Source organism: Dromaius novaehollandiae, chromosome 3, assembly GCF_036370855.1.
Source record: "Dromaius novaehollandiae isolate bDroNov1 chromosome 3, bDroNov1.hap1, whole genome shotgun sequence".
NCBI lineage: Eukaryota > Metazoa > Chordata > Aves > Casuariiformes > Dromaiidae > Dromaius > Dromaius novaehollandiae.
Window position 1 is genome coordinate 5766756 of NC_088100.1, and position 72089 is coordinate 5838844.

Genomic DNA, 72089 nt, shown 5'->3' on the forward strand with positions numbered 1-72089 from the left:
GGCAAGACTGTCACTTTAGACCTAGCCAAAAGATTTACAATGTAAATGGTAAGTGCATATGGGCATGAGATTGCCTAAAGTCCCCAGCTGCCAGTGTAGACAAAGCCAATAATGCTGGAAATTTGTGCTAGTCTTGAAGTTTTCTTTACTCAGTAAGCACTTCCTCAACAGGCACTGAGCTGCAAGCAACAACCAGTTTAACAAGTAAAAATGGCAGATGGCTTTAGCCCAGTATTTATTAACTAAAAATTCAGTCAGTTAGCTAGAAGTAAAAGTTTATCATGACATCTCATGAGATATTTGATATGCTAAACAAATAAGAACAAGTTCATTTTAAAAGATTAGATAGCTATATTTAGGGATTTCATTCCTTTCGGAGAAACCTGATTATGTAGCCAATTTTTAGAGATTCAGAGAACTGCCCAGTGTCCTTGCAAGTCACAAGAAATTTTAAGCTCTTTTTATGCAGACAGTCCAACCACCTGTGTAGCTAAAGAATTCAGCATGTTCTAGCAGTTTAGACACACAATTTCAGTAAATAATAAATATTAAAAATATCAGCTTGTGTGTCCAATCTTGGGCAAATCCACCAGAGCAGGCACTCAATTCCCCTTCAGCTGTTTGTTTTATCCTTTGAGTTTATTTTGTTCATTATCCTTTATTTCATTAATGTATGAAATGAAGAAGCTGCAAAGAATGCTAAAAATTTGGCAGATAACTGTACTTTATCTCATATTCCTGATTCTGGAAGGCAGTGTAAAAGTAAGAAATCGTATTTTTCAAGTGCTCACCAATCCATCTGAACTTTTTCTGGCATTCTTTTGCATATAGAGAAAAGAGAGGCAGGAATATCACCTGATGGGACTCAGAGCATGGGGTCAAGGGAAAGGGGAAAGGTTTAAACTGTTTCATGCTAAAATTTTATAGGTGAATCATCTTAAAGTACAGACTCAGATTCTCATATATGCAAAGTCTTTGTGAATTATTTTGACAATCTAAACAAGTGACATAATATCGCAGCTATACATTTCCTCACATTTACAGCGAGCAAAGGGCTCACTTAGGCTCCCACAGCAGATCAAAGAAATCGTAGTATAAATGCAAGCTGGATCCAAGAGCTTAGTGTACATATAGATATACAAGAATGAACAATTCATTGGTGATATGGATATTTGAGGAGTCTTCACTGATGCTATTTTAAAATACATGCTCTGCCTTATTCATATGCCATTCTCTTTAATTCTGATGATGTCTGAATAATCTCATAAATTTTCCATGATAAAAGCAAGCAAACTTACTTACTGTGTACTGCTATCTCTCTCCTGTGGTGAAGATCCATATTAAACAAGTACACGCACATCATGATCATTTGCAATCCAGGACTGGTTTGAGGAGTCCCAAAACTTTCTGTTTAATGTAGAGCTAACAATATTCAGAACAATGGTGGGACATCTTACCCAGGTACTACCTGAATTATAAGCATTATAATGCATTCGGAAACCTACTTTTGGCTTTGCAGCACTGCTGATGGCAGTCACGATGGCAGCAATATTTCTCAAAATTGTTCCAAGCCGTTTACAACTTTGCAATAGTTAGGTACTGCTAAGTACTGCTATTAATACATGCACCCAGTTTCAGAACCCACTGAATTACATCCATTTCTGGCACCCAGAAAAGTTAGCTTCTCCCCTAAGTCCTGCATCCAAATGACAACCCTGTTGAATACACCAAGGCATCCAAAATTGTTAGACAAGTGAATCCACCCCTAAAGATGGGGTTCATTAGCTTTAACAAAGATATCTTCAGGTTTGATGGCTGAGTCTGCATTTTAGGGGAATACATCAAAAAATCAGAAAATATTGAAGGGAAATTCATTTCCATCCCTTTGCCTTTTTGTGACTGCCATCCCTTGCTCCCTGTCTATTTATCATGAATTGGTTTTCATCCTGCAATGGCAGCTAACCCAGGAATGACTCTTTAGTGAACCAGTTCTGAGATGTGGAGCAGGATTGCCTTGGGAAACGTCCCAGGTTTTCCATAGCATTGTAAAAATTAGTCTGCAAACTACTAGTTTCCAGATAACTGGGTGTGACCAAGAAGACAAAATAATATGCCCCAGATATTGAGAGCTAGAGTTTTGCAAGCATAATGATGTGCATACATATGCTAATTCCCTAGGCTCACACAAATCTCTTAGCAATGCCTGCACGCTGATTTTCAACCTGCCTAACTATCTCCATTCATTTCCTGTCAAAAAACGGAAGCAAGCAAAAAAGCAAATAGCTACCTCTAGGCTGAAATGCCTGAGAAGGAGCCAGGGACAACTAGCAACAAACACAAATTTGAGCTAAACTGGGAAAAGAAAAAATCTGACACAAGTCTTGTCCTCTCATGATCAGGTAACTGTGGCCTGTTTACTCTGGGCTCACCATAGGGAATACACAGAGTTATGCAGTGCATAAACTGATAAAATCTGGTGAAATCAGCTGTTGAAACTACAGAGAGTGCCAGAGCTGCCCTTAAATGGCAACATTAGCTTGCCCAGGGTCATGTGGCTGCTGACCTTCCTCAGCAAGCCACGCTGCACAGTCCCAGAAGTGCCTGCATAGGGCACCACAGATTTCCTCCTTTGGGTGGCAGCTGCAGCACCAGGGCACAAAGTTTCTTGTCTTCTTTCAGAATAGATAAGAAGAAAAGATTTTGTTTCATGCTACATCATTCAAAATTTCAGAGGAAACCTAATGAGCTCTGCTTATCCACCTTGCCAAGAAAGAACATCCCATGAAAATTGTCCTCACACTCATAACAGAGGACTATGCAGGAAGTGAACAGATGACAGTAACTCCTGTTAAGATTTGGTGTGGCTTTGGTAACAATGAGTTGGCTAATCCAATCCAAGCCCAAGGCATAGGGATTTGACTCAGCTGTTTGTTTTGAACAATACATATTTGTATTGTTCCTGCATATTACAGGATGTATTCATATCTACCACATAGCTGACTGCCTGCAATGGCATCCCAAATGGGATTAAGTGTTATGACATCCTAAAATCAGAACAAAGATAAATAAATCAGGTTGAATATTATCTGACTGCCTGACTGTGAGTCAAAGAAGTCAAAGGAGCATGACATCTGTGTTGCACACATAGGAGAATAGAATTTCTACCTCAGTTTAGGACTATAGGAGAACCTCAAGTCTAGCAACCATATCTAATGGGTGCTTTGAATACATCTTGACATGGTCTTAGTCTCTTGAACTTAGGTACACTTGTAAGGGTGGAATTGAACTCATCTAACTTTAAGGGCAGTATTCACCTCAGGCTGATATAGATACGTTTAGGTATCTACAATGTAATGTGTACATCTGAGCAAGATGATCAGGCTACTGCTGTCAGCAATGAAGAACTAGCATGGTATTAAACATATACACCTAATGCCATTTTAAATACTATGAGTGTCCCATCTAGTATCCACTTTCTCTTCTACACATGAAAGAGGATAAAGCTGAATTCGAAACTTGAACTACCTGAGGCACAAAAACAGTCTCTCTAGTCTCATCAAAGTCACTGTAGAGACATAAGGGATATCAGAAAGCAGTTCAGATATTAAGTGAGACAAATCACCCTAGAGAAATACCTTTTTCTCTCCATTGATGATAGAGGGAGATTAATGTGAATAGTTTCCTCGCTAAGGTGCCTTGGCTAAGTGCCTACTGCTAGAACTAAGCCTGCGTGAGGAGCACGGGTATGATCCACAGAACTCCCATGGCAAGCTAAGCACCCTAATGCAGAGAGCAAAAAAGTAGAAGAGGAAAAGGAGTATCAAAATGGGACAAATATTTCATAACAAAAAAATTTCTCCATCATGCAGTAAATCACAATAAAAGCTGAACTGTTCATCCACCCAAACCAAGTCGTGAAACAGGCAGTTTCCTTAACGTTCCTGTCTTTCATCTCACTTGCCAAACTTGTGAGCCAAAATCCTGCTGTTCATGAACTTGTTCATATCTGCTCTGACCTGCAGTCAGGAGAAACACTGAATTAAGAAGCACACGCTCTGAATGACCTACAGGTTCTATTACAGGGCCTCTTCACTGGAAAACTTTGTCCTACAGCAGATTCACATTGGAAAAGAAATCAAGCAGTATAGCCTAGTGGGTCTGGTTGAACAGTTCTCTGTCTTAGCAGACAAAAATGTTGGGTTGGATTGCATCCAGTCTGCCGTCAGCATGTGTAGGCCTACTTGAACCAGCTTTAATCTAGCCTGTTGGGATAACAATAGCAATGGAGATGTGTGAACAAAGGCTTCAGTGAGGGACAGCCAGTTGCACAAGCCTGAAGGTGTCTGAGGGAACTCACCCTACACGGAGATATGCCTCCCCAAATCAAAGCTATGACTGTATACCAAACTAAACAGAGGAAAACCAGCTCGGATATTCCTGCCCAATTTACAAGCACGGCCCCAGGTTTCAGGGAAGACACGGGCTTAGAGACTTAAACAAGGAACATAGCTAATGCTAACAAAGCAGGGTAATCCAGGCTAACTTCATGTCCCCTTTCCTTACAGCCAGTTCTTGCAAGTATGAAGATGATACATTTTTCAACTGCTCACAGCAGGAAGAGTGATATTCTTGCAACTACCTACATATGTAAGAGCACTGCCCTGGTTCCTGTGAATGCATCATTGAAATAAAACAGTATTTGATTTCCCAATCAATAGAGTTATATAGAGTTATATAATTAATGTGGAAAATATTAATCTTTGTTGTATAATAAAAATACCTATAAAAAGATCAAATTTTCAAAATATGCATATTCTACATTAAAAAAATTGACATTATACCTAATATACTCTATAACCATAATATGGCTGTATTATAATATAGATGTAACATACTTTCTTCCAGTTACCTTTCATTTTCTATCAACTCTTACTAGCTTTTAGATATGAATACTTCCCCCTTTGAGTCTGCTTACACACATCCTTTTGATGCCAATCAAATTCCCTATTGAAGTAGCTTCACCCTCATAATCCTGTTTTTCTCCACGTTATTTGCCTTAAAACAGCTTTAAAAAATTCACAAAAAATACTGTTTTTGCAAAGTTACTTGTGTCTTTTCATCACCAATGTAATTCTCAGAAAAACAGCAATGTCTTTTTTATCATGTTCGTAAACTCCTCAAGAAAATCCAAGGTATCTTGCCTAACTGCAGATTTCTAAACATTAAGTATCTGATCTAGTCTAGCCTGTCTGTTGTCACTGGAGAAAGTGAATCTGTTAGAAAGGATAATTTATCATACTTATCAGAGACTCTTCTGTTAAGATGTGATGAATAGCTCTCTTACAGTGTCTCTCCCCACTGACTGCAAAAGAAGCCTATGCAAGCTGTTAGATTAGATTCTTAAGGTTAGAAGATTAAGTTAGGTCAAATGAATTTCACCCTTATTGCACTAATTTTGCAATTTCATTTGCACTGGAGTAAATCTAGACTAATTTCATTGGCTTCAAGAGAAAAATTCTGAAATCATTCTTGTGTGAATAAGCTGAAAATCAGAGCAAGGAAATGACATCCTATTTTGCCATCATCTTCTTTTTATGTAAGGCCCCCTTTTTAGTTCTGGAAGAGCTAAATTAAGGAATGTTCTTATCTTATTGGTAAATGCTATGCATGAGCATGCTCCTAACTTTTGCTCAGACAAAAATTCAGGGATTTGAAATACAGAAAAAAGGGAAGCCTGGCACTTAGACAAACTGACATCTGTTTCATTAACAGACAACCTGAATAACTTGTTTTTTTGTGTGTAAGAGCTTTTTATTTGTCATAACTCTACAAACTGAAGGAAGCATTTAATCAGCTTCAACAGAACATAATCCCTTAACTTCAGTATTTATTCCTCGCTGCACTTAGCAATGCAAACAATATTATGAGTACCTGGAAGCATTGCAGCAGGTTCACAATAGCAACCTGTTATAGTCTGCACATGTGAAATTATATCTGAGACACAAAAAAAAAGGCAATGATCAAGAGAAAATGGCTGTCATTTGGGAAATTCATACTTAAAGCCACTGACTCAGCTAGGAATATCTAACACTAAGACTGTGAGTAGTCTCCAGAATATCAGCCTGTCTGCTTGTCAGATGCACGCTTAATACCTGGCTGAATAGATTTTTCAGTAAGTGACTTTCCATATTGATTTGGAAAAGAGAAAATTTAGAACATACATTTACACAGTACAGAGGTGGGGACAGCTTAAGAGAGTCAGGAATACATGGCAATTTTCATGAACGTGAGGTTTCCGCTATAGACCATATATGCTCTGATAATGGCCAATGCTGAGCAGACTGTCCTATATAAATAAATCCATTTTAGACTGGCAGGGAGCAGTGTAGAAAAATGGAGAGAAAGGATCACTGAAAGGAGAAAGAGCAGTTACTCAAGCAGATATTGTGTCAAAAAAGGGAGGCAAGGCAAAATAACCAGTGTCTGTAGCCCCCTGTGAGCATCTCTAGTCTGCAAGAGAATCTACCCTTTGACAAGGCAGTTGCGGACTGGAAAAAAGAAAAAAAAAAAAAAAAAAAGGATGAAGGAAAAAGGCAGAAGGACCCACATCCTCCATATCAATCCTCGGGATCTATGATTCTTACAGTGGTCTGGTTTCCTCAGGAGACATGAGGCCAATATGTTTCTGCTGTTACTGGAACATTTCCTTCTCATCAAAGTGGGAAACTGCTGTCTCTCCCAGTGTGAATTCTGATTAATCTCGTATTACTTTTTCTTGTATTTTCTCATGAGCTTTTCATAATGGAAGAGACATGAAATGGAGTTTTCTCTTAGCCTCAAACCATCTTCCCACCTTGATTTACAAGTTGCACCCGTTCCCTTATGTCCTTTTTGTTGTGCATCTCTGAGAAGAGTCTAGATCTGTCTTCCCTACAGCCCCTTTTCAAACAGCAATTACATCCTCCTCCCTGACCTTTTCTTCTCGAGGTCGAACAAACAGCTCCCTCAGCATCTCTATTTACGCCTTGAGCTCCAACTCCCTGACCGTCCTTATGGCTCTCTGCTGGACTTGCTCCAGTTAGCCAATACCTTTTTTTATACTGAGGGCCCCAAAACTGGACACAGCATGTGTCCTTACAAGTGTGTAGAGGAGGGGAATAACCATTTCTCTTGGCTTGCTGGCCATGCTGTTGCTAATGCAGTACAATATGTGTTCAGCCTTCATTGCTGTGAAGGTGCACTGCTGACTCACTTTCATTTATTTTTGCCTAAGACAACTCTCAGGTCATTTTGTTCAGAGCTTCTTTGCCAGTCAGTTCCCAGGCTCTACTGTTGAGTGAAATACTGAAAAATGGCACCTTGAAATTCACCTTTTCTTTACTAACCAGAGAGTAGGCAGTTACGAGCACAGTTATGAACCAGAAAAGTAATCAAAAAGTAAAAATTTGCAACCAAGTCTGACATTTTATTTAGATCCCTTTAAAGGATATGATTACCCATTCCACATGACCATGGGACCATAAGTCTACACTAAGACTGTCATCTTGAACTTGCCTCTCCTGTCAGAAAACAGGATTTTGATCCCTTGGTTCTGGGTGATGGAGATTTAACCATACCTTGGCATATCTTACTGATTAGCCTGAAAAAATGTCCATTTGCAAATCAATGAATATACACTCTAGTTTCTCATCTGCACTTCCCCGTCTGTTCATTTCATCCCCGTGTTATATCCTGACACAACTGTAAATTCTTTGGGTTAAGGCAGTCTTTTTCATCAAGTGCTTATTTGGCATAGCAGATTCTTAAGTCTGAACTGCTAATAAAGGTACTAGAATTAATCAAAATAAAAATAATAGTGATGATAGCATTGAATAAACTTCATATTTGAATCCAGAAGAAAATTGAAAGATGCATTTATGGCTGATTTAATGAAAAGCTCTTCAGATCCTGCCCTCTCATCCACCCTCCCATGCACACACATGTTTGAATGTCATATGGTAACTTCTTTATACACTTTCTTCCATACGGCTGCAAACAACACATTATGGTTAAGCTTATAGTTTTGCAGTAGATCAATATGAAAGGAAATCAGGCCATTGAGAAGCATGCACTGAGGGCACCAAATTAACAAGCACATGTCATTGAGAAAGTCCAGCGGACAGTCAGAAATGCCACTTTCTGTGCTAAGAATTTTGAGGTGAAGACTCCTGAGCACCTGTACGCATACATACACAGGCTTACATAGCTGTGCCTATTCACTCTTCATCCCGTGCCTGAAAAATGCTAATTCCTATGTCTGGTGTTCTAGGAAGTATGAGCATGTCATATCATTACACACATACCCATTTCAGTCTTCCTGTTGCATCATCTGCTGGATGAATAAGCAAGTCTTCAGTTCAGTATCTGGTGTTCTAGTTATTCATTAGTTTTCTATATGAAATTTCTTAAAGATTAATACTGATTAGAACACTGGGGTCATGAACTCAGCTGCCTAGTGACACACTCTTGGGCCTGCTTTTACAACTTGTGTTAAATCTTGGCTTATTTACTTCTGATGACCAATGTTTTATGCAAATTAAAGCCTAAGTAGCCTAGAGTTCTTTAAGTTTTGCTTGGTCACTTCCTCTGTCATAAAAAAATACAGTCAGTTGTTTGTCAATTGTTTTAGTAGGAAATTTATATCCATAATATATATTAGTTAATGAATCCTAGTCAGGATTGTAAAGTAACATACACATCACTGCCAAGCTTTTTTCATAGATACCTATATATAGATGTGTATAGACACACACACACACATGCTTACTTGTAACCCAGTAATCCTGTATATATGTAGTGATCATGTGCATAAAAGCAGTTGAGCTTGCAAGCACTTTTTCAAAACTTAGTACGAGTATGTAAACAATCGCTGCCTCATTGTGAAAAGAGTTCTGGGAGGGTTAAATTTTGAAAAACTCTAAAGTTCTATTTATTGAACATAATTTAACCTCTGTCTTCCTGGCCTGCATAACTAAGAAGCACTTAAAAGACATTCAGGTTTTGCCTTTTTACAACACAGCAGAATCAAACAAGCAGATGAGAAGGTGCACCAATGAGGTCTGACTAGATCAGGGTCTTCTCCTATGGAGGTTAAAGATTAAAGGCCATGCTTGAGCAGTATGCTGTAAAATAGGCATTGCAGTTCTTAAAAAAAAAATGAGGTAGATAGCATGCTATGTAGGGCTGACAGTCTGGCTTTTCACCATCAAATGTCTAATTTAAGCAGGCCTCCTGCAATAGATGCAGACCTTTTTGGCTATTAGGTAGTCTAAATAGTCTTTAAATTATAAGCCATTTGGATCACAATTCCTAGGTCAGGTGCCTCTGTTGTGCAGTCTAAATATTGCCAGAAATTCACATTGGTTTCTAGTAAAGTAAGAGAGAGTTGTTACTCTGTTCCTATTCAACAACAGACCTCGTTGGTGCAGCGTGTGCATCTGTAGGAGTGAAAGAGCGGTGATTTCAAATGTACTGTATTGCTTTTGGCTTTTGGAGGAAGCTGTTTTGGATTTTCTTTTCATTGTCTTGAAATATTGTTCTAGTGTTCTAGTGTTACATGAAAAAGTCGTTTTAAAACTTTATTTAAAAAATACATAACAAAAAGATTAAAAACTTAAAGTAAAGCCTGATCAAACATTTATTATGATAAACAGAGAGGTAAAATGGCATGTGAATCAGATTATGAAGGGTCTGCCATTTTTGCAGTTCACAAATGCATTTGATTTTTTCCCTGTAGATTGGATGAAGAAAAGAGCATTTACAGCAAAAAAAAAAGATTTTTTTAAATGAGCCAGATTAAAAATTATGTGTTAAAATGTCAAAAGGTTCTAACTTCATATTTGACACTCTATACTCATCCTTTTGGCCAGTGGTTAAGTTCACAGGGAAGGCAGGACTGAGACACTTAGAAAACTCTTTACAGGTCTAGCCTACATTTTGGCACCACTGAGAATCACAAACTCAGTTTATACCTGAAATTATAGATCCATAAAGTCCAGCTGGCCTTCTGCTGCTGCTCCAAAATGCCATGGGTCCCCCAGAGGGCATGTGCCATATCTACAAGCCCTCTCTGGGTATCTTAGATACTGTAGGACTTTTTAAATGGCACTGGATGCCTCTGTGTGAGCAAATCAGTCTAGCCATGAGTTTTCACTTTTAAAGTTGTCTTTAGAGAGCTAAGGTGGAGTTTGGCTTGCCTGTCTTTGAGCATGCACAATAGAGATGTCTATTTTTGAGTTAGGTACCCAGGCTCCCATTACAGTCAGTGGAGATCTAGTCAATACATCCAAGATGAATAGCTCCGCGGACTTCATTAATTCACTCTGCAGTATCTGTTTTACAGCTATAGGCATAGCCTTATTGATCCATGGACAATGTTGGCATTTTCAGGCAGTGACATCCCAGGAGTTTAAAAGGATTGTTTTTAAGGAGCTTAGAGAGAGCTAAGATTTGTCTACACAGTAAAAACATAGAGCCAGGGCATGGGCGTGAGCACTGGAAACTGATTGCCTATGCCATTTTACAGCCAGAACAATGCCTATCTAATCCTCTCCCAAACACTGTCCGAGCATGGTTCAGGAGTTAGCATGGGTCAGAGGCCATCCCCAATAGGCAGTTCAAATGCAGTCATCCTGTTAGGAGGCTGAGAGTCACCAACTTGTCTCAGAGCCAGAGAACAGACCTTGGCAGAGATGTATTTACTATATAGATGTATGTATATATATGTGTGTGTATGCTTGTATATATGTATATTTATTTATGCATATGTATACATATGCATGTACAGAGAGGGAGATAGGGAGTCTACATACATGTGTATATATAAATATATACACATATAATAGATAAAGTGCTAGAGCACAGATAAATGGAGCCTTAACTCCAGCACCTCCATTTAAAAACCTCCATGTGTTCCTTGCCTTTCTTATAAACTAAATGTGTGAGAGCATAAGTCATCTGGCATTGTTTAGGCTTATATTCATCTATTAGCTGTATTTAAGTACTGTGCCTTTCTTCTGGGCTTCTTGTGCAAATTGAAAATCTGAAAATTACATTGAGGGTTCATTTATATGTTAGGAAAACCCTATACTTCTAAAACCAAAGTAGCTGTTGAGAACAGACTGCAAATGGGGCTAGCATCTAGCTCATAAGTCTATAAACTAAATTATTGGTGCCTTCTCCAGGGCCTTCCTTCCAGACTTCATTTGGATTGCCAACAGGGTCCTTTACGAAGAATCTTCATTCCTCCAAGAATTTCAGGTGTGGTGGGAGTCAATGAATGGGTTGTTCTTGGAAGAGCCATCTTCTTGAAGAATGGAAGAATTCTTCAGATTTGGCTGGATACCTACCAGGCAAATAATGCAACTGGAAGAGGTGTAACACCCAATGCATTCCCCTTAACATATCAGAGTTCATGGAGATCTTATCTTACTGAAGCAATTAACTATTTCTGAGCTGAGTTATTGCTTCTGTGTTATAGATTAATCACAGAAGGATATGCACCTACCGAACTGTAGAAGAAAGTGTCAAAAGCCACAGAAGAAAATAAGACATTTATCAGTTCCAGTGATTTGTGGAGTTGAGTGAAGATAGTTGTTGCCAAAATGGTGGAACTTTAAAATGCCACCTGTACATAACTATAAGAAAGTCTCTGTAAATATTTTATCTGCATTTGGGAAACATTTTCTTCTTTCTTTCTTTGTTTACATATTTTTACATAGCATTGCTTAAAGTTTTATTTAGTTATTCACTTGGAAAATCAAAATTAAAAAAAATGCAGAACTACACGTGGTTTTACACACACTCCCTCAAAAGAAAAGGAAAAAAAATTGAGCTGAATAGCAGAAAGAAAAATCAAGATTTGCATTAAAATTCAAAAGTTTTTGAGTGTTTCAAAGAAAATAAGCTCTTTTATTTCAGTGATCTGTAAGACAGATACTGGTATTTAAGAACTCTTTCTATAATCAATGGAGCAGCACAAGCATTTCCAGAGTGCAATGCATCCTGTCCTACATTGTCCAAGCGGGATAAATCATGCTCCATTGATGTCTTTTTCACTCTGATCACTGCTGGGCATCAGTATGACTAGTTTAGGTTAGACCTCAGACTTTAACATATGAAAACTTAGTTAAAAAATAATCTCACCACTCAAATCTTAATATAGACAGTTATATTATTCTTTGATATTAAAAAAAAGAATGCCATCTGTTTTGCATAACTGATCAATAATAGGCCCTAGTTTTTTTTAGAAATGGGGTGAGAAATAATATAAGGAAACATTTGTAATGTAACTGTAACTTCCTTTCAGGTAAGGTGATTTGGGGCTTCATGTGTAGATCCAGTGAATACAAAGAAGCTATTGAACAGTCAGATAATGGCAACTTCTTGTGATTACAAGAAAACAGAGGGAGAACCCACCCTTCTCAATAATTTAATTCCCAGAAGCAGTCTTGTGGCAGCATTAGAGCATAATGAGCCTGCCCTGCTATTTGCTTCACTGTGGGCTTTGAGCCAGGGAGTCATTCTGCCTGAGAGACAAAAGACGCTCTGTCTGCACAGAGATCCCTGCATCTTCCTGACACATTTCCTCATGCATTTTGTGAACTGTCTTTCCCCTCCCTTCTCCCTCTGTTATGTTAGCTGTGAATTACAGTGAAAATCTGTCTGTGACAGACACTCGCAGTTCTTGGTCAGCTGTCAGACAAGCATGAGGTGAAAGACTTCAAATATGGCATTGGGCTCACACGGGCACGTGCACACACACACACACTCACACACACACACAGAGCCATCACTGGCTACTGCTCAGGTGCAAGCAGAAAAAAATATATATATACGGAGCAAAAGATGCTCCTATTTAAGAATCTTGCACGTGCACACACACACACACTCACACACACACACAGAGCCATCACTGGCTACTGCTCAGGTGCAAGCAGAAAAAAATATATATATACGGAGCAAAAGATGCTCCTATTTAAGAATCTTGCAAACAAAGAGGACATATTTGATATTGAAGGCTTGTGTGTTTCATTTCAAGTATGTAAGCTCTAAAGTCAAAGGGATGTTTCCTACTCTCTAACTGCAAGGGAAGTAACATTTCCATTTTATACCCAGAAGTCATCTGTGGGAGTATTTCCTGGAGGACATCACCACTATAGAAGTTATTTCCATTAGTGCCACTGCCAAGATCAATGTAAGGGAAAAAGAACAGGAGAGAAACCTGTGCATGGACAGATGTCCCAGATCCACTCACAAAGTTCAAACTATAAGTTATCCCATCACCATCCACTTTCACACAGGTGCTTGTACAGCACCTGGCATGGCATTTATATAAGCCTATCATGGTTAGGGCCATGCCATTGGCATGCTGCATCCTTACCAGATTAGTCTGAGATACTTTGCAGTGAAGTATATCACAGCACATATCCATTGTGCTGGTGGTCCAAGTGAGATATCCTCATCGGGTCTGGCATCATAATGGAAAGGTGTCATTTTCTTCTACCAGCACTAGCTGAATCCTACCTGTAAACATAATCCAGCATTCAGCTAGTTGGAAGCATCTCAGCTGAGTCCAATATGAGCTCAGGGTTTGACAAGCCATGTTTGCCCAAGAAGTTTGCCCAAATAAAACATTTGGACTGCAGTACTGACAGGAGCCACAAATGACACAAGAAACACCCTGATTTTCTTGAGACTCTGAAAGTCATGTCTTAGATCCACCAGATTGCATGCCTCTTTTAATATAATCTAGAAATCTAATCAAACAGCATGGCCCACATGGATATTTCAAGCATTCTAAGGCATTTTGAATGCCTCTAGATGTTTGCGGACAACTGAATCTTGTTGCCAGTGACTGCAACGGGAGTCAGGACACATAGGTCAAAGGTATGTATCTACGCTGTAGACACAATTAGGTAGGTGTCCGAACATGAATCCTATGTAAGGCTTGCTCTTGGTGAAGAGATACAGGCATCTGTAGCGGGTGGTTCACCCTATTTTAAGATTGAGGAAAGAAAGGTCAGACATAAATGGGACAAAAGTGTCTGACTTTTTATCTTTGTTGAGTACAGAATGACTCCTAAGGTCTAAATTGGACTAAATGCCTTACTTCTAGACAGCAGAGTCTCCATTTCTTTTCCTGAGCTTAGGTATCCTTGGCTGTGTAGGATATCTTGGCGTATCTGAGACAACCACCAGGGCTGTCAGATATGACAGATGATTAATGGGAAGCTCAAACTTTCTGAAGCAGTAGCTGAACTTAAGGTAGGGTATCTTACAGCATCTCAGATGGTGCCAGACATTGATGTTTAGGCAACTGAATTCAACATCTGAAGGAAAGTGAGTGAATCAGACAGTGGGCAATATTCAGCTGCCTAAACCTCAGTGCTTAGTGTCATTTCAGATGCCATGCAGACATTACACAGAGCTTCTAGGAAATTCCCAAACTTCTGAAGCATAGCTGAGGCCAGGCAAGACAATTCACTGTGCCTGAAATGACAACAGGGATGTGATTCTTTTGCCTACATATAGACATCTACGGTTATTTTAACTACTGTGGGATGTCCCACCTAGCCTCCATCTGACACTCCAGAAGGATAGTGCTATGTAGTATCTGTCAACATTGTGCATATGTCTCAGATATGCTAGAGCATAAGTGGCAACAGATATCCATGTTTCGGCAGCAGAATCCTTTCCACTCTGTCTACACCTCAGAGTTCCCTGATCATGTGGAGATCTAAGCTTGTGAGTCACCACACATATAGCACAGAACTGCAAGGCTTAGCCAAATGAGGCACCAAGCAATATAATTACATCCATGAAGTACTACATGCAATCCAAGGCAGATAACCCTCATCCCTAGGCAATGCCCATGTTTCCACAAATGGAGACATCTCTTCCTTGGTGCAAGTAATCCAAGCTTGTTCACCACTGACTGAGCTTCCTACTGAGGACACACCCAAAAAGGACCCTCAGAGCCTTCTGGTGGATGTATAACATAAATGGAAGTTCCACATCACACAGCTTAATGACATTTTTTGTAAAAGAAAGAGGAAGGAATGACTGGCTTTATGGTATAGAAACTATGTTCAGCTTCTGACTGAGTCACAAAATTCCTGCATTTGACAAACATGTTTTTTAATTTGTTTCCTCCTACCATATCCTGCAATTAATATTACTTCCCCTTCTCTGAGATTACTTGAGTGAACACATTCACTGATGAAATGTGTTCAGAAATAACTTTACCACTGATTTTTTTTAAATCCTCAAAAGTTCTTGCTAAAGTGATAAGAATCAATAGTTACTTCTTTCTCCTTTCACTATTCACATCTTGACAATACTGAACTTTTTCACTCCCATTCAGCACCTTTCTTTTTCTGATGATCACCAAAAAGACCGTCTTTACCCTCCCAAGCTCAGCTTTTACTAGATGACAGAGAGTTAGCTTTCTCTTCCACATTTTGGCATTTGACATCTGGCATTCTCCTCCCCTTGCCCTGACTCCGGCTGGATTCTGTCTTTTCTCAATCTGTCTTCACATGTGTGACTCTCCCCAGCATGAGAAACCAGAGCAAATTACATACGAACCAGAGAGAAGCTGTAGAAATTCACCATAAAGAGAAGAAAAGAACAGGAAGGACTAACTCTCAGTAGGTGTGAACCAGCTTTGAGTGTGCTGTTCCCTTCCTTCAGCCATTTCTATTACCTTGTTTATCCTAATAAAGAAGCTAACCTTTAGTAGCTCTTTCATTTATTAATTAAGAAATAAAGTAAAAAATACGGAGTTTACGAATCTTTAATATAGCCAGTGAATAATGATGAGAGAAATAGGTACTTCTAGGATACAATTAATCTGATTTCATTTAGATGTTAACTTCAGGATGAAATGACAGGAGTCCCAAAGATGCCTGTTTATTTCCAATGTCTGTGAAAGGAGCCTTGGTCAAATGCAGATGCTCTTGCCTAGTTACATGAATTCTATTTCAACTACTTATACACCTTAGGGAACGTGGACTTAATCAACTTTGGAATATTCTGTTCTTTTGAATCGTTCATCATTATTCCCAGTAATCTTTGCTTTTAAGTGAATTCAAAGGGGATTGGTTATAATTACAGTAGTGGGACACAGTTGTAATTTTGTGTAGCCTGTAAATGCTTATTTCTTATAAAGAAACAAAATACAGGACTCAATAGTGTTATCAGTATCTCTTTGACCACAGTCACACTTGGCTTAGTTTTGGCATGGCACATCTTCAGATGTGGAGGTTGATAGGTAAAGCTTCCTGTATTGCATATCTATGTCTATTGCCATTGAATATCTGAAAAAAACTTGGCTTTCATTAGCTTTATAAGCATAGGATTTAGTGTAATGATGGAGACAATATTACTTCAGAAGTCATTTGGCATCATGCCCAGGTACTTAAAGATAGGATATGTTTTTTAGTCTGTGGGAGGAAAAGGAATGACTGCCAAAGATTTTGAGGTTTCTCAATAAACCGGAAGCACGTTATTCACATAAACAATTACGAAGGTTTTTGACTGTGGTAAGTTTACACCTGTACACTGCCTGTTCATGGCATTAAAACAGGTCCTTTTTGCGGAGGCAGTTCAAAAAGACTTTGGGCTTCTCCTTGGCTGTGAAAGGTCATGAGGAGTAATTCTGCTCTGCTGCTAATAAGGGCTGATACGTGCTCACAGAGATGTTAAAAAAGTCCACAGAAGTTCTGTTTGGCTCCTGGAGCCATTTCTTTCTGTCACACACACTCATGAAGGACATAATAAAGAGTAAATAGGATGCTGGGATTGAATGGAGACCCTGCTCTTGGCAATGAGAGGGGATGTGACACTGCAGGGGTCAAGTCCTTTCGTGTGATAACCTAATTACTGCCACTACAGCCAGTGGAATAACATCTGAATTCACAACCAGCTTGTCTTCAGCCAGCTCAAAAGACTAGAAGAATTATTCCAGCTTTTCAATGCTCTTGGAACCACAGCTGTTGGAGAAGAATAGCCTTGCACCATGAACACAAAACTCTCTGCTTGCTCACTGGATTTTCTTCTGTATTCAGAGGCATGGAGACATAAACAAATGCCTACGGAGAATGAAACAGAAACACACAGAATTTAGTTTTAATTCCAAGTCGGCAATTCTTAATAAAATGTATTACTAATCTTAAACAATGCACAAGACTGTGCACTCCATTTCTTTAACAGAGTCCTGCTTTAGACCACCTCATTGTTTTTACAAGTCAAAGGCTAGATTGTACCTAAAAGAAAAGCTTTTGGGAAGGAGGAAAATGAGATTTTTTCACTAGTCCAGCCATGTAGCATTCTTGGAAGACACTGAATTTTGAAGCAAGCCCTTGGACACACTACATGCAACAAGATCTAGAAAATATGCTATAGTGTACTTCTATAAAAATCCACAGAATGCTTCTTTTCTATTATCATTTCCAGCCCCAAAATGGATATCACAGATGGACAACTCCTTCCATGACATTTCTACATTCTTCTCGACCTTTTTTTTTTTTTTTTAATTCCCAGATTTGGGGACAGCAGGTAGGTTGGGAATCAATGGCATAAAATGAAGCCTAATGCAAAAGCATGATGATGATATTAGGAAATAGTTATACAACCTTGTGATGCTGCTAAAATAGGGGTAAGCAACTTCTTACTCCTAAACATGGAAATGCTTCTTTCACATAAACTAGGGAATTTTTCTTTCATTTTTAGTTGCACTTTTCTGTGTGACTGCCTAATAGCGTACATCCATGAAACACAATCCTTTGAAATAAATGCAGTGCTACTAAATGCATTTGTTATGGCAGAGCTGTTGAGTTACTAAATAAAGGAGCTGTTTAACCTTTTTCTAAGTCACGCTTGCTTAGAGTTACTGACGTTAGTACTCTGGGAAGAGCTACAGCAGAGCCTGTGTGCTGTGCCCTCCCTTCAGAAGTTGGGGATGGTTGTGGGAGAAGAAAGAGCCACTGATTCTTGAAAAAAACAATCTCTGTCCTAGGATGGAGTCACTATGCCACAGTGGTTGACTCTGCAACCAGCCTATTCCTAAAGATGCATAGTAGAGCCTGTAGGCTGCTGTTTTCTAAAGGCTGTGCTTAACAGCACAACATTGCCATGAGTTTAGGGTTCAAACTGAGGCCTTGGCAGACCAGAGAGTGAAATAGAAATAAAAGCTGAGGCATCATGTTTCTTTCTGGATTATTAATATACTTTGGAATCTCAGTCATGGACTCAAAATCTTTATCAAGCATGTGATCTGGGGTTATACTTTTCATAAAGGAATTACCTCCTTGAGACAAATGCAGATGATACATAGAAAAAGAGCACACTTTTGTTCAGGGTAATAAAAAAAATGATACTCTCGAATAATTTTAGTCATATGGAGCATGAGAAAAGAATGTGGCTCATTGTGTCTAAAATATCAGTGGGTAAGTTGCCAGAACGCCTCTTTGGCCTGTAAAAGCAATGCATTTATTGATTCTTCCATTTGTGTAACAGGCATGAAACCCCAGATGAGCACTCAGGTTTTCAGTTTGTGTTGGACGGAGAATAAGACAACTCCACCCACTTACAATACAGGACTGCTGAACAGAAATGATTGTATACCTCTAGGTGAAATTTTGATCTTAAATGTTTAGCCATCTCTAAATTTAGGTGTTTGTTTCAGTGAGCAGGGAAGTCACTCCAAGGTTGGTCTGTAAGTAGGGTGAACCCGGAAGTATCTGCAACTGTAAAGACCTAACACTAATTTTTAGGTTGCTAAACCTAGCAGAGAGGAATCTTAATCTATATTAATAATGACTTTTTCCCCACCAGATCCTCATGTGATTCTTTCTACAATCATAAAATTGGCCCAAAACCAAGAATATCCAGATATTTGAGGACTTTATCCCACATATAGGAAAATTTTGGTGGAAGACTGGTGTTCCGGAAGTGTTTGTGCTTCTTTATCCCACAACCTCCCATCAGAGCTGTGAGGTTTTCCCTGTGCTTTGCAGCCAAGATACATTCCTGTGACATAGTTGGTATCTGAGAGCTTCATGTCCTAAGCTGTTCTAGTGCATATAGATCACAAAATCAGAAGCATGCACAAAACAAATCTGTCCTCTCCTTCTTCTTTTACTTACAGAGTCTTGATGAAAATCATATATCATTTGGAAAACAGAGATTTTTGACAGAACAGTGAGCAGCAATGATGCTGGCAACATGTTACAGGTGCGTCTCTTAGCATGACTTCCCCACTCGATGCAATCACCTAAGATTTCTCCATCCACATGCAAGGTCCATGGATCTTGCACATACAAGGCCTGTGTAGTTAGAAATGACAACCCAGCCTTCAGACAGTCTGATTTAAGAGCTATCAAATAGTTCATTACCTGCACCTCCTGCTACATACTGCACAGAGAGACAGGGGTAAGCACAGCCAACAGAGCAAGTTCCCAGATCACAGGTGCACAAGGATCTGTCGTATCAGAAAAACTCCCAAGATATTTTCTGACACTCTTGCAGAATACATAACACCTAAGCAGTGTTAGTCTAACTGTGTTAGACTCTCTGTGTAGTCAACAGGAAGAGAAAGATACTTTTAGAGGCTAATTTACTTAAGATAGGTGTCAAAGATAGGAAGAGAGAAAGATGCCTCTCTCTGGTGATTACTGAGAGAATCTAGACACCTATCTTATACTAGATATGTATTATCTAGACATCTAAAGGCAGGTTAGAGGAGTCTGAGGTACAATTCTTTACGTAGTTCATTAGTGCTATTTGTTTGTACCATTATAACTTCCAAAACTCTGTTCCATACCATCTTACAAGATTTTGTACAAGAGAGAACAAAAGGACACTTTTCATCCTAGAGGGTTTATATCCAACTATGGACAAGATAAAAGAAGGATATCAATAAATGGGGATAATAATTGGACATAGTAAGGACACAATGAAATGGTTTTGATTCATTTGCAAGGCCATATCCAGGGTTTAGAAGCTACCTTACTGCTCTGAAACATTTTGTAGGCATCAGAGCAAAGAAGGGATCACGAGGAGAGAGGGCTACAGAGATAGTTCTGGAGACATTTATAGGCCACTTTCCCATAACAAAACTGAAAATACTGAAAATTTACCAACTGAAAGGTAAAACTCAGCACCAGGGGCTGAGGAAGTCAAAGTCAGAATTTGAAGAGTGGTGAAAAATAAATGTCAGGAGACAGAGGGGCTCTACATACATTTAAATTGGAAACAAGTAGCTTATGGCTGATGAGATGGAGTTATGGGGAGCTGGCAGAGAAATTTTTAAAAAGTTAAGGAATTATATTTATGTTAGCAATGACAGACATGCAGACTCATTAGAAATGCCTGAGATATAATGTGATTTACTAAAGAAGTGAGGTTTAGATAATCATGTTTTCCATGTGTGTGACCACTTTTCTTCCTCACCAGATGTAATTTATTTCATTGACCTTTAGACATCCTCAGTACAGAAGTCTACATCTGAGTTAGTTGCTCTAGGCTCTATTTAAAGAAAATGAAATAAAGCAGGCATTTTAGACTTTCATGTATGTAATTGTTTTAGATAACTGATACAGGATACAATGATTCACATTCTGGAAGTGTCCATTTTTCTCCATTTGCTATTAAGGGAGCTGAGCCTGACTAGCTTCAATGACATCAAAGAAACTAATTTCCCCAGATTTCATGAAAATAAGCAGTCAGACAGAAAAAGAAGATTTTTGGAGGAGGAGAGAGGGGAAATGCTGGTAAGATCAGCTTTTACTAGACATTCAACAACTCAAGTGTCTTTCTTGGCTTTTTTCACAAATATTATTAATTATTTGTACTTTTTGCTTTAAGTTAGCTTCTATACACTAAGAAGGAATTCTCTTAACAGTAAATCTAATACTAACTTTTGTTATTAGGGATAACAAGGCATTTCAATTAAATGTAATAGTGAAATGAATTCTCAGAACAAAACAGTGCAAGCATGTAATAGGTTTAATAGAATAAGACAGCCATTTAAGATTCTGGTGGACTTAAAGTGAGTCACCTCCCAAGTCTGGAGAATAAGAGGAACTTGTGGTCCTTCTGGAAGGACACAGTACACTATTTATGGGAATCCTGCAGTGTTTGTTAGAATAGGGACTGCTTCCTGAGTTGAGACCATGCAGGTCACTACAGTGACTGCAGTACTAGAGACTCAGTCCTCATCTTGTTCACTTGTGTTTTCGGTGCTTTCTGAACCAAGAGCACAAGACTGGGGAAGTACACAGCATCCCACAGAATAAACTGAGGATATCTCACTAAAAAAACAGTGGGTTCACTCCAGACTGCCCTAACTTTAGCTACATTACGGATCAGAATTTAAAGAAGAGCCATGAGTGACTAAACGAGTGGAAAACATGTCAAATATAGCAATTAGAAAGTGATAGCAGAAGAGATCATCAGAATGATCAGGTTAGGGAACATTTAAACAGAATGGACATGCACAAGTCCACAGGACCTGACTGGATGCACCCGTAAGTGCTGAGGGAGCTGGCCACTGTCATTGTGAAGCCATTCTCAATTATCTTTAAAAGATCATAGTGATCAGAGTGGTTTTCTGAAGATTGGAAGAGAGCAAATGTCACCCCTGTCTTCAAGAAGGGCAACAAGGAAGACCTGGGGAACTACAGACTGGTCAGGCTCATCTCAGTCCCTGGAAAGCTGATGAAGTAAATAATCCTGGAAACCCTTTCCAAAAGCAAGAAGGTGATTGATAAGCATGGATTTATGAAGGGGAGATCATGAGATGATTGGTTCAATGCATGAGGGAAAAGCAACAGATGTTGTTTTTCTAGACTTTAGCAGGGCTTTTGACACAGTCTTCCATAACATCCTGGTAGAAAAATCAATGAAGTACAGGCTAGATAAGTGGTCAGAGAGATGTATTTAAAACTGGTTGAACAGCTGCACTGGTGGCCTGGAGTCCAGCTGAAGCTCAGTCAGTAGTGGTGTTCCCAGGGGTCCATGCTAGGGCCAATACTTTTTAACATCTTCATTAATGACCTGGATGGTGGGACAGAGTGCAACCTTAGCAGGTTTGCAGATGATACGAAATTGGGAGGAGTGGTCCATACACCACCAGGTTGTGGTGCCATTCAGAGGGACATTGACAGGCTGGAGAGATGGGCAGAGGGGAACATTATGAAGTACAACAAGGGGAAGTGCAAAGTCCTGCACCTAGGGAGGAATAACCCCATGCACCAGGACAGGCTGGGGGCTGACCCACTGGAAAGCAGCCCTGCAGAGAAGGACCTGGGAGTCCTTCTGGACAGCAAGTTGACCCTGAGACAGCAATGTGCCCTTGTGGCCAAGCAGGCCAATGGTAAACTGGGCTGCATTAGGGTTTATAAGCAGTTCTAACGCTTGAATGGGGAGTTGATTCAAGAGATCCCAATGTATACTAGGTGTAGAGATGAACGACATAAACCCAATAACTACTCTTAACCTTAAGATCCATGGTTCAGAGGTGACAAGAACAAAGCATTTCCCATTAGTAATGACTATAGGATTATGCTAGTAACGCTTTCTCATATAACAGCAGTTAAGAGTTTCCTACTGTAATTAATTAAATCATCATATCTGTCAAGAAGCAAAGCCTAATTCTGTGTTCTACCAGTGTAAACAATATAAAATCATAGAACCATATAGTATTTTTTGGTTGTAAAGGAGCTCTTGAGCTCATCTGGTCACACCCTATGCCCAAAGCATGGCCAACTGGAAAGTTAGATTTGGTTGCTCAGCACCTCGTCCAGTCAAGTTCTGAATACTTCCAAGGATGCGAAATCCACCACCTGTCTAGGCAACCTGCTGTAGTGCTTAACAAACTTCACTGTAAAAAAGTTTTTTGTTACATCTAGTCAGAACTGAGATTTCTGATCCTTACCTCATGTCCAGCATCTTAAAAGAATCTGGCACAGGCTTTTCTCTAATCAACATAGTTGCCCTTTGCTAGATTCATTCCATTTTTTGAATGTCTGTCTTGTCCTGGGGAGTCCAAAACTGGACACAGTCTCCAGATACAGTCTTACAAATGCTGAAAAGGAGGGTATAATCACTATTGTCAATCCCCTGGCTACATACTGGCTAATTCAGTATAACACATGGTTAGCCTTCACTGTCACAAGGGTGTACAGCTGATTCACATGCAACTTGTTGTCCACCAAAACCCTCAAATGTGTTTTGTTAGAGCTGCTTCTTAGCCAATTGGTCCCTAGCCAACTGATTTCTGTCAGATCATTTCTGTCAGATCATTTCTCCAGATTGTAAAGGTCCCTCTGAATGACAGCCTTATTATCCAGCATATTGACTGCTCCCTCCAATTTGGTGTCAACCACAAACTTGCTGAGAGCGTGTTCCTTTCCATATGATTATGAAACAACAAACCGCACCACTACCATTTCACCCAGTATAGCCAATGCACTGATTTCCTAGGTAATACAGGGCAAAAGATTGTTTTGGAAGGTCATACTTCACAGGGTAGTAGAGTGGGAGTTGTGAGACTAAGAAGTAAGAATTTAATTTAAATAGAAAACTACCACTTTTTTTGTATAAGAGCAGAGAATGACAATTGCTCTGGTCAGTAATGACTTGAGACTGAATTTGGACAGAAGCAATTAATACCCACACATAGTGAATGCACAGATACCCTTCTGATGGGGTAGTATTTCCACCCATTCTCATTTTAACCTAGGTAACTTGGAAATGCCGAATAAAGCTGTTGTGTATGCTTTAATACTAGTGCAAACAATAGTCTTTTAATTTTTATCCAGTCTTGGGTAAAAATATCCATTAAAATAACATCCTTGGTGCTTTGAATTTTACACTACTGGAGTGATGTAAAGAAGCCATAGCATGAACAGAAACTTTGCCCAAGATTTCTCTTTTTTCCCTCAGAAATATCAATGGGCAAGATTCTACCTTGGTTACAATAATGTCAGTCTGGAGACATCTCAGTAGCCAATTGACTTCATTTGCATTGCTGAAGATTAAGCTTAAGCCTTTATTGTAACTGGATGCACCAGTCATTAGCAGAGAGCCTTTGTACCTGGCGTTCACATCGACTGCAAATTTTACGTGTAATGACAAATACATACAGAACTCTTCAGTGTGTTGCATCTCATCCAAAACAAAAAGTAGGAGGAAATAAAAACGGAACAGAAGCAAACAACCTCCTCCTTGGAAGAATGTGCACATGACAAACGCGCTGTTCTATCTGGTCACCGTATGATTTTTACAATACCTGTGACGCTGACTCACCTTGTCCTATCAGGAAACAGAGGAGCTATAAATCACGCTCCAGTGAGGAACCTCGGTCACTTCCACAACTGCCTGAGAGGCACGGAAGAAACCTCCGATCTTCCTGGAATCAAAAGGTAGAACTTACATAGATTCATTTGTTTAAAGTATTGTAATTTTTTTCAGGTATTAAAATGTAAGCTATTGTTGGAGGCTTCTGGTCTCTTGAACAAGTTAGGAGGGTCACAGAAAGAGGATTTTATTTGGTTAAAAGCAAGGATTAGATAGGCAGTGGCATAATGCAAGCAGAAAATAAGGAAAGAAAACTGATGAACAATCAAAAATGGATGAAAAGTGGCCTGTATACAAGAAAGGAGCATCTTGGCAGAAAATTAGATATACATAGAGAAAGAGATAGAGACAGACTCAATGTACTGAACTGAATATATATCCAGTTCAGTATACTGTATTGCTATGTGTAGCTATCATCACTTCTTTTCAGTGTTGGGAAATTACCACCTTCCTCTTGCACAAAGTGGCTGCGTAGTAGGATCTTCTGTGGCAATGCTGTGCAAGTGAAATGACAGCTTGTATTACTCCGTTCCAGGTCATTTTCAAGGATAATAAAAATTAATGGGGATGCTCTTTTGTAATACAGATTCAGCTGTGTCAATAATCTATGATACTTTTTGTGGGGGGAGGATTGTGCCTTTGAAGGAGGGAAGGGAAAAAAATTCTCACAAGTTCGCCAAACTAGGGGTTGTTTGACAAACTAGGGATGCTAAAGCAGCGTCTTTCAGTGGCAGGTCCCTGTACACAGATGGAGTTGCAGGAAAGTCAGTAAGACTTGGCACATGTCCTGATTTATGTTTGACTGGGGGGAACAAGGGAGGGTGGGATGGAGGGACTGATTTTAGGACCAGTGCCTAGAAATTAATGCAGAGCAATTAAATTTACATCTCTTAAACCATAAGCATTTGGTTGAAACCTGTGGGACTGCCAAAAGTACGTTAGTATCTTGGAGCAGGAAACCCACTGGTTCTTAAAAAGAATTCCAAAGGCATTTTGCAATTTGTATCATGTATTAAATTACTAATTCTATTCATTTAATTAATATATTAATTAAATTGATAGAAAATATTCCAGGTAATTAATATTTTGGCAATGTCTTTAAGTCAGCTTCTTCAGTTTTGTTTACAAAACAGACTGCCTGACAATTTCAAGGAACAGTTATTTTCACTAGAAGCAGAAAATTTATTTGTAAATGTTTTAAGTGCTAGAAGGTTCATTTTTTTATCTGAGAATCAGCACATTTTGCACCAAAAGAATGTATTTTTGCTTGTAATTTCAGTGCAACTAAAAATAACTAACACCTCTCCTTACTTTCTAGTTAGGAAAGAAGGGAAAAGAATCATCTTTCATGTTAGCAGGACTACAGTCTTTTGTCTTTAAACTCCTAGTTTACATACACTGAAAAATGCTGTAAAAGCTCTAAGAAGTAAGTGTCACAGAAGAGGTACTATGAAAAATCTTGTGTGATCCCAGAGTGTTTCAAGAAAGGAACAGATTATCTCTGAATTAAATAGTGCCATTAACCAATTCCAAGAACTGGAACTCGACCACATAAACTGTAAATTACCTGAAGAGTTCCCAATATTGTTTTCCCTTGGGCCAAATGTATCTTCTCTAAGCTTGGATGAAGCCACCTTGTTTTGGAGGCTGAGCCATACTACAAATGTTGCCAGTCTGTGCCTTTTTTGGCCTCTGGACTAGAGATACGGCCCTGGCATGGTTCATTTTCCTGGTGCAGACATGGCCACAACTGCCAATATTCAGTCCATTTAAAGAGGCTTTGGAAAAGGGCAGCTATTCTTACCCGTGTGTTCTCCATGTGTAGGAAAACCTTGTGCTTTATATAAACTGGTTGCCCTAAGGTAAAGAGGCCTTATTGAGTATGGAAAAGAAACCATATTGGCTTTTCCCCAGGAATAAATTAAAACTAAAACCAGCAGCCTTTCAAAGCCAAATAAGAGCTTAAGTTAATAACGTATCTCTGTGGCAACATGCCCAAAAATTCTCTCAGAGAGGGGTTTGGGAAAACTGCCAAAATAAGTAAATTCCAGTCTAGTCACCTGCTTGCCTGCCCAAGGTAGCTAAGCAGAAACAAGCTGAACATAACTCCTATGGCTGGTTGCAATCAGATACCAAATATAATGATCTTATTACCATCTGGACCACTGTAGTGGAACAGTTTGAAGCTTTGGGTCTCCTAAGCAAGCACAGCCTTGGTGGGTCCAAAGGCTGGTGGTTATTTTTTCAATTAGAGAAGGCTCCCATTTCTGTACCCACTCTGTACTGCTTATTTTTTGATCAGGAGTTTTATTTAAAAAGAGAGAGAGAGAGAGAGAGAGAGAGAGAAAAGCTTTCTGAAACAAATTCCCTGGGAAGCCAGTGCTGGTCCATTTCTGGTCCAGCCAGTTTGGACCCAGCTCACGTGTGACGAAGCTTCACAGCAATATTCCAGTGTTAGTCCTTAAGGAAAAGTTTTGACTCCAGACTCAGACATCTGAATGTAGAAGCCGGCATATATGTCTAAACTTCCATTTCAAGTAATGCAGTCCTGTCAGAGTAGGCAATTGAGATTAGGGAAAGTTTCAGGCTTATGCAGACACAGAAACAGACTAAAAAGTGTCCACCACTGGCAGTTCTGCAGAAAACCAAAGTCTTTCTAAAGGAAGGAAAACACAAATGTGTGAATAAACATGTGAATAAATCAGGATTTGACCAGGAAGAACAAAATATACAAAGGAATTGATTCATAGTGTTTCTAGAAATTTTGAAAAGTAGAGAAGGAATGAATTTTATTTTTTTTACTTCTAAAAATGGGAGGAAGAGAGAAGGAGGAAAGAAAGAAATCATTACCTTGCTGCTTGAGAAAACACCTGGAGAGGCACAGGAGAGAGATGTGTTACATGTTCAGAGAGATGAAAGCACCATAAAGGGAAAAAAAATAGCAAAATCTCCATTCTTCCCTTTTCAGAGATGATTCTGCCAGCAGTGTTCCTGTGTCTCACAGCTGTGCTGCCTCAGTCCACTGCAGAGGTAGGATCCGTGTTTTGCATTCGGAAAAATCTGGATTGGCTTTGACAGACTCGAGGCCTGATTCAATGTGTTTTTTCCTATGCACACTGCTCATGTGTAGGAAGAGTCTTGTTAGATATCTGGGCTTTGGAGAGACCATATCCTTGAAGTCTGGTGCCACAGAGAACCCCTATTCTCAAGGTCTGCTTAATTTCAGAGCAGTAGACTGCACCCACATTTTCACACTAAACCCTCTGTTGGCTCAGGGTTGCTTCTAACTGTGTTTCCTAGACCCACACACGTACTTTCTGAAGACCCAGCCCACAGCGACAGAGACCTGTGTGCCTCTCCCTCGCCTCATAGTCTCATCCTCTGAACAGCTATCACTGGTTTCCTTCAGATACGTTAATTCATTAACATAATCCATGTACATTTAGAGTAGTTCCTCCCAACTCTTACCGAGTCTGAAGTTGGAAGTTTGCTATTTTTGCTTTGGAAATACTAATGTGACTGAAAGCTGGACCATTTTTTTCCCCTTTATATCAGCTGCTTTACTAGAAATACTTCTTTCCACAAATACTACTTTTCTAATGCTATAAGCGCTGAAGCTTGTTTAAGTACACTAAATGGCAAGTGCAAACGATGTGCTTGGTTCATGACTAGTGTCACTGGATTTAGGCAGAAGAGTAAGGGATCATTGGATGAAAACGTTAAAGATAAATGACATTTATTGACTTATGAATAAAAAGAGAAACAGCAAATCTTTTAAATACTGATGTCTAAAAATACATTAGATGTAGGAAAAATAATACTGTATGTGCCTGGATTGTCATGATCTGTGAAAATAAATACTTACAAAGAAGATTTTCTTACACAGTACTATCATACCACTAAAAATAAATATCAATAAATCCATCTGAATGTATGGACATAGGTAACTAATTACCTTATTCTAGGAAGTATGAACTTATTTATATGTGAGTATGAAGTGTAGTATGACAAAAATAATAGTAACAACTGTTACACTGAAGACATAGTAGAGAACAGTAGCCTAAAAATATGATGGGATTTTTCAATTTCTGCTCTTCATGCTATAGCCTAGAAACCTGGTGAGAAAGATTGCAGGGAAGAGGCAGAATTCTTCCTATGGCTATTCTTTCTGTTGGAAAATATGGGAAAGGTTTGAGAAATACAGTCAGTTACGGCAGGAGTGGAAGAAAACATTGACACATTTTTTGTGCAGTGGGATCTCCTGATGGAAGCATCACAAGATGTCTGTGACAATCCTGTGATTACACGTCCTTCAGTAAACAGAAATTGATAGGCATATTTAAAATACTGAAGAAGGCGAAAGCATCATAAGCACACCCAGGTCTTTGTCTGATTTTTAGATCCTGTTTTCCCTAAACCTTTGTGAAGGAAATGATAATAACAATAAATTGAGTCTGATACAGTTGTGTAAATTTAAGAGTCTAATGTCACATGAGATAAGATATGCTATACATCTGAAGTGAGCTGTCAGATATGATACAGGAACCAGTGGTATTTTTATTACTGCTAAGCTCTGAAATTATTCAAAGTGCTACACAGCAGGGAACAAACCCTAGACAGACCTAGGAAAGGAATTATGGCACCTCCTTCGCCACAGGGACCATTTCTTAGGTTGATATTATTATTTTAGTATTTTAACATTTCCTAGACAGTTTTCAGTATTTAGTTACATTCAAATAAATAAGAAATATAACATGGCTTTTCAATTTAGGAACATGCAAGTTTTGATGTTCTGTCAGCTAGCAAAGCAGATCAACAAAAGCTGGTTGTTGACAAGCACAATGCCCTCAGGAGAGGAGTAAACCCGTCTGCCAGCAACATGTTGAAGATGGTAAGTTACCTGTGTTTCTATTTGCAGTGAATAACAGACCCTATGAGAGATACAGGACCACGTGCAAGATCACATTATTTAAGTGAGCAGCAAATACACTCAAGTACACTTAAATACCCAATCTTTCCTATGCTGAAGTGCTAGGAATATCAAGCACGGACAGTATCAAGAGAAATATGATGTTGGGAAGATGGGAGAAAAGGTCTGGCAAATTCTGCAGCGTATGAACAATGATGTCTCTTTCTTTTGAAGGAAAATGGAGAGGAAAAGGAGGAAATATAATATTGTCCCTTTTTTCTGACACATTCATTGTCAGTCTGCACAGTTTTTAGTCTTTTCATGGGTGTACATTATCTAGTTGTTCCTTCTCCCTAAAAAAAGGGGTAGAAAAAGGATTCACATGAGATTTTTTCTGATTAAAAGTGTAACTTCAAAAATGTTGTTTCTCTACGAGGCTTTATTAAGTGCTACATATCTGAGTGACTACTATTTTCTCCTTTCATTAAGAAATGGAGTCCTGAAGTTGCAAAGAATGCCGAAGCTTGGGCAAATAAATGTACTTTGAGCCACAGTCCTACAGCATTGAGGAAAATCAGTAAGTATGAGTGCTAACTGAATAATATATCATTTGTGTTATCCATGTGACCATCTTACAGGCATTAGATTTTTAAATTATCTGATATCAAAATGAAGCTAAAATTTTATGTTCACATATTTTCAACTTCATGGATTCATTTATCTCCTGAAATGAGACTATATGTTACTCAGTAATCTACAGTTTTATAAAAGTTTGATAATTTAGTTGAAGGATAGGATTCACATTTCTAACTTAAGATGTCCACAAGGTAAATATCTAAACCAGAAGTTTTCAGTGAGACTTCATCAACATATGGGTCGAAGACAAAATTCTAGATATAAATCTTCCCAGTAAGTGAGGAAAGTTAAATCCCATTCTCATCCCAAATGCACCAGTTTTACAAGTACATCCCATTCACTTCAGAAGGTGAAGAAAACATTCTCCCAAAATATCCATCAGAAAGAAGAGAATCCAGACCCAGTTTACTACAGAAATCAGCTTGTTTGGACTGAATAAAACTATCTGGGGTGGAAGGACAAAGGGTGAAGGTACAAAACCGATTGGCAGTGCTAAGTATAATTGCTAATGAAGACAAGACTCAAAATTTTAAAAATGCCCTGGCAACTTGAATGAAAACAGTAGGAACAATGGGACTGGCCTGGATGAAAATAGTAGGTGAATTCACATGACAGTGTAGATATCTTTCTGTGTACCAGAAGTAAGGTTTGAATTGTTGGGATTTTTCCCAAGATTACTGAACTGTGACCTGAACATTGACTATGGTTGCTATGTTTGAAACAGGAAAATTAGAGTCACCACAAACGAATCCTTGGTGCACATGTGTAAGTGTATTTATGGATTTGCAGAAGCCCTGTCAACAACCAAATTCCCAGTCAGACACATTAGCCACACTGAAAACCGGCCAAGTGACAACTTCACTGCTGACTAAGGGTGGAGTCACTGACATGGGAAAAAAAAAGCACCATCCCATCTGGATGAGAGCTGGCATTGAAATCATACAGCCTTCTGCTTGCTCTCCTCACCTGTGTCTGTCTGTTTTCTGCATTCCTCAGTACCGTTCTCTTTTCAGATGTAACCTGCGGTGAAAATCTCTTCATGTCAACTGCCCCTTCCTCATGGCCAGATGTTGTTCAGAAGTGGTATGATGAGGTGAAAAATTTCAAATATGGCACTGGAGCAACAAGCGCAGGTGCTGTGGTTGGCCATTATACTCAGGTAGATGCAACATTTTTTATATCTGAGCCTGAGAAAATAAATGCCTATATGTTAGCTAAGTGACTTTCGTAAGTACACCAGAGACAGAAGAGTCATTCTGATAAAACAGAATGAAAGCTTTCAAAGTAACAGAATATAAATGAAAATAATAGGCTAAATATCTTTCCAGCTTTTTCTTAAGGAAGTATACTAGACAAGACAAGCTGTTGAAGCCTTGGTTTTGGAAAGTTGCAGCTAGATGACACCAAACCCAGGTTAGTACCAGGGAGTGTTCCTGTGCAGCAGGGAGGCAGGCATAGATTTATGACAAGAGGTAAGAGAGATGCAGTCATCGCAGCCCCGCCATTCCCTGGAGACCCTAGCTGGATGTGATGAGAGATGTCCTTCTCATCCAATATAATGACGGATGATGAGCAGTCTTCCCAGCCATAGCACAGCTGGATCCAACCTAAGGAGAAATCTTAATAATTTTGAGCTTTTTTGAATCATGATTTTTTTTCTGCATGCTTTCTAATATATTGGTCTCAGAACCAGGGCCAGATTGTTATTCTGCCATTACCACCTTTGTTTTCCTCCATCAAGGTATCCAACCACACACACCCTTACTCATGTGCACAACATGACACACAAACAATTATCACTTGCATGCACAGAGTAAAGATACTGGTATTCCAAAACCAAGAAACAGAGGGAAGAGACTTATTTGTCTGTTTAGTATTTGAAAAGTGCTTAGATACTGTAAGAATAGGGTTATTAAACTATCAGGAAGGAAATATTTATAACTTTGCTATTATCTGTAGAGTTCCATAGTTTCACAGAGGTCCCGGTTGGAAGGGGGACCTCTGTTCACCTGCACATGGTGCCGGACACAAAATTTTACATCATGATTCCTGCATCTTCTTCAACAGTTGTAACTGACTGGAAACATATTTTATAGACACAGACAGCTTAACTTAAAAGTTCTGAGGCATGAAGAGTCCATCACATTTCTTGAATATAAACCTCATTATATCCTAAATGTTCTTTGCCTCAAGGGTAAATAGCAGGAAGAAGAAAATTATGGCTTTTCAGCAAGATGAGACTTATATTTTACTATACAGGGTAAATAAAGTGACTTAATTTTGGTTCCAATATGTTTCTTTAACACATAGTGTATTTAAAGGATTTTCACATGTATCTGTTTTTTTCATTCTCCCATGGTTTTTATTCTTATATCTGCAGGTGGTTTGGTACAGGTCTAATAAAGTTGGATGTGCAGTTGCTCATTGTCCTGAGGCTAATTTTCAATACTTTTATGTCTGCCAGTACTGCCCTGCGTACGTATTGATTCTAATACTGGAGCTCCTTATTACATTATCAAAATAACTTAGGAGATGATGAAATGTGTGTCAGTGCACATCACTCATAGGTGGGATAAAGGTTTGAGGACCTTTTGGAATATGAAAAGACAGAAGCACCCTTGTAAAAAGAATTGCCAAACAAAAGCATAACACATAAAAGTGACACTGATTTTCAGATTAAATTTTCTGTACCTAACAATCACAGTTTTCATCATGGTAAATCACAAAGGAGTATTTCCCACATTCTGTTTGATGTCTTGATCAAGAAAGGCACATCAATATGTGCAGTACCATTCAGACTTTATCATTAATAACAAAACATTAGTGAGGATTGTAAGGTGGAGTGAAGATTTCATAAACTTTGTCTAAAATTAACTTTGACATTCATATCGTAATATAGAAAAAATTGTTTTACCTATAACCAAAGACTGAGTCTAAATTAATATATTCATGCATCCATATAATTAAATGTTACTCTTAAGTATGTTATACTGACTTTCTATTTTATGCTGATAACATTGATGTTTCAGGGGGAATAACATAGCTTCACTTGGGAAACCCTACAAAGAGGGAAAACCTTGTGGTGATTGCCCTAAAGATTGTGACAATGGACTATGCAGTAAGTTTTAAGCATTTAAATTGTGACTGTGATACCTTAAAAAATATATCAATTAGTTTCTGCACATGGAAAGCGTTTTAAATGATTTGTTCAAATACCAGGCCAAATACCAGAGGCTATGAATCCATACTCATGCTCTATAGGCTACTGTACCATGAATTTTTATCACTTGTTTTATAGAAGCATCATGACAGGCCCAGGCTTTACTATGTTAGGTGTTTTACCTGGGTGGGGTAACTTGTGGGGTGAAACCAAAGAAGGAATCTGTAACAAGGATGGGCAGATATCAGACAGTAGCTGGTGTGATGTACATTGGGACGCAGGTACATTTCACTTCATCGTCCCAAGGGCATAGATCAAGACATTCATATGGCCCAGATAGCTCTAGAGAGCATTAAAGGTGACAATGTCTTGGTCTCAGTATGGAAACTCTCATTGTTTCCCAACGCAAGAAGATCCATTGATGGCAATGAGGTTAAAGATATATTTATACAGGCGGCAGCAGGAAAATCTGAGTTTCAGACCACCAACTTCAGTCCATATGCTTTCCACACCCAGGAGAGGCAATTCTGATCCTTGAATCTAGGCAGTTCCAGGGAAGCAGGAGACTTTCTTATCTTTATCTCTCCTTTCTTTGAACAGTAGTCATTGATCAGGTAGCAATATCATCAAACTTGACAGAATAAGAGATCAACAAATTTGAATCACACTTGCTTTGCACAAGAATTCTTATAGAAAATAAAGGCAGATGGGTTGAGTCTCATTAATATAAAACTTACCTTCAAATCTAACTTCTGTTTTGTATCTGGGCTAATTCTCATCATGAACTGTAGTATAGAGGAAGAAAGCTTCAAAACACCTTGTAATTTCAATGGGAAGCCTTCTTGAAAGAGCTAAGAATATTGCTTGTGTGGTCAAAGGTTTTGGATGCTGTTGTGGGATAAATGACAGCAAAGAGGAAAAAATTATGCTGATGAAAAATTATTCTGAAAGGAAAAAGTTTCCTATTTATGATTAATTTTATGTTTTGATTCTTTTTCAGCCAACCCTTGCGAGTATGTGGATGTCTATGAAAACTGTCCTGCCTTGGCAAAGTCTTTTGGATGTACCTTTAACTTAGTTGCGCTGAACTGCCCTGCTACCTGCCAATGCAAAACTGAAATAAAGTAACAGGCTCGGACTCTTCCCTGCCTGGGTATCCATCTCCTTAATGACAATAACTTTAACAAAATCAAATTTTCTCTCACCTCTCTCATGCATGCAAAAGGACTAAATGCAGTTAAGTTACTCACATCAGAGAGAGCTCATGTACGTGTTTTATTTGCATAGTCCTCTGGAAGTATAGTGGAGTTTCTTAGCTGAAATTTGGCATTTGGGTACCAGACATATATCATGTTCAAGATATCAGGCCTTCCTTTTCTAAAACTGCTATCTAAGGAGCATTGTTTAAGGTTCTGTATTTCCACATGTTTCACATGCTGTCAGCATAGCTGCATAGTCCTTGTTCATGCAAGTGATCTTAACCTGACCAACATTTTGAACTGCCTTACTGTTAATTGGCCCAGGAGATAAACAGCATTACTTGAAATAGTTTTCAAAGGGTATCAGGATAGCAAAGCAGTTTCCATTAGAACTATTCTCAGTCAGAATTTGTGGGTTTTTTGCTGACATACATTTTGCTCTAAAACACTCCATTGCCTTTAATAGGAAAAGGGTGTAGTTCATTCAAATGGATGGTCCTGATCATACCATAAGGTTGTACTTGGCATAAACAAAGGTAACCAAATCTGTTCTCTAGAAGAAAAGACCTGCCTGAGAAAAGGCTTTATTCATGCAAATAAGTAGCCAAGGAAGGATGTTTGCATTTGCAAATTTTACTTTTAATAATGAGTAGAGGTGTCTTGAAAAAATTATTTTTTAAATATTTGGTATTTCTGTATGACTCATTAAATTACTGATTCTTCACTGAGCAATTCATTTTAATTTTCATTCTTTCTTATATCATGAAATACAGTTTACTTAATTTCCACCAACTTTGTGGCTTTATCCTTCTTGAAGGAAGGCTGTTTCTTTAGCAGCATAAGCAGAAACTGTTCACGTGAGAAACTGAAGATTTCCTACAGAAAAAACATTTTCTCTTAGACTCTCTTTCAGAGAAAATGACCATTAATATAAATAACATGCAACATCCACTTCTGTGACCACTGGGGAGCAAGTGTTCCATGGTGCAGTCAACCATGGCACTAAATGTTATTTCAGTCTCACCTTAAGATGTGCTCTTGTAGGAAGGAACCTACTGTCGTAGCTTCCTAGTTACCTAGCTTCCAGACCTACAGAAGCCTTAGACAGAGACTAATTTCAGCAGATATTTCTGCTCATTCATTTCAGTGGCATTTCTGTTAATTCTGCAAGGTGAGCAGAAGTTAAAGGATTGATTTCACAATACAAAGTATTCAGCTTCTTCACCCCACCCCCGCCACCTTTTCCTCATTCTTCTCCACCACTTTTTCCCACCGCGGCACGGTCTTCTTTCATTTGGGCACATTTTGGGTATATTTGGGCACATTTGGGTGCAGCTACTAGTGAACTAAGCAATGTCAAGACGTAGGCTTGAGCACTGGAACTGTCTGTACTGCTCTCACTTGTGTAATGATGCAATTAACAGGAATAGCCAAACGTTATCATATGCACAGTTCAACTAAGCCTGACTCTCACCATTGCAAAGTTAACGTCCTTTAATGGTAGGTAGAAAAATCCCGTGGCACAAAGAACTGAGTTTGCCCTTTTTCTAAATTTGATATCCGAGAGTCAGGACATCCTTTTAGTGCTGAAACAGAAAGCTAATGTCACTTTGAAAATGCATCATCATTAGTTATGGTACTCCTGGATATACCTGGAACACATGTAGTTTTCTGAAAGCTGTGAGATGGATGTATTTTACATCTCTGTCATGCTGTAGGCCTTGATTCACTTATTTTTCACAATTTGAAGAAATACCTTTGAAGCCTGAAAAGCAAAAACATGCAGTAAATTTTTAAATGTGTGCCTAAGCCTTGGCTGATTTGACACCTTGAAGTGTTACAGCAATGTTTCCAGGGGGAGGATGCAAAAATGGTGAAGCCATGTTATGTGTGGTGGGTTTGAAAAATCTCTCCCAAAACTGAGGATTGCTTCTCACTCAGACTCTCCTCCTGGTTGCACAGTGCAACAGCTCTTACCCATAATTTGAGAAAAAAAGATATTGTGTATTCCTTAAAATAAGATCGTTCTCTCTGAAAGGTAGTTAGAAGAGACAAAGGGTATGCCCATCCGAACCTCAGAAGAAGAGGCCGAATTCAACCCTCATGAACCTTCATTTTTGCACATAATACTTTTTTTACTCCTACCACTGGAGGATTAGGACTTCTTTGTGATCCTATACATATACATGGATGTATGTATATGTAATATATATATTCCTTATTATTATTATGTTACATAAAATAACTAGTTTCACTTCTTGAAACTAGAGCCCAGTTCTATTTTCTCCTATAACACTTCCTCCACTCCCAGCAACTGCAAGAATAGAAGATGCTTTTCGCTTGGGGACTTTGCAGCCAGCCATACCTTTTCCTCTTGTCTTTTCACCTTGCGTAAGAGCTGCATGTGACACTGCCTTCTTCCCCCGTCATCTTCTCCATCTCAGGAGAGACAGGAGGGTGAGCAAGAGCTGCAGAGGGGAGGAGCGCAAGTGAGGTTTTGTTTTCTGTAGGTGGAGCAGGGGTAAAAGCAGTCAGCTTGGGAGAGAATGAAATATCATGGAAAGAGATGGATGGAGGCCTTGAGATGGCCTTATCGATACCTCAGTGGCTCAAAGACCTGGCTGAGCACTGAGGACAACACTCAACAGAAGTGAAGACAGAAAACCAATGCATTGAGCAGGGACTATATAGCTGTGGTTGCTGCAAGAATGGATTTTCACATAGGACTTTAAAGGCCTTGATGATAGTTGGATTAATAGTCACTGTAGTCTAACATTTGAAATGCTAAATATTAGCTGAGGAACAAAATGCAACATTTTAAACCAAAAAGCAAAAGAACAGTTGATCATGTACGTTAGGAGAATGTGCTTTACTTGTGTGAGTAACTACTGGTGTCTGCCTACCTTATATGTGCAAGGACTTCTGATTTTGTAAAGAATGTACTTATCACAAAGCCAGCTTCCCATAAAACGATGAATACATAGCATCCACTGGCAGATGACAGGGCAGTACTGTTTGACAAAGCATTTATACATCCAATAGCTTTACGAGAGAAGCAAGTTTTAGGTAAATGACCATGCACTCCAAAGGTTGTGTGAGATATATACATATAGATCCATTAAAACTCCAAATTCCATAACGTTTAATCAGCAACAGGAGAAAAATGACCCCATGCTGTCTATTCTTAGGAATATTTTCATATGAATAGCCTTTTTTTTTACTTCATTTTGCTTGTACCTTTGCATTCATTTCTAAATAGCATCCAAGCAACAAACTTTGCAACATTTTAAAAGACAGAGCTAAAGAATAGTCAAATATGCATCTTTAGTATAAAGAGCTGTTATATTTATCACTCATTACTCTTGTGCTTACTGTACACAGAACACTGTTCAGCTTCCTCAAGGAAATTTGAATACTCCTACTGCCAAATGAAGAGAATAAATATATTTATTCTGAAGAAAAGCTAGTTTTGGTGGCAAATCATTTTTAAGGATGTGAGACTAATATTATTTCCTGCTGAAATTGCAAGAGTAGAAGATTGCTGAACACCTTGACACTGGTTAAAAGGCTTTTGAGAGCAGTCATGAAAAACCAACAAATCTCAGAAATTACTTTAAAATGTTGAAAGAGACTTCTGATAATGTAATGTCTCCAGTGAAGTTCTCTACACAATTTCTTGAGATATGAAGATGTAGCTCTACTTTTTATCCTGCCTGACAGCTTCAGCAAAGCACTGCCTAGCACATATTACAAAAGCAAGCATGTACTTTCTGAAAAGACATATCATCATTTTGTAATACAGTTTGCAATTAGTAATATTTTAAAATATGGTGATGAAACTTAATATTCTGCATTCTTTTTTTAATGAGTAAATATAACTTATTCTTTTTTCACATTAAACGTAAGTTATTAACACTTGACTAATACAGAAATGTAGGCTCTAAAAACACCAATGATATCCTGCTGTGTAAACACACATGAATCTATTGGTTAAAATATGGCAAATTCCATAATATTCAAATACTATCTTGAAGTCCTAGACATTTAATGGGAGGACAGCTTCACTTTTTGAAATGCATGTCACAAGCAGTTGAAATTGCCTAGTAGATAAAACTTGCTGTTCCTCAGCTAAAACTTGTAATTTTTATAGAAAATTGGATCATATCTAAAAGAAAGAGGGGCTGCAGTAAGATAACAGAGACTGGGAACATAGTACCATAATTAAGTTGCATTCATACTTTTCACAATTCTGATTTTGATTGCTACATTAGGCAAATGCATTGACTTTTATTGTATTTTTGCCTGCTTTTTTTGCAGGAACACGCACATTGGGCTGAATCTTCTCTCACATACTTATATAAAGACAAATTGGCAGAAATTGCAGTAAGTTTACACAAGACCAGAAAATGTATTTGTCATCCAGTTTTTTACTACCAGTGCTGATTCATCTGTTTAACTTTTAACCTCTCTTATGTAGGATTCATTTTTATCAAACACATTTATTATCAGATTGATTGAGTCATCTGCTACACGCTATGGTATATTTACTACCAGACTGTCCACAGTCATGTTTTATGTGGGCCAGATTTTTATTCTGCTCTGCAAACGTAAAGACATTGAAAAATGCAAAAGACTTTAAAACAACCTTAATAAAATGAGAATTGGTGTCGTTCTACTTCAAATCTTACTCATCTGAGCGGAAAGGCGTATTTTCCACTTATCAGTAGATTATCCTCATTAATTTTCTCTGTAATAATTAGCCACTGATAAGATTTTTAGACAAGCGTTATATAACAAAGTACTGCATGTGGTTCTAGCTATTTTATGCACCGTTTACAGATGGATTTCCTGACTCTACTTGTGTGTCTGTCTGCTTTGCTGCACCAGTCTGCTGGACAGGTAAGACAGATGAGGCAAACTTCACAGAAAACTAGAAGACTCTATAGCTAGTTTATCACATTTGTCGACTATCATCCTATCGGACAAAGACAGCCATAGCATAGTATGCACTCAGGAGATGTGTGTTTGGCCATTGGTCTTCTGTGCCCTGAATTGGCCTGGGAAAGGCTGAAAAATATGATGTTTTACTTCCTGAAATCCAACTGTGGCACTCACAGTCTTCTGCCTGGCACCAAGGCTCCCCACACAGCACCTTAGGAAAGAAGTAAGTGCCTCCAAATTAGATGCAAATTGCAACCAAAGACTGAGCAAGGAGTGGTCCACTTCAGCGTAATGGGAAACCAAGTGTGACACATTTTAATCTCCCCACTTCCTCAGTGCTTTGGCTTGTGTAAGAGCTACAGATTTGTACCTGGCATGCTGGAGATCTTGAATCATCATAGGCGGTTACAAACACAGACCACAAGTTTAGTTTTAAGTACCTATGTTCTTGTCAAAGCCCTGTGTAGGCATCTCTTAATCCTTTCTGGGCTCTGGGCCTCAGTCCATCCACAAACCAGTTCTCCCTGTAATACAGTAAAAATAAACATCTAAATCTTTCAACTGTAAGCTACTAGGGACAAGGACTGTCCCTTGCTGTAAGTATATTTATTACATTGCCTATGATATGCTTTGGCCATAGTTTGGCAAGCTTAGTAGCAGTGCTGCATCACACAATTTCCATCAATTTTTCCCTAAGTTTTGCTAGTCCTGCTGTTTTGGGCTGGGGGCGGGGGGGGGGGGGGAAGAGGGAAGAACTGAGAGGCTGGCCGAAAATAGAAAAAAAATCAAAAATTGATTATTCTAACTTGGATTCCTCAGCCCAATTTACCATAAGGCCCAACACAAATCTTTTTGGTACAACTGAGGGGCAGAAATGAGTTTTGTGGGAGGGGATGGTTACAAGGGTGTTAAACTATGATCTTGGTTCATAGATAGTTTATGGCTGGGGTTTCAGAGGCAATCTAGGGTTTCTAGCCACCCTTTGGAAGTTGGAGGAAGTGAAGCCTAATTGTCTTTCACAATCCCATTTTGCAATCCTGAGGAGGATTTTTCTGCTTTAGTTTCTTTCTTAGAGGAATCCTAGCCTCACAGCCAAATCAACAAGCAGGACTGAACTTGCATGGGTGGCTGCAGCTCTTAGGTTGATTTTCGCATTGTGTTTCATGACAGAAGCCACTGTGGATTTGGCTGCTTTGTAAGCTACCAGGCAAGACCAGGATAATTGTCAACAAGCACAGTGTCCTCGGCCAGATGCTACAGCAACATGCTGAAGTGGGTAAGAATAACCTGTAAGGAAACCTACCAGAAGACCCCATGAATGCCATCGATCCCCCTGGAAATGGAATAATATGTAGCTATCAGTCCTTTCTTGGGCAAAGTACAGAGAATAAGTTTGTAAGGTTGCAATTAAGGGAATGGGAGAGCAGCAAAAAAACTACTAGATCAGATAAGCTGTCTCATCCAACAGCATCCTGGAAATGAAGTTATCAGGAATGGCTTGCACTGATCACCATCATTGGAAGAGGAAGGTCAACCCCACTTCCACTGCTAGGTTTCCTCCTTGCTGGGTTGATCCGAATTCCTAACCCTGCAGAAAACTATGTATGGTCTGGTTGGGTTGCTGTATTGCTTTTAGTGAGATTAGTTGGTTTGGCATGGGCTAGAGGGAGAAGGTCAATAATCCAGGGGTGAGACATGCATGCAACAGTTCATCTGACTTCTCAGTGATCAGCTTCAGTCTCTAGACTGGCAGGAAATTATTACTTTTTACTCTTTTTTTTCTTTCTCCTGCTTTCATCTTCTACCAGCTTAGTTACTTGGACTGGCTTGCAGAGACGTCAGTGAGCTGTGGAGCCAGCTCAGCACAGTGGTAGGATTGGTTAGGTCAGACCATACAAATAACAGCAAAAGGCGGAAGGAGAAGCAAATCAACAGAAAGTAGGTGTTAGATCAGCTCACCCTGTATCATCTGGCTGCATCCTGTGGGCTGAGGGAAGAAAGATCTTGCTATTCAGTAAGCAGAGGTGCTTCTTGTCCTTATCAAGTAGATGTGCTGTGGGGGCGAATAATGAAAAGGAAAGGGTATGGAAGGCAGTGGCTCTGGGTAATAAGTGATTCAATTGGCTCACCTCTCCTGCAAGGACTGGCTTTGCTGGAGGTCCCTTGGTTTGGTGGGAGGCTGTCACAGCCCAAAAGGAGTCGTTCAGGATGACCTCCCTCCCCTTGGGACCAACGACCAAGTTCGTGATGCCCTTGGACTGAATTACGGTGAAACGACACCAGCCAACCAGTTTTAAGATTTGTTAACACAAAGATAAGGCATGTGGTCAAATAGGATAACCAACTAGCTAGACAAGTCCCGTGTCACACGTTTCAAACAGATTCAACAAAGGAGAGGGAAAAAGAGAGGAGAGAGAGAGAGAGAGAGAGAGAAAAGGTATCACCACCCGTGGATCCAGCGTTGTCCCGTTGGTCCTCTTCCTTTGGGAGTCTCGGCGGGGGGGGGGGGACTCCCGTCTGGTGGTAGGTGGGCCTCTTCACACAGCTCGAGTTGGGTACCTCCGAAGAGGGACCCCGAACAAAGAAATCCCTGGACAATTATACCTTCTAATCTAAGCTCTCCACCCCTCACTCGGTAGTTTCTGGGGTCTCCTGCTCCTTATTGGATCTCATCGTTGTTCCTAGGCAGGCTGTTTTCTGCTGCAGTTTCTGCCAGGAGTGTCTCCATTCCTCAGGTTCTGCTATTGTCTCTCAAGGTCCTGACAAAGAGGTGGTAACTCCAGCAATTAGCACTGTTTCAGATGCAAATTGCTGGTAACTCCCTTATCGTTCCCGCCTGCACCAGCTCTGGGGCCCTTTCTCACTGAACTAGGGAATGCGGCCTAAGGCTTCAGCAAATTTAGTCACTCATGCCAGGCAAGTTTTATAGAAGTTGTGCTGAAAACGGACAATAATTTACAGTCCAGATCCCAAAGTCTCTACCCGATTGTGGTCTCGTTCAGTGCAGGCTCGGTGTGTTCCGGGTGGTCGCAGGGAGACCATCTCGGGGGTTGCAGCAGCCCAGTCCTGTTTCTGCCAGGGACAGATGGCTTGTTCGGGGTTATGGCCTGCCTGCACCCCATGCACCAAGAAATGTTTAAGGCAAAAAGATTCATTCATCTATCCACCACAGAGGCCAACTTGGAGCTCACCTCAGGTCTCTGAGTGAGTCAGAACAGGATCTTTTCCCAGTAATTTTTTTGAAGATGCTGCGGTCTTCATGTCTGAACATCTAATTGGGAAGGGGAAAATCATATCACTAATGTAACAGAAACACCTGAGGATAACTTTCCTGTCTGAAGAAGAGAAGAGATAGCCTTAACATCTGAGTTTTGCATACCCAGGGCTGGGCTGGGTCTTGGGCAGATGTCATGTCTTCATCAAGGAGAAAGATTTTCCTGTCTCTTCCTCTGTGGCCTTTAAGTGTGTTAGACAAGATAAGGTTCAGCAGGGCTTAGTCACTCAAACCTTGATCCATAATGTTCACTCAGGAAAAGGTCATCATTTTTTACTGTGCATCAAATTCCCTCCTTTTCTTCCACACATCACCTCCTACTTAAGCAAGGGGGAAGCAGTTCAGCATCAAAGTTGTCTGGAAAAGTAATTTAGCTTTCCCCATGGCTATAGAGTGGTGCTAAACACATCCCACAGGAGGATGGGATGTCAGTGCCTGGGACTCCAATGCAGAGGTTGCACAACACGTGATAGCAGAGCAACTCAATGCTTCCCCAGGGCTAGGGCAACTCTGCTCACAGCCATGCAGGATCTAGGCCACCTCCCAATTATTCAGACTGTATTGTAGCTCAGGGAGAAGGGCAAATCGGAAATTTCTCATTTCTTTAAGGAATGCAGTCCCACAGCTGCAAGGAAAGCCCAGTGCTGAGCAAATCAGTGCACTTAATCCCATAGTCCTCAACAGTATAGAAAACAGGTAAGTGAAGGAACAGGGATGGTCCACCCATACGTACAGTTACATTGTTGAACTGGAAAAACTGGCTGCACTTTCCAGGGCTGCTTGTGTTCCTCTGATGGGCCACCCTTCACTTTGGGGGCTCCAACCAGTACCCACATCCCTTTGCATGAGGAACCCTTGCTTCCACCTGAAATCCCATTCAGTTCAGGGAGGAGTTTTATTTCTTTGCATAATTCTTATTTGTTACCTGCAGAGTGGCCAAGTGTGTCACATAAGGGTGTGAAAATTAGGCGCTTAACCCCAGGGAACTCTCTTGCTCAGACAGCTGTATTGCTAAATTTTGAGGACAATTAAGTTCTATGTCTTGCAGTAAAATCATATGCTGGAATGTGTATTCTTTGCTTAGTAATATTGTTTAGTCCACCTAGTTAAAGCATAGTGATTCTCTGGATAGTAATCAGGAGTTTGCGTATCACCCTTGGGGTCAAGCTCTAAACTAGACTACAGTTCTCCCAGTATACCCTTTGATATGAGGTTCGCTACATCCTTTGTATAAGGGTCAGAGCTGTCCTCCATTTTCTGCATGTCCTCTAAAGATCAGTTTCACAACCTGCAGCAAATCACAACATGAGCAGACAGCGAAGTATCTCTTTAAAGGGAATTACTTACTTAGTCTGAAGTAATCTGATGGAAAGCAAATATCTTCTAAAGACTGAAATAGAAACGTTTACATGTATCAATTCTGGGAGATGGTTGAAAACATCACATGGAAAGGATCTCATTCTCTATTCCACCTTTGTATTTTGAGAGGCATTTCTCACGAAGTTCATTACTCACGGAGCGAGGTAGTTCTCAGCAAGAGTGAAGATCTGAGCAAAGAAAAGCAGGAGAGCTTGCAGACTTGCAACATCAAATATTCTGCAGTAACTGCCACTGTTCACGTTCTTATCATGTAATAAACATGAGGTAACAAAACCCACAACAAAAAAGAGATATATTACCTCCTATTCTTACTGGGCATGTGACGAAAGAGAACACACACGGGGAGTCAGAGTCAGTAGCTGCTGATTCATTGCCAGCTCTGGCTTACCCTAGGGTAGCTTGGTTCAGCTGCCTGCACACTCAGGACCTAGACTTTTTTGTGTTAATTTTTTGAGACTTTGTCCTTTTGACTCTTCTATAGCTATGGCTCATGGTGAGAACATCTTTGTGTCAAACATGGCATCATCCAGTGTTATAGGTCGTGACCATTAGGGACATCTCTGAAGCCTTCTGTGACCTCTTTGCAGTGTTAAAACTCAAGACCCACACCTAAGAAACCCATAAGCTTACTTAAAAATCATGCCTTTCAGAAAGTAATACACTGAAGAGCCTTTTTCTCTCTGCCGTCTGCTCTAGTCTGGTCTCTCTCAAGGTCTCTGTGGAGTTCATCAGAACTGCACAGGCTTGAAGAAAAACAGAAGCTGTGATTCTTTCTTAGCTATGGAGACTGCATGGGCTGCAGATCAGCTAAAGCCTTGGAAAATGACAGGAAAAGGCTAGCGTTTTAAGAAAATTGCATCTTATTCATTTTCACTTAGTTAAACCACTTTTATCCCCCTTTGAAAACAGTCAGGATGAGAACATAAAGCAGACTGGCCTTTCAGTGCCTGGCATACCAGGCACCATCATACCCCTCTTGAAAGCTCAGCTCACAAATTTTCTTTTTAGTTTCCTGTCCTTTATATTTTAGCAAACTCTCGCAAGTTTTCAGACAACTCTTCAGATTGTCCTGATTTAAAGAGGAGGTGGACCTGCTAGCACCATTTAGATTCATCATTATCAAGCTTCCTGTAAATGCACCACTGAAATAGAATAAACCCTGTCATATTCTTCATGATGGCATGCCAACAAAAGCACTGTTGGTGTTGCGGTCCAGTGGCCTTTAACTGAACTAGTCACCCAGCTCTCTTTGGGAGCGGGAGGTAGGACACTGGGCAAGGCATTGGGAATCCTGTACTCTACCAGCCTGGAGTGACATCGTGGCTCAGTTATCACCACTGCTGTCACTTTAATGATTGAAGCTCATGTAGCTCTAAGTACTTTTTTGGAACTCATTTTGTCCTGGTCCTAGCTCAGGTAATATCAGCAGCCTGCACTGCTCCACAGTATTTGGGCAGCTTCGGTAGCCCAGGGTCAGGCACAGCCTCAGGGTGAAAGAGAGACCCTGCAGCTGCACAGCAGATGTGCACCATATGCCACCAGATTGGCTAGTACTAATAAAATGCTGCATTTCCCATCTCTTCTGCCCTGTCCCCACCAAATCCACATCTGGCTGGCATGGGTAGTAACTGAGTTAGTTTTAGCTGACTTCAGTGAAAGTGTCTGATTAACCCTCACTGAGATAAATCAGCACACTAATCCAGCAGAAAACTATTATTTTTATTTTCTGGGTTAATTTTCTGTTAGAGGGAATCACTCCTCTCATCTGATCACAGCCTTAAAGTTAATACCAAACAGGACCTTAAGCAGTTGAATGTATCTGATGTGTCTGTATTCTGTACCTTTTCTGAGCTGGTAACATTTAACATCCACATTCACACAAAGGCAGAAAACTTCCCCAGATGCGGGGAGTGGCTAAACAAGATTTTTTTTTTTCTATTTTAAACGTGCTTCAAGTTCTGCAGCTGCAACACTCTAACAAAACAGAAAACAGCTCAAAAGAAACACTCGTTTGATGAACACCCTCTACAATATTAGTACTAAGATTTTACTGCTGGGGGAATACAGTGCAGAGTATGTCAGGTATTTGTCTCTCAGTTTATCAGAGGATTATGTCAAAGAAAATGGTAAGTAGAAGATCAGTTACTTCAAGACTGGCAAGACCGTGCTGTCTAGGTTGCTTGAACAGTAATACGCGTTAACCAGCATTGTTAGCAAAATCGTGAATAGGAATTGCATGCCTGATGATAGCACTTGTGAGGAACAGTCACCACCTAATGAGCGCCACGGGTCTTTGGTTAGTGCCGTGTACTGCCAGTTACATCTGTGAAATAAGGTGAAGATAAAAGATAAGGAATAATAAAGTGGAATATCATTAATCAGCTTCTGCAAAAGTAGCATATCAGTAGGTAGCATTTAATAATACATCGCCCCAAGCAGCTCGATGTCTGAACCTGATTTCATCTTCTGCATAAAGCATCTCCCTTGAGCCCAAGCTGCCTTTGTTCATGTGAACTGCAGCATCAGATCTGCTTTGCCGTTAGTTGAATGGTAGGGCGGTAGAACGAGGCTCATCCTGCCAGGAGGTGTATAGAGGGGGTGCTCCAGTGGATCTACCTACAACAATATGCACTCGCAGTGACAGGTCAAAAGCTGATGATCAATGCAACAGATGTGACCAAGTAGGGTATGTTCTTACGTACTAAGGTCTAGGGCACACAGTACAGGTGATGGTATCTAACCAGCCCTAAAGGCTCTATGAATAGAGCAGAGCACTGGGAGCCACAATAGATGACTACTTTTAAGGAACTAACAACAAAGCCATTCAGGTTAACCCATCACCTAATGATCCATAGCACTGACATGACATCTATGCTATTGCTATGACATCTATATCATGACATCTAAACTGTCTAAACATCTATACTGCAGACATCTACATCCAATTTAGTCACACTGAGGTCCTTTTAGGGGGAGAAAGGAGAGAAATTAGTAATTTTAGGGAATGGTTCATAGAGAACTCAGCAGAGCTTCTCACACAGAGGCAGCCAGTATCATGTGAGATACTCTGGGTTGTCGAAGATATACGTATGGGGCTGGTGTATGTTACACAGGATCTACAGAAAACCTGTGCCTTTCTGTAACAACAGCAGAAGGCCAGACAGGGTACCCTAGTGCACCAAAAGTAGCACTAGATGTCTCTGAGTGGGCAGTTGAATTCACCCCTAGCTGTGTATATTCCAGGCACCTACAATTAGCTGAATTGTCCAGCAGACTTCACTGACAGTATTGACCAGGTCTTCACTGACTGTGATGAGAGCTTAGACATTCAGCTCACATCCACATGTAGACGCTTAAATTGTCATCCTTATCTGCAAGCCAAATCCCATTCCACAGGGTCCTGGAGTATGTCTTTAGGTTTTGAGCAGGCACATAACTTGCCTCCTGCCTCAATCATAGTTATAAGCCCTCTTTCAATCCTTGGAAATCATTACTGGATTTTGAATTTGATGAAAATGTTTCAGTTCATGAAGTTAGCTGTGTTTGTGATTTTCAAGACAGACTCTGCATAACTCATGAACAATAGCTTATCCCCAAAAAGGATCTTACTGATTTTCTCTGCAGGTGATCTGCTGCAAGATTTTTTTTCCTCTTTTCCCCTACAGCACATTGCTGCAGTTATTTTCTGTCAATCAACAAGTAAATATCAGATTCGAATGGTCACTTCTCATACTTCTCCTGGGGGCAATGCCCATACTGAAAATCAAGGCCTGTTTGCACCATTTCTGTCAGTACATGATATTGAAATCACATCACTTCTCAAATAATCCACTGCCTCAGTAATCCAGATTTTTTGCTGCTTTTACTTAAACATGAGAAAGAGGAAGAATATAACAGCTAATAGATAGGGACAATATAATACAGTACAATTCTGTGTCAGAAATTAAAACTGATGACATTATAGGTGAGCTTCAACTCTTGTCATTTTATCAAGATGAAGCATTTTGTTCAAGCAGTGCCATTCATGCTCTTTCTGTAGTCAATGAAAAGCAAGAGAACACATTTGGAGGACGATTTCTCTCCCTAAAAGAGGTTTTGAGGAAAGGTGAGATGAATCACACCCGGAATATGCCTTAATTCACTAGAAAGACATCATGACAACCAGGTTAGATCAAGGGCTAATTTTAGGCTGCTTAAATTAATGCAGTGTATCTTTTTCTTTGCAATCAGTTAAACTGTTTACCATGCAGACTGTGTCACATGTGCCATGTGTTATGTAAGTGCACTGGGTCAGTGTGTGGGAGTATGAACTGAATTGTGGGGAAGCAGAAAATGTGCTTGAAAAACAAAACAGCAGTGGTGCAGCACGCCTGGATACTCCAGGAGATTGGTACGTTTAGCACTGTCCATTCTTATGAACGGGTGTTGTGTGTCTGTGCAACCTGGAAACAATGTCAGCAACAGCACTGTGCTCTAAAAGTAGTCCTGAGGTCTGGGCCATGAATGGGTGTTGCATCTACATACCAGGGCTATTAAGGTAGCTGTGGTTAGCTAAGCAGCTGAAGGAGAAGGGAAGAGGTGCAATTTTGCACTGCTTCTCACGGGGGAAACAGCATGTTCTAATCATGCCTCTGGAGCATAGAGAGCTATGAAGGCATCACTGAGCAGGCACCAAATGTAATATAGTGATGAGAAGCTGAATCAGCTTGGAGGAAGTTCTCCTCCAAGTGACTCTGTGCTACTGCTTCTGACAAACATGAACTAGCTGAGATATCTCTTCATCTTGTGTGTCTGTTGCAGTATAATGTATACCCTGTGTATTTTGAAGGACCCACACACACCGTTGGTCAACCACCAGTGACGTTTGACAGTGGGAAGAGTAAGTGTTGTCTCTGTTGTGTGACCTGTTTACGCTTAGCTCTACACCTTCTTCTAGATTTTCCTCCAAACCACTCCCACCCAGTCTATTTTTCCATGTCCCTTTCTATTCATCTATACTGACAAGAAACTTTCTGGACCTTCATAATCTTAGTCACTGGCACTCTTTTGGCTTAGGTCAACTAGCATTCTCCTCCAAAAATGCCTTGACTTAGAGGTTAGTACATGCCAAGAGCTCTTATAGGCAGTTTAGATGAGGTCATAGTGGCTCAAGAGGAAAAGAGTTTAGTTATATTGATTTGATAACAGCCCACCTCATGGCCCCCCAAATTATCCCAGGCACATAGTAGAACAGAGGTAACATTTCTGTCCTTAGAGCTACCCCCTTGCATCCCTTTTCATCCAGAAACAGCTGGTTTCCTCAATCTTGTCCTCAAAGAGGTATAGAAGTAGCAGTTAAAGAATTGACTCATACAGTACTTTTTTTTTTAAGTTTTAGCAATGTCAAGGTTGTTATTTAACTTTGCTGCTCATGCAGCCCATCTTAGACACCTGCTGTAATAAGAGAAGATGAAACAGAGCTTTGAAGTGCCTCCTTTATCCATAAGGAGAATGGCTCTCAAGCAGACATCTATCTTGTGGAGTCAGATGAGATGAATCCCTCCCTAGCAATCTAGATCATACTCTTGCAGGGACAGGCCTCTATCACTGTTTGCAAGCTCGAGAGGTTTGTGTGGAGGCTAGACAGCAGTCTTGGCTGTTGGCAGATGGGGGCTCTGCAGAGTATGAGAAGGGTTTTGCTGGAAAAGCAAGAGATTGACTAGTGGAGAGACCAGCAGGCAGGTAAACGGGGAAAAGTTTTCTGAAGTGGGTCCGGAGCATGTTAGAAAGAACTAGCATTAGAATACTGCACAGAAATGAAGTGACTGCTCCCAGTAGATGAACTAGCTAGAGGTACCCTGTACAGGAATCCCAGAAGTGCAGAGATCATCTTCTTTCTTCTGAAGTGCACCAGTGAAGCTGGTAAGAGATCCTGTATTCTCACTCTCCCCAATCTGAACTCCTGATTACATCACTGATAATGGGTTTGGCCCAGAAGAGACAGCTCAACTGGTGGAGCTCAGGAGGCAGCAGGTTGGAGAGGAATTCATCCCAGAACAATGTGGTCAAGGAAGTCATCTTATTGCAGTGTACATTTGCAAATAAAATCTGTCAAGCTTTTCTCTAACTTTCCCTGCTCCTGACTAGACCAGCAGGTCACAGCCACATGGGAGCTCAGTAGCTCTAGTGGAGAGCAGTGATTTTGTAAACACCTCTTCTGGAGCAACAATCAGCTGGGAAAAACTATGACAGGAAAAAAAATGCTAAACCTGCTCATAGGAAAAACACAACCTGAAAGGAAAAGACAGAAAAAAATGCATGCTTACACCTGTGTTAGCTCATCTTGGCTCTCCCTTGTTGTCTCTAGAGGTTTCTAATTAATTCAAATGCTTCCCTGCTGTAGAGCTGAGTGTGACAGCCTGATTTCACGCTGTACTTTCTGCCTCATTTAAATTGCAATGTCTGTGTCCTAACAGAGGGATACTACATTCCTGCTCCAGTATCGCACGGTTTTGAGCAAGCTGCCCAGTCCTGGTTCAAACTGTGTAAGCATTTTTGCATCCACTCCACAAGGTGCTGGAAGGGGTTGAAAGACGGGATTTCAGGGATGAAGGCAGCTGTATACAACTCCATGTCCTGCTCTGGGCAGCTTTTGGAGAATCTCCTGCTGCTCCTCGGGCAGCGCTGCCAGGCTGACACCCCCCACCGCATAGCTCTGTGCCGGGCTGGGGCAGACGGGACCGGCGCGGCGGTGCAGCTGCTCCGGTAATTGCGTGCTGGGTGGAGAGCCAAGGTGCGGTGCTGCCCGGACAAAGGAGGAGTCTGGCAGTGCCACAGTCGCTGCCAACGACCCTGGCTAGGCTCCTGCTCCACTTCAGCACCAGTCGAGCAAACCCTCGTCTGGAGTCATCCCTCCCAGAGCCTGCTGGGACTGGTCTCTCTGTGACTTTTTAGCCAGAAAAAGAATAATCACCCCAAAACCACATCATCACTAAGTGATCCTAAAGCCACTTGTATCTCAAACAGAGCATTAACACCCAAGATGGTCTGGATTTTAATCTCAGCTTTCCAATTTGTGCTATAGCCTTAAGCAAACCCCTCCACCTCCCTGCTCCCATTTCACTTTCGATGAAAAGGGAAGAAAAAAACATTCACCTGTTTGGTTTAAGAGTTACTGTGAGAATCTGTCACTGCTGATATGTTGCCAGAACATGTAAACCATTTGGTGTGTGATACTTCTAAAGTCTCTGCTGACTCTGTACACAGTGTAAAATTACCGAAAGAGTTTATTTGCTCCTTAAACTGCCTTTTCTAACTATTTCAATAAGTATAGAATGTGACTATCTAATAAATCATCAGGAGGTAGCCCAGTCTTGATTGAGCCTGTTAGGGAATGTGTTTTGGTCTTGCATGCCTAGATAAAACAAACCTCTAATTTTCACTGACATTTTTCTTCCGAAAGCTTTGTCCCTCTTAGATGAATGCCCTGAAAACAAATGTGTGGTCACAGTTAAAATTCACCTTTCAAGTTTCACTTTCTCTTTTGTCATCAAAAAGCAAATTGCCTAGATTTTTCTCCCTCCAGGTGTGTTACCTTAACTCCAGTAATATATTTCTGCTTTTTTACCTCTGTAATACTAAAGGACTCCTGATAAGAACAGAGTCTGCCTGATCTAACAGGTTCTTTGGCCTCTACAGTTCTGACTGAAGATATTTGCCTTTTGCTGTACATCAATACAAATTCTCAAGCACCAAAGCTACCAACTCAAGCCAAGCTTCGTTAACTTTCAAAGTGATTTAATTTTTGTAATGATGTGGGTGGGATTCAATGCACAAAGAAAATGCCACCAGGCAACACAGGTGTTGTAATATTCCATAGAAAATGCTGAAATCTGGTGCCAGCTGTGGTAACAAAGGTGGCCTCTTTGCTTCTCAGGTGCATAAACACACGTCTACTCTTTCTCAGTTAAGTTCGATCATGTTCTGGACACATCGGACACAGTGCATGATCTGATAAACTGATTATTTTCCATGAATGGGCCTGACACATCTGGAAGGCTGAAGTATCTGTAATACTGTGCATGAGCAGTCAGGCAGTGGCAAAGTAGCAGATGATGCGGAGTGTTGACAGATGTGCCACGAGGTGAACCTGATCCTTCATGTCTCTGCTTGCCATGCTGGAGCTAGAACTGTACAGCACACAGTAAGCGCGTGCAAAGCTGCCTAATGCCATTCAGAAACTTGCCGTCATTAAAAATATAGGAGTGCCCTCTGGTGGACAGCTTAATATCTAAAGCTGAAGTTTCCTTGTCACTGGAATCGCTTTATTCCTCAACTCCAAAAACGTGCTACTTGCAGATGAGCCAAAAGAACCTGCAGGGCCCAGATCAGTTCTTAGTTAAACCACTGCATACTTTCACCTAGAAATAAGATACATTTCTGAAAAATTGCCTATGGACAGAGAACTTCCACTGTTCTCCACATCCTGGAGAATTTTTATTCTTTAAAAAAAAAAGAAAACTTGTTTTTAGCCTTCATCTTTATATAACGTTTGTACTTTTCTCCAGCTTTAGCAAAAGCCTTGGGATACAACTAGTCTTGGTGCACCAGGGGCTGATATTTCATCTGCTGGAATTTAAGAAGACAATCTGCTCAGCAGTTTCCCAGAGTAACACACTGCAGGTTCAACATATAATTCTGGGGGGACTGCAGAATTCTGTGAAACATCCATTAGCCATGAATGTAACAAGGTCAACATCCAAAAGACTTCGATGAGAAAAATCAGAAGAGTCTTAGTAAAATATATTGTTTCATCTCTTCTAGTGGCATCACATTTTAGAGTCTAACATGATGATGTCCTAAAACACTTACCTGAAAATAATAATAAGGTGAAACTAAGCAAATTTTAAATGGAGTGTGATAAAATTATGTAGACTGGAACTGCATTATATTATTGTCTTCCATTCAGAAAAGACTGACAGAAGAAAGTTCTTTTTGTCTTAATTATTTACTTTATGTTTTTATTAACAATAGCCTAACAGGTTTGTAAAGTGTGTGTATGAGTGAGCCAAGTCCTGAAAAATCCAGTTCCAAGAGACAGTATCACCTGCTAGGGTTGGGACGGCATCATATTCTAGAGGTAGTTCATGCTCAGTTTCCTACATAGGTACAGATCCACAGAGTGAGTGAGATGTTTTACTCCATTGGCTCACTTAGGGCAAGAGTCAGTTGCCTGGTGTCTCTTGAGGTGCTGTAACCACCTTCTGGCCTCCAGAAGGGTCCAGGTCCCTCATAAAACCTGTATCATATCTGCTGTCTTCGGGCAATGTCTTGGATACTGTAAGGTACCCTAAACACACTGAATCTTGCTTTTAGATAGTGATCCTCTCAGCTAATTTTAGCCACCTATGAGGTCAATGTCTAGCCAGGCACCCTGTCTGCCAGTAAAATCGAAGAAAGGGATACCCTCAAGGGCAGGTCTGTTCACTCACCTTAGTATAGGAATAATCTCTTTGTGGAGGTGCTTGTGTCATTTCACTGACTAAATATCTAACCTAGTCTAAATATCTGGACGTAAATAGCTAACCTAAATATGTAAATATATAACTTTCAGACCTCTATGTTATCATAGATGAATCCCCCCGTGTTGATAATTTGGAGTGGGTGACAGTCTGTGTCTATTTAATAGCAAAACATTCCTCGCATTCAGGCGGAAAGCACAGTGAGCAGAGAAAAACAACCTCTGCCCACCCCACAATCCTGCTGTGCTAAAATTATTTATTTAAAGCTAACAGTCATGCATGCAGTTTGATTCTCCAAGATGCTGAATCTTTTGGCTTGAATATCAAAACTCCTGTGCTTAAAATTGCATGTAGGCTTAAGTATTTGGCTGGATCAGGGCCCAAAGTTATAAACTGCTCATGTTGTCAAAACTGTGGTCAGAAAACCAGATCAGCAATGCCTAGGAGTTTTGTATAGTTATGATCCCTCCTGCAGCCCCAGTCATCATTAACACAGCTCAGCAAAGTACTCAAACACATGTACAGCATAGTTAAAAAATATACTGATGGTGTACCCAGAATAGGGTCATTCCATAAAAGAAATAGCATCGCTTTTTGAATATCTTGTATGCTTATGTAGTGGGGCATTATGAAACCTGAGAAAAAGTTACAGCCACAAGCAGAGCTTGAGAAAATAATTGTAGCACAGTATAAAGTGAATCAGGAATTCAGTTCTGATTCTTCAAGTTTAAGTAAATAGAGTTATTTTTGTGCTGATCTCTACCGAAAATGGAGGTGGGGAGGGACCTCAGGAAAAAGCACAATGGCTGTTTTCAAAGGCAAGAGGTTGTAAAACCTGATTCTCGGGTTCGATAGGTGATGAGCACCTGCCTTTCTGTGGCTGCCAGAGGCACCTGCACCACTACTTCAACAATGGTTCAGTCTTGTCTTACTGTCCTATGCACTTTTCTTCCAAGAACTCATTGCACTGCATTTTTGAGAAACATGTGTGGTTTCAAAAGTTATTAGGCTAATTCGTGAAATGAAAATCCGTCAAAGGTATTGCATACAAATACGTTGTCTATCACTCAAGAAATCCATTAGAGGCTGGAAGATATTCTAGAAGGTATCACGTGTTTACCCTGTCCTTAAACTTTTCCTGGGTATTTGCTGTTGGCCATCCCTGGAGAAAGAGAGCAGGTCAAACAGACTCCTGGTGTGACCCACTGCTGCTGTCCTTATGTTCTTATTCCCTTATCTAAGTTTGGACTAACTAGGATTGTGCTAACACACTGCTAGTCCAAGCGAATGTTGTACCTGCAGAAATAATGTCAGCTCTGCCTTGTAGAGCAAAAATACTGTTTAACTTCAGAGATCTGAAGACTTCATCTCAGGCTGCCAGGGCTTAGGATCCATTTGAGGCTACACTGCGGTGTGAAACAGCTTTCACTGTCCCTGCGATGCAAAGTGAGGTGGTGGCTTTGGGGAAATTGTAGACTCTTCATCTTCAGAAAGCAGGACAGGAAGGCAGGTACCATTTAATCCTAACTCTGGTACTGGCTCTATGTGTTTTATCAACTAAGAAATAGATTTAATGATATTAATAGCAGACTAGCAGATATAAGCAACATTTGCAGACAGCATACGTTCAATGTAGTTTTTGTAATTTATATAAGGACTAGTGTAAGTGGAAATCAAAGGTAAGTAAATTCAGAAGTAAGATATGGGCCAAACAGTTTCATTAGCAGAGGTCAAACATCCAGCCTAGCTACAAACCAGCTAATGTTTGTGTGGAATAAGATAACTTTGTATTATCAGCAGACAAAATGTAATACTAACAATATCTAACCAGCTTATGCGGAAGAAGATAATTTTTAATAGGTGATAAGATAATAGATGAAGTAACATTCAGTAAATAGAACTCTTTCTTCTGGCACCAAACCTGGCTTCAGGCAGAGACTTCCATCCCCACACGCCACCACAAATTTTTGAAATTTAGTCTGTGAACATAAACAGTTTTTCACTAGCTGAAGTAACATTATCATAAACATTCGTTATTTCCTCTAATATTTATTTATGATTATGTGGATAATCAGTGAGAAGGAAAACGTCATACGGTTCATCATACTGTAAGGCATGAACATCTGGAACTCCATTGTTTTTTGTCTTGTTTTTTATAGCAATGTGCTTTAAATTTGATTTTATGTTATCTTATGGTTTATTCTCAGAGATCGATCTCTTGGTGAGGGGGATCTGACTGGCTCCCAGCTACTGTCTGGATTCAACATAGGCTAAAACCACGTTGGACAGACACCTGTCTGGAATGCTTTAGACCTGTGGATTTTGCATTTGGACTTCCCGAAGTTTCTTCCAAATCTATTTAAGCAAACAGTTTTAAAGTGAAGTTTAAGCTACTTTTCTTTCCAGACCATTTGTTTATCATCCATAAAGAGAAACAGTGAAAGGAACCATCAGGAAAAAAAAAAATAGGCAGAGTACTTCAAACTAAGATGACAAAACTCCAGGAACTTTTAGAGATACTGTCTTCACCATGAAAAAAATAAGGCAGTACGAGTCAAGACTGTGATTTCAGTTGCACTGACATAAAAGTGTCTTATACTGGTACAGCTGTCCCTATTGGAAGAAGGTCAGTATTAATCTAAATCTGTGTCAGTAGAAAGCCTTTCTGCCTGAAAGTCAATTTGAAGCTGCAATTAGATATCATACCCTCAGCAAATCTACTGAACTAATATAAAAACTTCCAGGGTTGAGCTTGCAAGGATGTGAGAAATCCTCTGTAACGTCCTATCCTCAGAAGCGTGATCCCAGCCCAGGCAGGGGACAAAGGCCCCGGTATAGCACCGTGCACAAGGCGTTTGTAGCAATCCAGCTCTGCCGAGGCAGAGGACAGCTGCTATCCTTTAGAGGGCAACACGACACCATGCTTACAGGAAAATTGGTATCCAGAACTGCTTTTTTAGTGGGAATACTAAACAGAGATCTCACTTCTTCTCCTTACCAAACCAGCTTGCAGTGCCTCCAGGGCTGCTTTAACTCCTCTTCCACTTCACAAGAGGCTTCAGTCGACTAAACGGTCCTTGCATATTTGGCTCAATGCACATTTTTGACAGTCAGCTGTCATTCCCACTGTATCCAGTGAACTTTACATGCTGCAAACTTGGAGGTGATAGGAAGAACAAAGCAGTATATAAAGTTGAATTAATTTGTGGAACTCATTGCCACTAGACATCACTGAGCCATGGAGTTCAGCACACTTTCAGCAGAATAGCACCCATACAAATTAAACATGCAGATAGTTTTGACTTGAACACTGAGAGTAAGTGCAATCTTCTTGCTCCGCAATCCCTGCTGTCATAGAGAGATTTGGCTGCCTGCATTCCCAAGGCCCATGGCACGCCTCCGAGATGGTCCAGATGCATAACGCTGACTCCGAGTGCTAAGAAAGATCACAGAGAAAGTCTATAGGAAGACAAGAAGGGTAAAAATACAAAGAAAGGTGGAACTGTTGAGACAGGGTTGTTAGTAGCTCAAAGATTCAAGATGGAAAACACTAAAATATAAATGTATAAAATCCTAAAGAAAAAAGAAAGTAAGGTAAGAACAGGGAGGCTGGTTGGAAGCTAGTTGGGAGTAATTGGGCCATGGTGCAAGTCATCAGTACCTTCAATGTGAACAGAGCTGGTGGAAATCAGTGTCTCAGCATCAATGAGAATCCACTCCAGGGAGCCCAAAAGCTTGTCAAATCCTAGTTACCATTTGTGTATGATAAAAATCATATAAAGCAATAAATTATTGCTCTGTGCTTTGAAGCTATGTATATCCTGCTTAAAGAGTTCATGCCTGAGCAAACTGACAGAAAAGAGAGGTTGTAAAATGAGAGGTGACAGAACAAGGAGCTGGGAAGCTGGAGGCATCGCATGAACCCACCTCTGAACTACTTGAGCCCCACATTTGACTAATATCATTGCCATTTGATAAAGCTTTCCCTGTTTGCTCAGGGCTTTCACATGTGAATAAGGGACAAAGAGAGAAAATAGAAGGTTTAGGAAGAGAATTCAAGGATAGAACTTATAGTTTAAGTTCACTCTTAAACTTACAGTTTCAAACGATAATATTTCTTTAAGGTCAAGATATATAAAGTGTTTATTTGATAAGCTGAGCAGAGCTTGTAGTTTGTTGTTTGAACAACATCTTTTGGCAGATGAAAATAGGCCCTGGTTGTACAACAATGAATATTAAAATAAATATATTTCAGCTAAGAGAAAGTTTCCTGGCAAGCCCTGTCTGGGTCTGTAGGAGTGCTCCTTCACTGATCCGAAGTGTTTGCTTTTCAGAGGGCAAAAGACAAGCAAGACAAAAGTGCATGACACTGTAATCTGTAGATCTGTGACATGAGAACATCAAGACATGAGAGGTTTTTTTTCTTTTCTTTCTTTCTTTAAAGCTGTGCAGATATGGGCATGCCCAAGGGAATAAAGGTTAAAGGCCTAGTCAAATACAACGGATATACAATAAACCTCCACGTAAATTGTCTACACTACAGTAGAAGTCAGGACATGCCCATCTGTGAGGTTAAAGAGTGCAGTGAGATAGCAGAGATCTTATTCGAGTCAGCCAGGTCCGATGAAATTCACCACAGACATTTAAGGAACTAATCAAACAAATCTTTGAACCATGAACAGCAAACTTCAGCATGGAAGAGATACTAGGTGCTTAAGGAAGAATGAACGTAGAACTTATGTCTAAAAAGGCAACAAAGGAGACCTTCAGTCATTGTAACTTTGGATCAGGTAGGCCTATTATGATCCAGGGAGAAATTCTGTTTCAAAATATTGAAAAAACAGTGCATAAAGTAATTAAAAATAAGCCAGAAATGATTTGTTGAGAGCAGATCATGTCAAATATTTCAGATTTCTTGCAGGGCCATGAAGTCCTGCTGGAGCATGAGGCCTCAGAATAGCTGTGGCCTTAAAAGGGAACCAAGAGCGCACAAAGCAGAAATGTAAAAAAACAAGTCTCTCTGCTGCTTTGATATGTAAACCATTGGCACATGAGATAAGAATGTGCTTGTGCTTAACCTGTTTGTGCATAGCTACCAGCTAGGTAGAAGGATCAAGGCTAAGGCAGAATAAGGAACATTAAGTAATTGAATGTGATAAACTAAGTCTAACTAGTATGAACTGGAAAATGATACGTGAGTTTTGAGGTGCCAGGTCACTCATACCTAGGTAACTGTATCCGTAATACCATATTATGCCAAGATTGTCAGCATAATGGTATCAGGAAAATCAAGTCTGGATACAGATGTAGCAAAACTAGGATCAGTGGGAAAAAAAGTCATTAGGGAAGGACTGTTACTAGGGAGGAGTTCAGGCAGAGGAAAGGGGATGAAAGGGTAGGAAAAAGGTGGGCTCCAAATTCAGAAGAAAACAGAAAATAAGGAATAAAATCAAACAACAGAAGGTGAATCTTCCCGCAGTAAGAGTGTGGACACCTACGGACATCAGTGATGTTACTCTGTGGACCCAAGTCCACCAGGACCCCAGAGGGACCCCCCCCTTGGACAATTCGTCGTACCTTGCATCAGGTCTACGTTTTTAAGACTTTGTATCAGCAGCAAATAGAATTGCATTTCAATACTTATAGAACTGTAATTCAATAGTGGCTGTATGTGATTCATTAGATTTAAGATCTATAAATAACAGTTTCCTAGTTGTGCATAATAGTCTGCGTAGTTATATAATGGTGAAATAATATTAGTAGCTTGGTATTTAGTTATTTGAATTATTGATTATTTTGCTTATTTAGATTACTGACTGTTGGCTGCTTTGCTAATTAACTCAAAGTGTGTTCGTTGATCAATAAACACCTTGATCATATTGCGTCAGTTACATCTCAAGTCTCCAATCCAAAGGTAGAGTACCAAACCTTGGCTGTAACAGATGGATAACTGGCAAAATGAGTAAACTGAAAACAATAGATGAGATATACTTCGACTTTAATAAGACTTTTGATGTTGTCTTATATGTCATTACATATACATGAAGAAAATATGGTTTAGATTAAATCTCCATTAAGGGAGCACACACTTAGTTGACATTCCAAAAGTTTCAATTCACGTCTCAATTTGATATGAAGAATTCATATCAGGTAAGGGCCCTGAGGGCATCTGTGCTGTGTGAGGCAATCAGGATTTTCATTGTTTACTTGTGCAGTTGAACAGGGAGTTCAATTATAAAAATGTTTGCTGGCACCAAGCTTGCTGAGGTTCCACATTGTGTAGAGGATGGGACTGGAATTCAAAAAGATCCTAATAAATTGGAAACATTATCTGGGCTAATAAAAAAATGAGAGAAAAGAATAACAAGATATATAAATGCAAACTGCGGAGAGCCAGCTAGAATAGAACATGGCAGAAAACAATGTAAAGGTTTCAAACTGATCAGAGATCAAACCAGACATGTTTTGTTCTGGGATGTATTAAGTAGCACCCTGGTCATAAGACCTGTGAGATAATTATTTCATTCTGTTTACACCCAGCAAGTCCTAAGTTGGGGCCATACCAAAGAACTTTATAATATATTGCTCTGTAAATATTAGTACAGAGATGATTTGGTACATAGCAACTATAGTAAATATTGTTGAAATTCCTAGCACAGGTTTTTAAAAGAGGGATATGTGAGTTTGACTTTATGTTGAGCTAAGTAGTCTGCATGATAACCTAAAACACTACCTGGATAAAGTAATCAGGAACATTGCTTCTTTCTTGCTGATATTTCGATTTCACATTTTTTCCTACTAAAAATCTACAGCTGTGATAATACCAGTAGGAATATTTGATCATCTTGAGAAACATTCTACCTGAGGCAATGGGAATTTTAGTGCGGGTACATTTGATCCATACATTATATCAAGACCTTCCTGGGTTTCTCAAAGTGATTGTGAGACTGCTAACTATTAGAAAGAAAAGAGCAGAAAGTAGTCTGAGCAAACAGAACAGAAGGGATTTATTTATTCTTATTTTTTGATGAGGAAGGAGGAACTAGACCAACACGAATAGATAGTCAGAATAAAATGCAGTCTGCCATATAATAATAATCCAAGCCAGAGCGCTGGGCAGCATGTAGGCTGCAGTACATATTTTCAAAAAGAGGCAATCTAAAAATCAATATTTCTCCCTCATAAAGTAACAATCCTTAAAAAGTAGTAAGACAAATAAGAAAAGGGAAAAGTCAACAATCATCTATAATGGAATTCTGTGCTCCAAATAACCCAGATTTTCTAGAAGAAATCTTGCCAAACTCAATTTTAAACTCCATACTGAGAGCATCATACTGAGCGCAGCAGTGAGCATTCCTTGGTCTCACTGGTTAAAACGCTCACAATTAGCCCTAACGAAAGACTCTGTGATTACTCACAATAAACACTTACATGTGCTTTAAAGTTTCATCATCAATCTTTAAATGGTAGTGTTAGAATTTTAATTGCATTTGAAACATGGAATATGAAAAAGTCACCAGTCTAGGACTCCCATAGCTGCTTCTAAGTGCACCTAAAAAAGAGTCACATGCATTCTCCATTTTTTCCATCCAGTGTGCAACTTCCCCAAGATTATAAATTGGTTCTTTCACAGTGTGCTTAATATAATTGGTTGGAAGTAATTTTTCAGAGCTGGATGGAGACTGTTCCTTTCTCCTATGAGAGCTTTACAGAAGCTTTCATCAGTCCTATTCCCAAACCTCTTCCACCACAGATGAACTGAAAGCTGCCCGGGGCTGTGCCATAATAAAGTGTTTGCAAAGAGAAATATGAATGTGAAGCATTATTGAAAAGGAACACTAGGATCTGTAACCAGGCAAGACCCTAAGCTGTTAATTCCAGTGTCTAATTGTGATTGTAAAAGCTGAATAAAACACAGAAACCTTTATTAAAGAGCATCTTTAGACTAAACAATTTGAACAGTAAGACTTAAAATTTAAAAATGAAGGGAATGATTCTGGAAAGATTACTGAAACAATTGTTATTTTTCTAGTGTACTTATCCTGCAGCTGATCCAGGGACCTATTGGTGGAATTTCGTTTGTGATAACTAAATATAACCTTTTATTTTCCATTTTCGTCAACACTTTAGGAACAAAATAATAATTCAGGTCAGAACACTTCATTCAGCTGGGAATCAGGAGTTTAATTCAGAGCATTTATAGGAAAACCAGAGACAATTTATTATCAAATCCTAGTTACACGCACGCGCACACACATGCACAAAATGTGTGCTGAACATTCTGGCCCAGCATCAGTAAAGCATTTGATCATGGCTTTATGATCTGGTCAAAACAAGTGAAATAAAAGCAGATATTGTGGGACCAACTGGAGCCTTCCCACTTTGGGAAAGTGGTTTGCAGGTATGTCATCAGCCAAACTACAGTTCTCTCTTTGCATGCAAAGTCATTCAGCCGAAATAACTGTCTTCTTTCTTGAAGTTTTTCAAAGGACCAAAAAAAATCATAGGTTCAAAGCAATCCAGTTACATACCAAAGCAGTATTTTTTCTTTATGTGATACCATCTAGGTAAGATACACCCTTTCCTCAGAAGAAGTTACTTTGTAGTTTCTGAGTCATGTGGGTGTAGGAACAGTTCGTTACACTTGTGAAGGGATCCAATTAAAATGCATATCATCTCAACACCAGCACTGTCCATCACTTCTCCGTAGGCTCAGCTTTCCTTAGGATGAGTGTATGTCAGCCTAGTTGACTTCACATCCCAAACTGACATTAAAACATGGCACACTCTCAATATCCCTTCGTCATCTCCAGTGTCAGATGTAGGATGTGAAAGGTATGCTGCTTTCAGCACCAGAGATTTTTTCAACTGCAGGTTGACTCTCAGCTGATGTGTTGTCTCCCTCTGGGCCACAGTTTTCTGGCAAACACATTTGACTGCTTAGTTTGAGCTGGATGGACCAGAAATAAAACCTGGAACAGCTTCAACCTGCAGTAAATGGCCCTAGGCTATTGCTGCACTGTTTACATAGTGATCATAGACTTCTGCCCTTATGTTTTGGGTTTTATGAACCATTGGCCTTCTGTATCCTACACTACCCATTTCCTCTTTGCACACAGCTGCAGCCTTTTGTTCAGCCTTTCTACAGCTATTACAACAAAATTGATGTCTCCTGGTGCTCTGCAGCTGTACTGAAGCAATGACGGACAGGATTCCCGCCCCTGCAAAGTCTAAATGTAAATAAGATGTTAGCCGAGGGTATTAAGCTGTTAAGCGCTGAGAAGAGTAAAAGAGAATTAGTGCCTATTTATTTTTGCACCTGCAGGTTGCCATTCCAGTAACTTCTCGGAGTTGCTTCTCGTTGCCAGCAGTGGACCTGCACAGAAAAGCATCTCGGCAGTCCTAGTAGCTGTCTGCTAAATTGCTTGTTTAGTTGTTGATTTTGTGGTCAGTGGACACAAGAGAGCAGAAGTTATCTCTAACCACCTGAGCAGCTCATTGTTAGACTCTCCGCAAAACGTAACAGTGGGTGAGCAAGAATTCAATAGTTGCTGAGCCCTGGAATGGCCTATGGTGCCTCATTTTTGAACAGATGGTTGGACTGGAGGACCTCCAGAGGTCCCTTCCAACTTGATTTATTCTATAATGCTATGAGCCTAGACCTGTTTGGTCAGTTCAGTTACTGTCCTGAGCACATCCTCTTCAGGCATAGCTAGATATATCTGCTGTTGTGCAATAACCATCAGACGGGCTGGTGAGTTATCAAAGAGTTAAAATTCATGAAATAGATAGGTTAAAGTTGTTTGATTAAAAAGATATCCAATGCTTTGGGATTTTTTTCTGTAGACTAAGAGAAAAGCTTGACAATGAAACACTATATCAGTGGGTGTTCTTTCACTATACAGGCAGCATCTCTGTTTTGTATGGTTCTCTTTTTATATCCCTTTCTTTCCCTTCTTCCCAGTACCTCCTTCTCTATATGTTTCATGCTAAGGTTCTACCAACTCACAACACATAGCCAGCCGACAGAATAGAAAGATAACAACTTAAATCGGACATGATCAGTAAATGAACATTAATTTAGAACCATAGGCAAAATCAGGCCCACATCTGCGAAGAGAATTGTTCTGAGCAAGTTTACTTTATTAGTACAGACATTAACTATGAGACATCATCACACAGGGAAAATAGAAGGTTGAGAGTGTTTATTCACTATGCTTTTGAAATATTTTTTGGCTGCCGCAAGTTTGTTTTTGCATGATTTTTCTCTCTAAAGATTTATTTTGGGATGCCTGACTCAAACTAAACTTCCTTGTGGGTAACAAATACTTCCCAGTTGATTACACTCTATTCCTGAAGAGTTGGATCTCTCCTGGATTGGGATATCTATAATGCAAATGTCCATAGCTGAACTAATTGATCCAAAATCCTTTTATTGTCAATTGAGAAAAATGCACGTTTTAAACTTGGATTTATGTGGTCTGTTTTAGGGTGAGACATTCAGAGTGATACGCATCACATATCAGGAAGGACTATTTTCCTCCAGTGACTATAAGGAAACTAAATTCAGATGAAGACAATTACACTATGGATATGCACAAGTTAGTAAGATGAATTCTACTCTACTTATTAAGGTAGACTATGATGGGTATGTGCAGCAGGGATATCAGAATAACTTATCATAACATATCAGAATTACATAGTATACCAGAATATATCGTGTCAGAATATCAGAGATATCAGATAACAGAGATGAAATTAAAAATACAGGACTGTACACTTAAAAAAACAAGGATGCCTTGAGTGGTACTGGTCTCATCTTTCACCTGGAGATTCACTTGAATCTACAATGTTAACTTTTCCAGAGCTTCTCTAGGTTGCTCTCCTCAGTGGAGATTAGGTCCATGAAGAGAACAGAGTTTGGGGCACATAAATCTGCTCAAATGTAGACATCTTAGCGTGAAATAAGTCTCAAACAGGACACCCCTGACTGTCATATCTAAGACTTTGATTCAGTTGCCCATACATGAGAGTCCAATACCACCAGAGATGCCCCAGAGTATCCTACCAGGCTTCCAACTGCCATTCTGGTAGGGCCCAGGTCTTCCATAGATCCTGTGCAGTATCTTTAGCACTGCAAGGGTGTCTTGGACACCCTGAGGTATATGAAATGCCGCTAAGTGCCTACATATATGCCACCGAATGGAGATCTAGATCTCCACTGACGTAGATCTCCTTTTCTCCAATGAGATAACTAACTCAGATGTAGGCACCTGCAGTTTAGATACCCACTTTTAGTTAGACAAAAACACCTTTTAAGACTTCTTTCTAAAGAGTCTGTTCATTGATTTATGGAGAAATTTATGTATTTGCTTTTCCCCACCTTGAATCACAGAAAAGCACCAATGTAAACACTTGTGCTTAGATATCATTGATGCAAGTGTGAGTAGCTGGATGCTTTTCATTATCAGAAACGTGTAAAAGCAGTGTATCAGTTTCAGCCAGGAAACATTTTTTTTTTTTTAATCAGATAATCTTTTACAGCCATTACAGCACTAAGTAAATCGGAGTGTTCCAAGTTCTGCTGCTTGGACTGTGTGTACATTTTCTATCAGATCATCTCTCTGTTAAAGGCAAAAGCATTACAGCTGGCAGGAAGCAGCAGTCTGTGCCTCTCTTTACAGGGCATCGTCTTAGAGCCTTTTCACAAGGTTAGATAAACTCTTGCCTGTTTTCCATCTGGCCCTGTGGCTCTTGCATGTCTGACTGTGGAATGGTTCCACTTCAACAAGGTGCGTGGGAGCCCTCCCGCTCAAAATATATGGGATGTAAGCTACCCTCTGGCTATCTAGGCCAGATCCATCTTCGGTTGAGTAGTTTCCCATTATACAGTGTTGTAACCTCTAAGCTGTTATGAAAAAGGAGAGAAGTTGCTCCACAAACAAACTTGGCTGTAGCCGAATTCAGTTAGTTCACTGGTTATTACATGCCAAACCACAATTAATCTTCAATATCATTTCCAAATGACTCATCATGCTGGGATATTGTGGTTTTAAATGGTGATTATCTTAATGCCTCTATTTGGTGCCTCAGATGTTTCTCATCTTCTACTGCAACCAGTCCAATAAAATGGCCCATGCAGGACTCAGTGCCTTGCACATCAGTTTGTCCTGATTTCTTCTACATTTTTACGTGCTTTTCAGTCTCATCAGGTTCAAGATATATTTTACTAACCGGCATTGTCACAAGACCAGCTTTCTTGCTGTGTCATCTCCAATATGATGTCTTTAATACTCTCCTACATCAAGTGTACGAGAACACTAAAATATGGAATGAATTAAGGCTAATTTTTTTTTAAAGAATTCATGGCAATAGTCCCCAGCTTGTCGTCATTTTCCTTAGATTAGAGAAACACCCTTTCCCAGCAAACATATGTAGCACACAAAAAGGCATTCATGAGAAATTATAATTAGCTGAATAGCCAGATAGTTATTGCTGAAGTCTTTAACTGTTCAAAGTGAAGTTGAGCCCTTAAAACCACTTTTATCCATGAATTAGAAACAAATCTCTAGATTATCCTGACATTTGAGATGACTGTGACAATTTGGAGTCTGTATTGCTTTGTGTCTCCCACTATGAACTAGAAGGAAAGTAATGCATTTTTCATTTCTTTTTTTAATTATTATTCAGTCAATAAATAATCTATGTCAAACACCAATATGGGTCCTCAGGAGTGTACTTGTTGTTGGCCAGATTTATTTCAAAAAACAGATTTGTTCTGAAAAATCACCTGGGGTTTTTGTTTGCTGATTATACCAGATTCCTGCAGAACACGACATATCTGAAAAAGCATATTGTTCTGCATGAGGTTTCCATAAAGAAGTCTTCTGTGTCTATTTGCTTTGCATCTTCCCATACTATTGTTAACATTCACTTATAACAGATATTGATTTATCAGTTTCATAGGAGAAATGTGACTCAAGGGCTGTAGCTTATCCTTCTTATTAGCCTGCATCTGATATTTCTTCTTATTCTAATCTAGACATCTGAAATATATCAGATATTGCTTCCTAAAAGTCACCCCATTTAGCCACTGACTAGAAAGGGAGGCGAGGATGGCCTCACCAAACATAAGACACTTTCACTACAGAGTTCTCTCAGGAGATGGGATGACTTGTCACCCCGGTTTCTTTGCTGGAGCCAGAACCATGATGCCCTGTACTATAAATGTGGAAATTGTTTCTAATGCACTCCTAGATCAAAACTGTAGCTGAAATACAGATCTGTATTCAACTAAAAGCTGAGCAACTCTACTTTTTTACATTGTTCATCTTGGCTGCGTTTTGACAGAGAAGATTGAAGAGAGCATGTACACTCACACATTTTGGGCTTAGATACAAAAAGCGTAAGATATGATTTTAGCAGTTAAGTCATTCTAATTCTAGATTTAATTTTGGACTTAATGCAATTTGCTACTACCTGAAACAAGTTTCCTTTGACAGCTTCTTAGGTTAGACTTTAAGAGCACTTTTTGAATGGTAAGGCTAGAAAGGTAATGAAATTAATTACCTAAGGAAACAATGAATTCTCTTTGTTGCAAACTTTTAAAAAGCACATGGAAAAACATCCATCAGGCACACCTTATCTATACAAGATCCTGTTTTGGAGGAGGAAGGAAGGGAATGGGCCTCTCAAAGTTTTTGGTCAACAATTTTTTTAATTATTCTTTCATACTCTTTTCATGAATAGTTACTGTTGGGGTTTTTCATTTGTTTGTTTTGTTTTTCCTGCCTTATGAATAGCCATGTAGACAGTGTTTTCAAGTTTCACAGTGTTGTGAAAGGAGACATTGCTTGTAAAGCGTGATGTTGTGCATGGATTATACAGTCATCACAGCACTTGTTCACATTTATATTTTAAATTCTTTGTCACCAATCAGCTGCATTTTAATCTTATCAATGCCTTGTTTAGTCTTTGGTGTCCTTAAAAGGATATATCACAGGTTGAATACCTTAAACCTTTCAGAATTTGCTTCAGCAATTCCCATATTTATGCCTGATGGCCTCTGTTCATAGCCAAGCAATTTCTGTGGCTTTGGCTCACAAGGCTTCAAAGACAAATTATGTGACAGTTATTTCTCTGTTTTGACCTATTTATTAGTGGCCCCGATACAATGTCCTGGTTCTGAAGTGCCTGCAGTTCAGATACCATGTTCAACCACTGGGACAAGTTTTATTGCATTTTTTACAAGAAATCACTCTAGCTTTTGGCAAGCTACAGAAAAAATAAAATGTGTATATATATTTATATATATGCATGTGCATATAAACATATATATGTGTGTGTGTGTGTGCGTGCATGTGCATGTGTATATATATATATATAAAACAATTATATCAAAGTGACAGAGGTAAAAGAGAATTTTGATTCTTAACTGAAACTGAAATTTCTTCCTCCCCTTTGAGGAGCCACAAGTGGGAGCTTGAACTGTTACAGCAATGGGAAAGGAAGGAGGAAAATAAAGGAGAAGGAGTAGTGACATGCAATTAAAATATGAAATCTGACCACTACCTGTTTTCAAGAAGAATGAGAGCACTTTCACAGTTCTCCTATGGTTTTGCCTATGAACTATGTTTATATTCTACAGTTTAAATAATTTTGCTTGGTATTTCATTGGGTGAATTACATGCAGGTTGAATATTTGTTTCCAGAGTTCTCTTTTAAAAAAAAAAAAATTGAATTTCAGTAATTTTCAGGACTGCAGGATGTGTGCAGAGCCTAATTCTTCTGTCAGTTTGCTGTTTGCAGTTCTTAGTTGCATTATCTACTTTAAGGAAAGAATAAAAATCATCAGGCAATGAAATATCATTTTATTTTAAAATTTGGGAAGGGTTAATTGCACCTAAATTTAGCTGTTTAGCAGTTAAATGTATAAATCTAGGCTAGTCATACTCTGCTCCCTTTGTAGTCCAGACAGAGGTAAGCTCCTCCCAAAGGTTGTTTTTCTCCCCTTTCTCATACGCTTATTTTCAAAAAAGCTGAATTACTCCCTGAAGATGAATTACCTCCATTTACTATGTAGAGTTTATTAGCTAAAGCAAAAAACTAGTCCTTCCCTTTGCAACTGAGAGTAATAAAAGATTTGGGCTGGGTCTGTCAGGCTCAGATACGATATTGAAGTCCGGTTTATTCACCACAAGTCATGAAAACATCCTTTTTTATTGAGATGTCAGTGACCATTTCATTTAATTCTACTGGCCTGCCAGGTAATATACTCCACTGTCTGCATAAAGTATGGGTTTGTAAAACCTGAACATTTCAGGATGAGACTTAGGGAGCTCCACCCCTGCCCTTTATGTGGGCCATTCCCACTTCTCCTCATTAGAATTATATGCCCTGATACTATCAATAATGCTCCCCAAAACTAATTACTGAATACAGCTGCAGAGATTTGTAGTTATGTCGTAAAATTAACATTGCAATCCATTCCTACAATATGTTTTAACTCTTTCCATCCAACCGTTTTAACCCTTCCTTTTGGTTTTCACAGTAATTGATTGAACCATCTTTTTTGCTTCAGTTTATTTCTCCTGAGCTCCCTGACAGGCCTTTTCAATGTTTTCTTCCTCTTATAAATGATAGAGTAACCAGATAAGGTAGCCATGCATTTTCCCATATAAAAAAATACGTATTATTTTGGCTTTTATTGACAACATTTTTGTTTGCTGTTCAAACAGTACTACATTAGGATTCTTACAATGTTTCTGAATTCAGTTATGAACCCAATGCTCTTTTAAAAATGATTATACCTGACTAAAAATTAGACTCATGTTTTGTGACAGCTGTTCTGCCAAACTAATCCAAGCTGTGTGGGAAATTAAAGAATTAATAGATTATTTTATTTTGTGTATTTATTATTATGGAACAGAATCCCTCACATTTTTAGGCCACTGAGTTTTCTGCACTTGACTAGTCCTTGCAACTGGTGGGAGTGACGAACAAGATTATGTTGACATCCTGTCTCTTATTTTATGAATTGCCAAGACTACCTCCATCCCTGTAAAATGAAAAAAAAACCCAAACACTTCATGTTTTCCTCTCCTTTGTTCTGTTTCTAGGGTGCTGGTTTTTCTAATGAGTAACATAAGAGTAATGAAATCCTCTCTACGAGCCAAAAGAAGTTAAAAATCTCCCCTTCATTTCAAAGCACAAGATCAGGAAATCCAGAGGTGCTCTCTTCATATTTTGTAGGTTATATACAAATATTTTTAACTATTGAATATATTTTTGAAGGATTTATCCATGGCAGATATGAGCATTTATTGAAATAGCGTTGCCTCAGATAAGCAGACAGTCATACGCAGCTAGGCATACCTGTAGTCTGTTGTCCGACTTGCTGAGAATTAATAATGGGTTTTTTTGCAAAACAAAGTTAGCTAAAAGGGTCAAGTCTGCAAAGTGTCTTGTACAGCCAAGAAAAAAGATCTTTGCAAAATGTGAACAACACAGAACAGCATGAATTTTAATCAAAGGCACTAGTTAAGCTGTCATTAACTTCAGTGGAACTGGAAATTTGCCTTCATTGTTTGGGCTCAAACCAGATTCTAACAGTTCGGATTTCTATAAGGGACAGAAGAATTTCCACAGTCAAATCTCTAAAGCTGAATTTACCTATTTTTTTTATCTAACTTTCCATAGATTTATTTTTCAGGATATACATATATTTGCATAGACCAGTAGACTAAATAAACATGTCTGTATCAAACCACTCCTCCCTTTCTGGTAGTCCACATAAGGTAGATGGAATTGATATGCTAAATTACTCTTTGTGCCATGGTCCCGGATGCCAGTTTTGCTGATCTTTGTTTTCTTCCCCTTGCTTCTACCCTTAGACCATGAATTGTAGCATATCTGGCAGTCATTCTTCATAAAACAAACGGATTTGACTATTTAAACTGGTGTGGCAAGCTCTAAAGACATACCTGTGGCAGTACTGTTTCATTTTAACAATACAAATAAAGCTCAGGTGAGCATGTCAAATTAATGAAAATTGCTGAGTACAGTGGATGGGAAGGGGAATGTGTCCTTCCCATTTAAAGATTCCAGACAGGCTTGGATAAATACTTTCTGCATGGTAGCAGGGTGAAACCAGAACGATCTCCGAAGATGCTGAGTATCTGGAGCTGCTAGACTCTGCCTGCCCCTACACTGGATAGAAAAAGGCAGTCTGAATAGCCACGACAGGCAGCCTATTAAGCTTTCTGGTAGTGACAACCTTAGTCTTATCAAAGTTATCGGAAGCACTTCAGAACAAAAAGCATATTCACACTTATCTCAGAACCCAAGAGGGTGTGGGAGGCCTTATCAGGACTGACTTTCCACGGTGCTGCGTGCTGTACAAATAAAGGACAAAAGCAGCTGTGTTACATAGGATTTATAACCCAATATTAAAATAATGGTAACAACCAGAAATCCCGGATAAAATGGGAAACAATGGAATAATATTGGGTTGCATTTTGGACAGGAATCTCAACACGTCATCACCCAAAATGGAGTCCAGTGTGTAGACATCACAGCAAAGGCAACAGCGAAGGAGGGAACTGGAGAAGAAGAAAGAGGACATGTCCAGATGCTTCCTACGGAGTTTCTCCTGAGGACAACTGGTAGCCTGGAGGGAAGCAAGACAGATTGTGTCTGCACAGAGCAGAAGAAGAGGTGGGCACTGGGGCCTTCCTGGTACCACCTGACAAGTGACAGTGAAAGCAAAGATGCTGTGAAAAGAGAAAGGTGAGCTGAGTGACACAACACTGAAGAAAAATGTAAACACGGGCCAAGCCTCCCTCCAAGCTAGGGGAAGAGGCAAGCCAACAAATAAACACGCACGCACATCTGTAGCCATTCTGCAAGTATGTTTTTTCTGAGCAACACTTTGGGTAACAGACTTTTACTGTGTATATAAATAATGCCCGATGTTGCAGGCTTTTGGCCTAAATAAGCTAAGGGGATACAATTTTATTTAGCAAACAAACCTCAGGAACAGAGTTCCCCAATATGTAGGTCCTTCTGTGCATGGCTATGATGTGAGTTGCTGACTTACCTTTTTCCCTCAAAATATCTTTTGGTCTTGCCAGAGCCAGAAAAGGCAATGCTAAGCAGCCATCCCTAAACTCAAGCTTTCACTCCGTGGCCAGCATTGCAGCCTGCTGATCAGATGGCAGGTTTATTGGCAAAGTCTTTTTGCTCTGGGAAAAAACAGGCCTTTTTCTTCTCTTTCCTTGCCCTGGAGACAAACAAAAAAGCCAGAACAATGCAACTGGATTGGTTCACTTTCAGCCACCTATTTCCTAAGAAAGGTTCATTCTCTTAAAATGGGCAGCCCCATAGATGACGTCATTGTCTGCAATAAATATTGGCAAAGGAAGAGAAGGGCATACAAAAATATACATATATATACAGCTCTAGAGTGAGGAGAACCTCTAATTCCTACTGCTCCTTTCAAGATATAGACGGATTCTAGCGAGAGAAAGGTAATGTATGCAGAATTTAATTTCGGTATTAGAAATTATATCCATACAGGCATTTGTTCTGCTTTGATTAGGCGCTGTTACAAAGAGTAATGTAGTTAATATCTAAGTCATATGAAACCTGGTAATTAAAAGTAATGTCTCCTTGTAATAATCCCAGAGAC

General features: G+C 39.7%; 2 protein-coding genes across 2 annotated transcripts in view; both read left to right on the forward strand.

The window, feature by feature from the left end:
* Nucleotides 1-24389: 24389 nt before the first annotated feature.
* On the forward strand, nucleotides 24390-35038 carry LOC112979530 (serotriflin-like). The gene is made up of 8 exons (XM_026093809.2): nucleotides 24390-24467; nucleotides 27371-27432; nucleotides 29174-29293; nucleotides 29801-29888; nucleotides 30961-31106; nucleotides 32328-32422; nucleotides 32977-33065; nucleotides 34108-35038. The coding sequence occupies exons 2-8, from the start codon at nucleotides 27373-27375 to the stop codon at nucleotides 34233-34235; spliced, it is 726 nt and encodes a 241-aa protein (XP_025949594.2). The 5' UTR covers nucleotides 24390-24467; nucleotides 27371-27372; the 3' UTR covers nucleotides 34236-35038.
* Nucleotides 35039-69336: 34298 nt separating this feature from the next.
* The window catches only part of LOC112979559 (cysteine-rich venom protein-like), an 11928-nt gene continuing 9175 nt past the window's right edge, over nucleotides 69337-72089 (forward strand). Inside the window, exons 1-2 of the mRNA XM_026093856.2 lie at nucleotides 69337-69648; nucleotides 70926-71188. The gene's annotated coding sequence lies outside the window, so the exon portion shown is untranslated. The remainder of the gene's footprint in view (nucleotides 69649-70925; nucleotides 71189-72089) is intronic.

What these genes read in the sequence shown, in the direction of transcription:
- LOC112979530 (XM_026093809.2), top strand. Translation starts at nt 27,373, where the DNA reads ATGATTCTGCCAGCAGTGTTCCTGTGTCTCACAGCTGTGCTGCCTCAG. An exon ending in TGCCTCAGTCCACTGCAGAG is followed by an intron (nt 27,433 to 29,173) that starts GTAGGATCCGTG and finishes TTTTCAATTTAG; the next exon opens with GAACATGCAAGTTTTGATGT. An exon ending in TGGTTGGCCATTATACTCAG is followed by an intron (nt 31,107 to 32,327) that starts GTAGATGCAACA and finishes TTATATCTGCAG; the next exon opens with GTGGTTTGGTACAGGTCTAA.